Consider the following 70,594-nt stretch of genomic DNA (forward strand, 5'->3'; position numbering starts at 1 on the left):
CATGTTGGCCAGACTTGTCTCAATCTCCTGGCCTCAAGTGATCTGCCCACCTCGGTCTCCTAAAGAGCTGGGATTACAGGTGTGAGCCACTGCACACAGCTTATTCCTCTTTTACAGCTGAAAAAATGATGAGTTGATTAGTTATAAGTTTTTCTGATAGTTATACAGATAATAAATGGCAGAACCAGGACCTGAACCCAAATTGGTATGACTCCACGTTCTGTTCTTCCCATTTACCAGTTTTGCAGCTAAGTACCTTTCTAATTTCCTTGGCAGCTGGTCTACCTTCCAAGGCCCAGAACTCCAAAACAGTTTCCACTATCGACCCCCAAGTTCAAAGGGAACTTGGAAGAAGAAATGGCCTATAAAAAACAAGTAAAAATTAAAAAGTAGGACCTAATGTTAATAAAGTGCTGAGGAAAACCTCAGCCATCCTCAGTAGCAGTTTCACTGAACTAATTTGTTGATTTTCCAAGGCTAAATATAGCCCTTTTATACTGAGTGCTCTGGGTTTATTCCAAATATTTACAGATCTATCACCTGATTTATTTTATCTACTCCTGTTTCACACAGATATTAACACTAAAAAAAAAAAGCCAAACATTGGGATGGGCACTTCATGTTCTGTTCAACTTTCAAGTCACAGTTGAAATGTCCCTTTCTCATAAAGGCCTTTACCTTGCTAGGCTAGGCTAGATTCTCTGTCCCTAAACTCTCACTTCTTTGTAGGACTTCTATAAATGAATATTAGGTATGGGCTGGGCGTGGTGGATCATGCCTGTAATCCTAGCACTTTGGGAGGCCGAGGCAGGCGGATCACTTGAGGTCAGGAGTTCGAGACCGGCCTGGCCAACATGGTAAAACCCCGTCTCTACTAAAAACACAAAAAAATCAGTCGGGTATGATGGCGTGTGACTGTAGTTCCAGCTACTCAGGAGGCTGAGGCAGAAGAATTGCTTGAACCCGGGAGGCAGAGGTTGCAGTGAGCTGAGATTATGCCACAGCACTCCAGCATGGGCAACAGAGTGAGACTCTGTCTCAAAAAAATAATAAATAAAAAATAAAAAATTGTAGATATGTATTTGTGAACTACCTGTTCACAGCTGAACTCCCTCTGGCCTGTAGACTTGGTGAAGACAGGCGTGCTTGTCTTGTTCTTGTTCACAGTTCTATCTATCCTTCGGACCTTGCACTGCAAGTGCGAGGTAAATGGTGACTGAACAGCTGGTCTCACCTAACTCCCTGTGGGGCGTCACTCCTTTCTGACAAACAGAAAAAAATTCCTATCAGAAAGGTTACTGCCCAGTTTCATAGAGAGGACAAGTTAACTCCCAAATCACATAAGCTCTTCCCACTCCACCATGCTCACCTGCCTGCCTCATGCACACAAATACCTGAATCAACTTCCTGCATTTTCCACACTGCAATAAATCTGCTTCTGTGAAAACAAGTGTGGCTATCAAAGCTCCCATGGATTAAAGATTGGCCAGGCTCACGCCTGTAATCCCAGCACTCTGGGAGGCTCATACGAGCAGATCCCTTGAGCTTAGGAGTTCAAGACCAGCCTGGGAAACTTGGCAAAACTCTGTCTCTACAAAAAATAGCCGGGCGTGATGGTGCATGCCTGTAGTCCAAGCTATAGGGGGGCTGAGGAGGGAGGCTCGCTTAAGCTGGGGAGGTCAAGGCTACAGTGAACTGAGATCCTGCCACTGCACTCCAGCCTGGGCGATGAGTGAAACTGTCTCCAAAAAAAAAAAAAAGTTCAACTCATTCTTCTGTTTAATTGCATATTCCGTATTTGTTGGGATGGGCAGGCAGTAGGAGCAACTGCAGTACAAGTAAGTTGATTTAGCTTCTTTTCTGGAGGGACGTTATACTAGCAAAGCAGAGAAAAGCAGAGGCTAATCTGTTACTAAAGATGTCAACTTTCTTTACATTTATGGGCAATAATCAGGTTCAATCATTGTAATAAACCACTTGGCCTAAGAAAAAGAATTTGGCTAAGATCTTATAAAAGGACATAAAATGAAGGGTATCAGTTTTTTTTTTTTTTTTTTTTTTGAGACAGAGTCTCGCTCTGTCGCCGGGGCTGGAGTGCAGTGGCCGGATCTCAGCTCACTGCAAGCTCCGCCTCCCGGGTTCATGCCATTCTCCTGCCTCAGCCTCCCAAGTAGCTGGGACTACAGGCGCCCACCACCTCGCCTGGCTAGTTTTTTTGTAGTTTTAGTAGAGACGGGGTTTCACCGTGTTAGCCAGGATGGTCTCGATCTTCTGACCTCGTGATTCGCCCGTCTCGGCCTCCCAAAGTGCTGGGATTACAGGCTTGAGCCACCGCGCCCGGCGGGTATCAGCTTTATAGATGTGAGAGTTCACCTATTAACATATAGTTAGTTAGGAGGCTGGGTGTGGTGGCTGGCGCCTGTAATCCCAGCACTTTGGGAGGCCAAGGCCAGTGGATCATTTGATGTCAGGAGTTCAAGACCAGTCTGGCCAACATGATGAAACCCTGTCTCTACTAAAAATAAAAACGAAATAGCAGGGCGTGGTGGTGCGTGCCTGTAATCCCAGCTACTTGGGAGGCTGAGGCAGGAGAATTGCTTGAACCCGGGAGGCAGAGGTTGTAGTGAACCAAGATTGCGCCACTGTACTCCAGCCTGGGTGGCAGAGCGAGACTTCATCTCAAAAAAACAAACCAAAAAACTCCCATATAAACATATATAGTATATAGTCAGGGGTCGGGCACAGTGGCTCATGCCTGTAATCCCAGCACTTTGGGAGGCCAAGGCAGGTGGATTGCTTGAGTTTAGGAGTTCGAGACCAGCCTGGGCAACATGGTGAAACCCCAACTCTACTAAAAATAAAAAAATTATCAGGGCATGGTGATATGCACCTATAGTCCCAGCTACTCAGGAGGCTGAGTTGGGAGAATCACTTGAGCCCAGAAGACAGAGGTTGCAGAAAGCAGAGATCATACCACTGCATTCCAGCATGGGTGACACAGCGAGACCCTGTCTAAAAAAAGAAGAACAAACACAGGGTATTTCACCATAATTTAAACTCCAAATCTAATATATGAATTGATTTGGTGGGAAAAGTATCCCTTTAATAGCTCAGGTTTCAAAGATTCCACAACCAAGAAGGGTATCTGTAGTTTAGACAGTTAAGAACATGTACATACCTAGTTTTTCATTTAACTTGGATCCAAACTAGGGGTAACTAATTTAGATGCATGCACAAAAATTTTCATTCTGATTTTTGTATACATTTCATTGAAAACTGGGCGTGAATGTGAATTGGAACAGGATCACACTTCTGAAACTTACATAGGTTTTGCAGTCTCACAAAAGGCAGGAAAGTCAAGCTCTCGCTTTTCACCTCAATCACTACCTTTTTACCACACTGCCATGTGACCTTGAGCACGTCTCCTCTGTTAGGTGGTTTCCTTGTCTGCAAAATGAAGTCTGGACTAGATGTCCCATCTGGCTCTAACAGTCTCAATACTGTAACTGATGCAGAGCACCTATTTCCTTTCTACTTGAAGGAACTGCAAAAGAACTAAACATTAGAACCAAAAAGCAATTTCATGAGGCAGCCAAATTAGTTGTATTAAGGAAAATTATTTAGCATGAGTTCATGACTTGAATCAATCCCAATCTGTTAGAGATATAGCTGAATCAGATTTAATAGCCTCTCTGTAATCAATAAAGGAGAAGACACTGTCTGGAGTAGGCAAGGAAGGAGCGGTATCAGCATTTCTTAATAGCCTTTATTATTCTGATTACTCTCAACCCTCACCCTCCTTCCTTGAACCCAAGTTTGAGTATTTAATGAAAGTTTAGAAAATGAATGAATGGGAAATGAGGGAGGTGAGGAGATGGTAAAGGAGTTGTCAGCTAACAGTCCACATCTTTGTCCTGCTGCTGTGCTGAGAAGGTAGTCAACAGAATATTCCTTGTAGAATATTTGTCACTGCATCTCCTCAGCCATTAGTGAGCTCTGATTTCTTGGAGATTCTAGAAAGCTTTGCACAACTGTTGTGATATATCTAGTATTATTTCTTCCATAGTTCTTGATGTTCAATTTCTTCTTCTTTTTTTTGAGACGGAGTTTTGCTCTTGTTGCCCAGGCTGGAGTGCAGTGCAATGGCGTGATCTCGGCTCACCACACTGAGAATCACTTGAGCCCAGAAGATGCAGGTTGCAGTGACCAAGAAATGGTCAAGCAGGCTGGGTGTGGTGGCTCACACCTGTAATCCCAGCACTTTGGGAGGCCGAGGTGGGCGGATCATGAGGTCAGGAGATCGATACCATCCTGGCTAACACGGTGAAACCCTGTCTCTACTAAAAATATAAAAAATTAGCCGGGCGTGGTGGCGGGCGCCTGTAGTCCCAGCTACTCGGGAGGCTGAGGCAGCAGAATGGCGTGAACCTGGGAGGCGAAGCTTGCAGTGAGCTGAGATCACACCACCGCACTCCAGCCTGGGTGACAGAGCAAGACTCTGTCTGGGGGATGGGGTCAAGGTCAAGCAGTACCACACAGAATTTCCCTCTGACGTGGTGCTTTAAACTTCATCTTCTTGCATGAAACAAAAAGCAAGCGATCACCAGGCGTGGTGGCTTACTCCCGTAATCCCAGCATTTTTGGGAGGCTGAGGTGGGCAGATCATTTGAGGTCAGGAGTTCAAGACCAGTCTGGCCACCCATGGCAAGACCCCGTCTCCAATAAAAATACAAATATTAGCCAGGTGTGGTGGCGTGGGCCTATGGTCCTGGCTACTTGGGAGACTGAGGCAAGAGAATCGCTTCAACCCTGGAGGTGGAGGTTGCAATGAGCCGAGATTACACCACTGCACTCCAGTCTGGGCGACAGAGCAAAGCTCCAGCTCCAAAAAAAAAAAAGCAAGCTTCATATACACGGCATCACTTCATGTACAAGGCATTGAGCTGACAGACACAACCATGGCCTTTGCTCAAATAGGTGTTGAGAGACAATAATTATTACCAAAATAAAAGGACTCTAGGAGTTCAGAGGGAATCCCAATGCATTTTGTACAAACAGAACGGAATAAAAGTAGGGAGGCTAGGTACACTCCAGCACTTTGGGAGGCCAAGGCAGGAGACCAGCCTGGGCAACAGAGCCCTTAAGACCTGATATCCAAAAAAAAATTAATAATTAAAAAAATATTTTTTTAATTAGCTGGCCATGCGGTGGCGCACCTGTAGTCCTTAGTTCTTTGAGAGGCTGAAGTGGGAGGATTGTTTGAATCCAGGAATTCAAGGCTGCAGTAAGCTATGACTGTGCCACTGTACTCTAGCCTGGAAGACAAAGCTAGACACTGCCTCAGAAAAACAAAAACAAAAAAACACAGCAGTTAAATTATCCTCACTTTTATTACTTTTTTTTTTTTTTTTTTTTTGAGGCAGAGTCTCGCTCTGTTGCCCAGGCTGGAGTGCAGTGGCGGGATCTCGGCTCACTGCAAGCTCCACCTCCCAGTTTGACGCCATTCTCCTGCCTCAGCCTCCCCAGTAGCTGGGACTACAGGTGCCTGCCACCACGCCTGGCTAATTTTTAGTATTCACCGTGTTATCCAGGATGGTCTTGATCTCCTGACCTCGTGATCCACCCACTTCGGCCTCCCAAAGTGCTGAGATTACAGGCTTGAGTCACCACACCCGGCCTTTTATTACTATTTTTTTGAGACAGAGTCTCACTCTCACCCAGACTGGAGTGCAGTGGAGCAATCTCCTCTCATTGCAACCTCGGCCTCCTGGTTTCAAGCAATTCTCCTGCCTCAGCCTCCTAAGTAGCAGAGACTACAGGCGTGCACCACCATGCCCAGCTTATTTTTGTATTTTTAGTAGAGATGGGGTTTCACCATGTTGGCCAGGCTGGCCTGGAACTCCTGACCTCAGGTAATCCACCCACATCAGCCTCCCAAAGTGTTGGGATTACAGGCGTGAGCCACCACGCCCAGCCTATCCTCACTTTTAGAATTCCATGATTCTGAAACCGCAATTTGACTTGTCCTTTTAAAATAATTTTTACCTTTAGCAAGTGCAAGCAGGCGAGTCACACAACACATTATCTTTGCATGTCTAGTCATAAGATACTCCACAGTTAAACAGTGGAAGATAAGAATATCTCCCACTAGAGAAATATCTCCCACTAGAAATATCTCCCACTAGAGGTTGCCTAACAGGCAACCTCCTATGGGGCAAGTTTAAAAAGCTATTTTCCGGAGCAGGTACTAGGATGGCCTTCAGGAGCATCTTAGCGCTTTCTGACCTGCCAGCATTCCTCACAGCTTGGAATCCTTTTTCGCTTTCTCCACTTGAATGTGAACATCTACAGATCTACAGCTCAGAAGCCAGGATGCTTAATGGGTAATTACCTCATTTCTCTTGCTCTGACAATTGGTGTTTATGGGGATGTATCAACTACTTGCAATGCCATTTCCCCATCAATCACTAGAGAGTGGGGAAAGTGAAATTTACAAAGCATTAAGACATGTAAAAGTTCTCCCACAACTGGTTTTCATTCATGAAATATTTATGCAGAGTTTATAAGCTATAAAGCCAGAAATGACTTAATTCAACAGATTTGACTTTTCCAAACTGTGTGGGTGCAGTACTCCAAGGGGAATTATTCAGGTTTCAAAGCTCAGATTCAAAGAGAAAACGATCTAATTTGTCACTCCTTCCACTAATATTCTCAAAAATCAAGTGCAATACCATTTAGCAATAAGAAGGGACTAGGATTTACAAAGTCGCCTTTCAATGAGAATGTATAGTCTACCTGTTTTTTTTTTTTTTTTTTTTTTTTTTTTTGAGACGGAGTCTCGCTCTGCCGCCCAGGCTGGAGTACAGTGGCCGGATCTCGGCTCACTGCAGGCTCCGCCTCCCGGGTTCACGCCGTTCTCCTGCCTCAGCCTCCCGAGTAGCTGGGACTACAGGCGCCCGCCACCTCGCCCGGCTAGGTTTTTGTATTTTTTAGTAGAGACGGGGTTTCACTGTGTTAGCCAGGATGGTCTTGATCTCCTGACCTCGTGATCCGCCCATCTCGGCCTCCCAAAGTGCTGGGATTACAGGCTTGAGCCACCGCGCCCGGCCTAGTCTACCTGTTTTAACAAGTTGAGCCTAAGATTAATGTATTGCGTACAGTTCAGAATAATCATGGGCCTCAACTGCATGAACACTATTACAAAACAGTAAATGCTGAGAATATTCAAGTTGAACAAATTCACAAAGGCGTTAATCGGCCAAACGAGTACAACAAAGACACACCTGTCCAAATCTTCAATTGTCATAGTTTCCTTAAAAATCAGGAAATCTTTGTTTTGCTTTAAGGCAAACTGTCAGGTCGACCAAAAGGACAGATAAGAGCAAAAACACTTCGCTGCAGTATACCTCATTGAGGAAGGTTTAACTCGCCGCTAATCCGTGCCACAAAATAAAATAAATAAATCTATGCTCTGTTGCAGGTATAATGGAGGACATGCCGAAAAACTTTGGACTTTTCAACCAGACAAATGCAAAACCTGGTGGGCGTAAGGAGGAGTACAAATAGGGGGAAATGGTGGGCAAGGAAAACAATGGCTGGTTGGAGAGCGAAGAAGGGGAAGCTCAGGAGGAAATTTAGAAAGCCGCCAGGACCCTGTAGTTCTAAGATCTACGGGGAAACAGGCACCCAACGGCTGCGTCTCAGGTTTCCGCGGGTCACAAAAGAATAACGGACATCCTCCCAACGGTGGCCCAGGGGCTCCGCGGGCGCTTCCGCCGAGCTCGCGCCGACCCCGCGCTCGGCCCCGCACCCAGCCGGGAGCTCGCGGCGAGATGCGGGACGCTGCCCGCGTCGCCCGTCTTTGTCCGTTCGGCCCTCCACACTCACCCCGCGGCCATCGCTCGCCCGAAGCCAGGCGCCAAGAGCAAACGCCGCCCGACGCGAAAAAGGAAGCACAGGCGTTTCTCATCAAAGCAGACTTTATTGGGGCGACTGGGCCGCCCTGCACGCGCCGGCCGCTCCCCGCTCGGCCCCCGGGCCGCCCACCTGCCTCAACCCGGCGCCTGGCCGGCCCCTCCCTCCCTTCTCCTCAGGCTCCCGCCCCCGTGGTGCCCGGGGCCGCGCGGACCGCTCACCGGCTCCCAAGGCGGCGGCTGCAGCGGCGACGCCCCGCTCCCGAGTGCGGCCCCGGCCCGAGGCGGCGTGTTTTGTGGCTGTAGCACCGCTAAGGGCGGGAGTCGCGCGACTCCGAGCGGCGGGAGGCGGCGGCGGCGGCGGCGCGCTGACGTCACGCGCCGCGGGCCAGCCTGCGCGCGTGCGAGCCGCCCCGCCCCCGGTCCCACCGGCCCCAATCCGGGAGGAGCCCGGCGAGTAGGCGGGGCCGCGGAGGCCAGCGGATAGATCGATTGGCCGAGAGGGAGAATCGAGAGGGCGAGCGGGCGAGTGGCAGCGAGGCGGGGCGGGCTGAGGCCAGCGCGGAAGTCTCGCGAGGCCGGGCCCGAGCAGAGTGTGGCGGCGGCGGCGGCGGCGAGATCTGGGCTCGGGTTGAGGAGTTGGTATTTGTGTGGAAGGAGGCGGAGGCGCAGGAGGAAGGGGGAAGCGGAGCGCCGGCCCGGAGGGCGGGAGGAGGCGCGGCCAGGGCGGGCGGTTGCGGCGAGGCGAGGCGGGGAGCCGGGACGAGCAGCGGCCGAGCGAGTGCGGGGCGCACCGAGGCGAGGGAGGCGGGGAAGCCCCGCCGCCGCCGCGGCCGCCGCGCCCGCCCCTTCCCCCGCCGCCCGCCCCCTCTCCCCCCGCCCGCTCGCCGCCTTCCTCCCTCTGCCTTCCTTCCCCACGGCCGGCCGCCTCCTCGCCCGCCCGCCCGCAGCCGAGGAGCCGAGGCCGCCGCGGCCGTGGCGGCGGAGCTCTCAGCCATGGCCTCGGGCGACACCCTCTACATCGCCACGGACGGCTCGGAGATGCCGGCCGAGATCGTGGAGCTGCACGAGATCGAGGTGGAGACCATCCCGGTGGAGACCATCGAGACCACAGTGGTGGGCGAGGAGGAGGAGGAGGACGAAGACGACGAGGACGGCGGCGGCGGCGACCACGGCGGCGGGGGCGGCCACGGGCACGCCGGCCACCACCACCACCACCATCACCACCACCACCACCCGCCCATGATCGCGCTGCAGCCGCTGGTCACCGACGACCCGACCCAGGTGCACCACCACCAGGAGGTGATCCTGGTGCAGACGCGCGAGGAGGTGGTGGGCGGCGACGACTCGGACGGGCTGCGCGCCGAGGACGGCTTCGAAGATCAGATCCTCATCCCGGTGCCCGCGCCGGCCGGCGGCGACGACGACTACATTGAGCAGACGCTGGTCACCGTGGCGGCGGCCGGCAAGAGCGGCGGCGGCGGCTCCTCGTCGTCGGGCGGCGGCCGCGTCAAGAAGGGCGGCGGCAAGAAGAGCGGCAAGAAGAGTTACCTCAGCGGCGGGGCCGGCGCGGCAGGCGGCGGCGGCGCCGACCCGGGCAACAAGAAGTGGGAGCAGAAGCAGGTGCAGATCAAGACCCTGGAGGGCGAGTTCTCGGTCACCATGTGGTCCTCAGGTGAGCGCCGGCCGCGCGCCCCGGCCCCGGGATGTTTTTGTTTTGAAGGGAAGCCATGTTTTATGTGTGTGATGGGCGCCGCCATCTTCTTCGCCAGGGCAAGTATGGCGGCCCCAAAAGATGGCGGGCCGTGCGGCGGCGGGGGCGCGGCGGCGGCGGCGGCGGCCGGCGGCGGGCCGCGAAGATGGCGGCGGGCCGCGGGGGGAGGGGCCGGCGCCGCCCGGCTAGGCCGCAATGGCGTAGTTTCTCCGAGAGGGGGAAGCGCCGCGCGGGGCGGGGACGGCCGGGGGAGGGGCCGGCGCGCTCGCTCCCCGGCGCCCGCATCAACGGGCGCGCCCGCCGGCCCGTTGTGGCGGCAGCCGCGCGCCCCCGGCCCGGGCGGGAGGCGGGCGGGCGTTGGCCGGGCTGCGCCGCGGCTTCGCGGGCCAGGGATTGCTGCCTCCGGGACGCGCGCCCCCTCCCGGCGCTGCCGTTACCCCGCCGGCCGCTGGAGGGCGCCGCGGGCTCTTGCCCCGCCCGGCCTCAACTTCCCCGGACTCCCAACTGCTCCCGGGAGGCACCTTCCAGAAGGGGGGTCGTGGCACGCGTGGGCGCCTCCGGCCTCCTTGCTCCCCGCCCACCCAGCGCCGGGCTGGACCCTGCCCGGGCGGTCACGCTGGCCCGAGGCGTCGTTTGCTGCGGGGCGGGACTTGGGGCTGCACGTAGGGCTCGCGTGTGCGGGCTCCGAGCGTCAGTCGTAGCCTGTCACCGCCGTTGCCAGCGAATTCCTGGCCCTTTAGTCTTCCTGCGGTACCTAGTGGGAAGGGCCTGTGAATCTTAGCGGATAATTCTTAGTCACTTACGTTTTGGGAAAGCTTTTTTTTTTTTTCCCTCCCTCAAGTATTTAGCTCTTTGTGAGTAGGTTGGGTTACTCAACTGTGGACATTTGCCCGTAAATAAAATCGGGTAGTTTAATTTTAAGCCTCTATACTTTTTACTTTGTAGAAAGGTATCTATTTTCCCCACGAAAAGAAAGATTCTAGAAAGCGGGTTTTTTTGGGTTTTGTTTTACTGTTTTAATACTAGTTTTAACGAAGGCCGGAAAACCCATCTACGGCAAAAGGATCCTATCTGCATGTGTAAAATCTTTGTTTTTACTTCACAAAGGCAATTATTCAATGCTGGTTTTTAGGATATTATATTAGTATATTCATATGCTACCTAGCTGAATTGCTGAGATGCTAAATAGACTGATAATAATCCTGCCATCGTAGTTAATCTAATGCCTGTGATGGTTACGTTTAGTACTCCGTATAAGCGGTGGAGTCCCTTCCTTTATAATTACTTTAAAGCTATTTCATAAATTCTCAGAACTGAATGGAGACTCAAAATATGGTGACCTTTGAGTATTAAAAGATCGTTAAAATTCGGAGGAATGAATGAAACAGAAATGAAAACGCTGGACTGAAAAAGCTAGTTTGTTTGTATCTGGTGAAAGCCTCCAGGTGAGACAACTACAGCTGGAAGGATCTGTGATTGAAAGAGGCCTGAGCAAAGGGACGTAGGAGCTGTCAAAATCTAATAGGAAGTGCTAACAGGCGCTGTCTTGCATCGACAGTGCGTTGTAGAACTCATAGTAGTTTGAGTTTAGCAGAAACTGTGTTTAAATGAAACATGAATACTTTAGTACTTAATGGTTATCAAAAGATAACTTCCATGTATTTTGGTAGCTCAAGAGATTACACACTGATCATGTTGGAACTGAAAGTCATGGTTTTGGCGGGGCGCGGTGGCTCACGCCTGTAATCAATCCCAGCACTTTGGGAGGCTGAGGCTGGCGGATCACTTGATGTCAAGAGTTCGAGACCAGCTGGCCATCCTAGTGAAACCCCGTCTCTACTAAAAATACAAAAATTAGCTGGGCTTGGTGGTGGACGCCTGTAATCCCAGCTACTTGGGAGGCTGAGGCAGGAGAATCGGTTGAACCCAGGAAGCAGAGGTTAACAGTGAGCCGAGATTGCACCACTACACTCCAGCCTGGGCGACAGAGCGAGACTCTGTCTCCAAAAAAAAAAAGAAAAGAAAAGAAAAAGGAGGGGGGCATTTTTTTGTTGTTATTAACAGTGAGTAAGGGATGGGGGTTTTAGTTATTGATTAATTTGCAGAATTCAGAATATGATTTGAAATTAGATATTTAGGTAAAGATACATTAACCACTTAAAAATAAATTTATTTTTTTTCTCATAGTGTGTGGAATTAGAGTAATTTAGAAAACCAACATATTTTTATATGTTCTGCATTTTATCTTAACAAATTACTGGTCCACTTTTCCACATCCAGAGAACTTGGTGTAGTGTATAGCTTTGCGTGCTGAAGTGCTGTGTATTAAGTCAGCCAGTTAGGAGAGAAAATCTGAGGGGCTTGACTGATGGAAGTCAATTTACAATTAAGTGAGCATTTTAAAAGTCATTACTTCCCCTGTGCAAGTGTTTTTTTTTGTTTGTTTGTTTGTTTGTTTGTTTAGACAGAGTCTCGCTCTGTTGCCCAGGGGCTGGAGTGCAGTGGCGAGATCTCTGCTCACTGCAAGCTCCGCCTCCCTGGCTCATGCCATTCTCCTGCCTCAGCCTCCCGAGTAGATGGGACTACAGGCGCCCGCCAGCACGCCCGGCTAATTTTTTGTATTTTTAATAGAGACAGAGTTTCACCGTGTTAGCCAGGACGGTCTCGAGCTCCTGAATTTGTGATCCGCCTGCCTCGGCCTCCCAAAGTGCTGGGATTACAGGCGTGAGCCACTGCCCTCAGCCAAGTGGCTGCTTTTAAGGTGGCACAGTTTGGGGTTGTTTTCCACATCCATTTCTTTTTTTTTTTTTTTTTTTTTTTTTAATTTGATACAGAGTCTTGCTCTGTCGCCCAGACTGGAGTGCAGTGTCATGATCTTGGCTTACTGCAACCTTCACCTCCTGGGTTCAAGCGATTCTCATGTATCGGCCTCCCAAGTAGCTGGGATTACAGGTGCCCACCACCACTCCTGGCTATAATGTCCATTTCTTTAATGCGTTGGTTGTCTAGTTAGTGTGGTAGAGTATGCTGTGCATAAAGGTGGTTATAAATATTTGATGGCAGTAACATAGGATTGTCTGTTTGTCAGGCGTGTTTTGTGGTAAACTATCCCCCTTTTCCTTGTGATTTGGAATTATTACTAAAGAGAAGCTAAAGAGCTTATGGATAACTGCATTTCCCAAGTTCAAATTCTGAAAATGATTTCATTTTCAGAACTGAAATGACATGATATAGTCACTATAATTCCATAACGTGGAGAAATGAAAGTGGGTTAATTGTTGGATAAATCTGTATGTATGTGTACATACGGGTTGAGCATGGTGGGCAGCATTACTGCTTTCATGTACTTGATCTCGTTTGATCCTAGGCATGAAGATTTTAACCACACTATAGTTTCACTAAAATAGCCCTTTAGTTTGGAATGAACCGTGAAGTAACAGTTTTGCATAAGCTCCAAGCTGAGTTACTTGAAGTCCTTATAAAAATAGTTGTACATACAGGGTATTCCCTGAGGGTCTAGTTACCTCTTAGACCCTCTTGGTGTAAAAAACAAAAAAATCAGGCTGGGTGCAGTGGCTCACACCTGTAGTCCCAGAACTCTGGGAGGCCAAGGCAGGAGGATCACTTGAGCCCAGGAGTTCTAGACGAACCTCGGCAATATAGTGAGACTCCGCTTTGGGAAGAAAAAAAAATAAAAAATAAACAGAAAAAAAAAAATTAGTCGTGGTGGCACATGCCTGTAGTCAGTCCCAGCTACTTGGTAGGTTGAGGTGGGAGGATCACCTGAGCCTGGGAAATTGAGGCTGCAAGTCAGCGGTGATTACACCACTGTACTCCAGCCTGGATGAGAGTGAGACACTGTGTCAAAAAAAAAAAAAAAATTGGTGGGAGTCACCATATTTCTGGAAACCAAATGGGTTTCTTTTGCTTGCATGCCATCTTCCTTTAATTTCCCACAGTAACAACACTCTGGCAGGCATCTTTTGAATGTAATATCAGCATAGGAATCTAATAGTTTTTTAGTAGTTTTAGGCCTTATGGGATCCTTAAGAGATTGGCTTTTTTTTTTTTTTTTTTTGAGATGGGGGTCTCACTGTGTCACCCAGGTTTGAGTGCAGTGGAGAGATCTTGGCTCACTGCAACCTTTGCCTTCGAAGTAGCACCTGCCACCATGCCCAGCTAATTTTTTTGTATTTTTGGTAGAGACGAGGTTTCGCCATGTTGCCCAAGCTGGTCTTGAACTCCTGATCTCAGGCGATTCACCCACCTCGGCCTCCCAAAGTGTTGGGATTACCGACCTACCTGCCCCCCGACATCCCCCACTTTTTTTTTTGAGACGGTCTCATTCTTTCACCCAGGCTAGAGTGCAGTGGGCCTCAACCTCCCAGGCTGAAGCAATCCTCCCACCTCAACCTTCCAAGCAGCTGGGACCACAGGCTAATGTTTTAATTTTTTTCAGACATGGGGTCTCCTTACGTTGCCCAGACTGGTCTCAAACTCCTGGGCTCCAGCAATACTCTTGCCTCAGCTTTCCAGAGTGATGGGATTATGGGTGTGAGCCACCGCGCCTGACCTCTTTATTTTTTCCTAAATTTTTAATTCTCATACAAATGTTTAGTTTCTTCTTTATTTATTTGTTTATTTTTCAGGCGGAGTCTTGCTGTGTCACCCAGGCTGGAGTGCAGTGGCTCACTGCAAGCTCCGCCTCCCCGGTTCACACCATGCTCCTGCCTCAACTTCCAGAGTAGCTGGGACTACAGGCGCCTGCGGCCATGCCCGGCTAATTTTTTGTATTTTTAGTAGAGACAGGGTTTCACCGTGTTAGCCAGGATGGTCTCGATCTCCTGACCTCATGATCCGCTTGCCTCAGCCTCCCAAAAGTGCTGGGATTACAGGCATGAGCCACTGCACCCTGCCAGTTTCTTCTATATTTAACCTGAATGAATATGCTTAGCTGTTTAATGTGTTAAGAGAACTCTGCATCTGGGAGTTTTTTAGTTGTTGCTTTTTAAATTAGAGATGGGGCCTTGCCTTGTTGCCTAGGCTGGCCTTAAATTCCTAGGCTCAGACTATCTTCTTGCCTCAAATTCCTGAGTAGCTGGGACTATAGACACTCAGCTTCAACTATGTTTTGAATAATCTTAATCAGTTGCTTTGATGCCAGTGTTTACTTTGGCCTTTTTCACTATATATAATTAAAAAACATTTCAGTATTGACAGATTTGGGCACAGTACCATATATTTTTTCCCTAGATATTAATGCTATTACATAGGAGTAACAGTTGTTGTGGGGTTTTTTGTTTGTTTGTTTGAGGTGAAGTGTTGCTGTGTCGCCCAGGCTGGAGTGCAATGCGTGATCTTGGCTCACTGCAACCTCTGCCTCCCAGATTCAAGCAGTTCTCCTCCCTCAGCCTCCCAAGTAGCTGGGATGTGCCACCACGCCTGGCTAATTGTTGTATTTTTAGTAGAGACTGGGTTTCTCCATGTTGACCAGGCTGGTCTCGAACTCCTGACCTCAGGCGATCCTCCCAACCCAGCCTCCCAAAGTGCTGGGATTACAGATGTGAGCTACTGCACCCAGCCAGGAACAACTGTTTTATAACTTAGTTAATTATAGATTAAGCCACTTAACCATTGCATTTAATAGGGAAGATAATGATAAAAACTGAAATTTAAAACGTTTAGTTCAGAGATAAATCTAGGTGATTTTAAAATTTTGAGATTTCAGTTGGTGAGAAACTGACCCTCTCTAAGGCTGTTGATATTTTAATTCAGAGCAGAAGTTGCACTGCCATGTGCAAAACTGCTACATAGATGCCTGGAATCCTGCGAACAAGCCAGCATGTCCATGGTCACCCCCACCCCGTTTCCATTTCCATACATGGGTTTTGTGAGGCGAGGCCAGCATGTGCATACTGCCTGCCCATGGCTAATGAAGATAGCACAGGTGTGGGGGGGACAGTATTCCCCCCATTCTGTCCCCTGCCAGTCAGTACAGCTTGGGTTACAGGGGGGACCTGTGCCTTCTCAAAGTGCTGGCAGCTGAGTGGCACTTCCTTCATGCCTGGGAGTCAAGTCCCTCCCCTGGTGTGCCCAGGTCGGCCTCATGTTCCGGGTAGAGAACCCTTGCCTGAGCCTTGTTGGGATGTGGGGTGGTGAGACCCCACCTGAGCTGTGACCTTCTGAGAGCAGACAAATTAAACTGCTGAAGGAGAGGCAAAAATAATAATTATTATTCTGTTACACTGAATAGAGAAGCGGCTTGTGCTGGATTAAGCAAAACCGGTAAGACCAGAAAACGATTGATATAAAATCAGTAAATGCAAGGAAGTTGAAATGCATTGAATTTTTCTCAATTTTATATGTTCGGAAGATGCAGGTTTGCCAAAAATCACTAGTCATGACCGTTTGCCATTCCTCTGTGGGTTTTTCACACCCTCCCTCCCCACTAAAAACTGTGCTATTTATCACTAAGTAGAGATGCAATAAACATGAACTTCCATGGAGCCAAGCTCAAAAAGCCCTCCAAAGTAATCACTTCAACCTCATGACCTACATAGGGCAGCCTAAGTCATAGATCTCGAATCCTGATCTGGTAGCTCTGAAAAGTTTAGCTTCCTAATAAAACCTCTTGTGCTGTCAGACTCCACTCCAGGTTATTAACCTTGCCTTTTCCCTCCCACTGTCAACAACTGACTCCCCCTAGTGGGAAAAGAAAAATTCGTATCAGGAAAAGGTCAGGGTTCCTGTCCTATCTACAGTTAGCATTTTAGGCTTTTGCAAGAGGGTAAGTTTTTAAAAACATCCATGTTGGACTCTTAGGTGGATATTTACAAAAGGCATTTCTATTTTGTTTTTGAAACCTGCTTAACAAGGTCAGTCCGTTTTAAGGCTGGGAAACTTTTATTAGCAAAAACAATTATTGCAATGAATATTACTTAATATTTGCATTCTTTTGTTTAACTCTTGATCTGCTCAGGTGACCATTTTTATTCTCTCTGTGCTGTTACTACTTACAATAGGAAGAGTAAGCAAAAGTGAATTTTTCTTTTTTTTTTTTGAGACAGGGTCTCACTTTCTCACCCAGTCTGGAGTACAGTGGCACAGTCTCAGCTCATTGCAGCCTCAACCTCCTGGGCTCAAGCAGTCCTGCCTCAGTCCCCCAAGAGCTGGGACTGCAGGCACACACCACCAGGCACGGCTAATTTTTTGTAGAGACAGGGTTATCAGAATCATGGCTTGGATGTAGAAAATAACATTAATGTAATTACTGCAGAGTATTAGGAAGAGCCAAGGGAGATCTTAGAGTTAGCTGACTGTTGGATAGGCTTGCACCTTTTCATGTGTGATGGACTTCAGTAACAGCACATAAGGGGAGCCAAGCCATTTCCTAGTTCTAAGTATCTTCTCAGTAGGTTCTGTTCTGTTTAACTTCATGAATAATTATCAAGAACAGAAAGCCAGCAGCATCATATTTCCTCTCTAGAGGGGACTGACCTTGGGATCTTTGTAAAATGAATTGGGGTAGCAGTATCCTTATTCTGTTCCTTTACGAACAGAACAATATACTCAATTTCTTTCTTTCTTTCTTTTTTTATTTTGCGGGGGGGACGACAGAGTTTTGCTCTGTCACCCAGGCTGGAGTGCAGTGGTGTGATCTGGTTCACTGCAACCTCTGCCTCCCAGGTTCAAACAATTTTCCTGCCTCAGCCTCCTGTGAAGCTGGGATTACAGGTATGCGCCACCATGTCCGGCTAATTTTTTGTATTAGTAGAGACGGGTTTTACCTTGTTGGCCAGGTCTGGTCTTGAACTCCTGACCTCAAGTCATCTGCCCACCTCGGCCTCCCAAAGTGCTGGGATTACAGGCATGAGCTACTGTACCCAGCCTACTCAATTTCTTAAAGCAAGAGTCTTCCATTTTAAGGTGACCTGGCAAATGAGATATTAGGAACCCTTGAGCAAAAAAAAAAAAAAATTTTTGAGACAGGTTCTTGCTGTGTTGCTCAGACTGGAGTGCACTGGCTATTCACAGGTGTGATCATTGTGCACTACAGCCTTGAACTCCTGGTCTCAAGTGGTTCTCCGGTCTCAGCCTCCCTAGTAGCTGGGACTAGAGGTGTGTGCCACTCCACCCAGCTTGAATAAATTTTTTTTTTTCTTTTTTTTTTTTTTGCTTTTTTGAGGCGGAGTCTCACTCTGTCACCCAGGCTGAAGCGCAGTGGCGTGATCTCAGCTCATTGCAAGCTCCGCCTCCCGGGTTCACACCATTCTTCTGCCTCAGCCTCCCAAGTAGCTGGGACTACAGGTGCCTGCCACCACTCCCGGCTAATTTTTTGTATTTTTAGTAGAGACAGGATTTCACCGTGCTAGCCAGGATGGTCTTGATCTCCTGACCTTGTGATCTGCCCGCCTCGGCCTCCCAAAGTGCTGGGATTATAGGGGTTAGCCACCACGCCCGGCCACGTTAAATTCTTAATAGCCATTCAGTTACTTTAGTTTTACACAGTAGTTTCAGATGTGGTTAAACATTAAAACAATATAAATGGTTATTTGTGATAGACTCTTTCTCATGTAATTTTTTTTTTTTTTTTTTTTTGGTAGACAGGAGTTTTGCTCTGTTGCCCAGGCTAGAGTACAGTGGCATGATCTCGGCTCACCTGCAACCTTCACCTCCTGGGTTCAAGCGATTCTCCTGCCTCAGCCTCCTCAGTAGCTGGGATTACAGGCTTGCACCACCACACCGGCTAATTTTTGTACTTTTAGTAGAGATGGTGTTTCACCATGTTGGTCAGGCTGGTCTCGAACTCCTGACCTCAAGTGATCTACCTGCATCAGCCTCCAAAGTTCTGGGATTACAGGCGTGAGCCACTGTGCCCGGCTTTCTTGTGTAAATTAATTCCCCTCCTCAAATAGAAGATCTGTGAGGCAGGGAAAGGGGCTGCCATTGCTGTGCAAGAAGCTGTTCTGTTTGGTGTCAGGATCTGTCTTTTCAGGAGAGTATTGAACTTTGAATATTGAGTAAATGAATGGATGGAATTTGTGCTGTAAGGCAGAATCAGGGCTTATGCCAAAATGCTATTTTGGTCTATTCCTGTATTGGTGGAAAAGGAGTACTAGGGAATCCAGAGAAGGTGGAGAAGCGTTCTGTTTTAGAAGCAGCATGGGCTTTAGAGTCAATTCTCAATTCAAATCCCAGATTTGCTACTTAACCGCTTTTTTTTTTTTTTTTTGTCTGAGACGGAGTCTTACTGTCACCCAGACTGGAGTGCAGTGGCACCATCTCAGCTCACTGCAATCTCCGCCTCCCAGGTTCAAGCGATTCTCCTACCTCAGCTTCCAGAGTAGCTGGGACTATAGGCTCCTGCCGCCACACCCAGCTAATTTTTGTATTTTTAGTAGAGATGGGGTTTCACCATATTGGCCAGGCTGCTCTCGAACTCCCGACCTTGTGATCCGCCTACCTTGGCCCCACAAAGTGCTGGGAATACAGGCATGAGCCACCGCGCCCGGCCTTTTTTTTTTTTTTTTTTTTTTTGAGATGGAGTTTTGCTCTTGTTGCTCAGGCTGGAGTGCAGTGGCACGATCTCGGCTTACCACAACCTCCATCTCCCAGGTTCAAGCAATTCTCCTGCTTCAGCCTCCCGAGTAGTTGGGATCACAGGCATTCACCACCACACCTGGCTAATTTTGTATTTTTAGTAGAGACAGGGTTTCTCCATGTTGGTCAGGCTGATCTTGAACTCCTGACCTCAGGTGATCCGCCTGCCTCAGCCTCCCAAAGTGCTGGGATTACAGGCGTGAGCCATCGCGCCTGGCCTACTTACTGCTCTTTAGATACATTGCTTGTCATTTCTGAGGACAGTTTCTTCAGCCAAAACATAGGGTTTAATACCTTAAAGATAGTGTTTGCATTGAGAAATGTGATAGTTGCCAGAATGAAATAGGTACTTAATAAAGGATAGTATCGTTTCTTAAGGTCTTTATTAGTAGGAAAAACGGGGAAACAACCTATGTCTGATTTTTACCTATTGCCTAGCAGTGAATCACAAATGTTTAGCTCTCCCCCATTTCAGTGAAAGGTTGGCTGATGGCAGCTGTGACTCTGTTTTGTCTTTTTTGCCAGAAGTATCCTAGAGTGGCCTAAGATAGAAGGTGTGGAGAAATAAAATGTAGCCAAATATGTGTGTGCATGCATGCATGCATACATATATAGATAAATATGTCAGTTGGTGAAGGTGAAAATAGAAGATCGGGATCACAGGAAAAATTACCATCAACCCTAATGAGGTTCCTGGCAGTCAAGATAAAAAAAAAAGGAACTTATATTACCTTTATCTGATATTAATTCTGAGTAAATAAAGCATTTCTTAGGAATGAATTCCTTCGTGTATGAAGGGGGCCACTGAGTGGTAGTGCTGGCATTTTTCAGCCAACGTAGTGACAAATTTCACAGTGCTCTCTTAGAGATGCCTAAAAAATGTATTATAGAAAGTGGCTGGGCATGGTGCACTTTGGGAGACTCAGGTGGAAGGATCTGAGGTCAGGAGTTTGAGACCAACCTGGGCAACATAGTAAGACCTTGTCTCCACAGGAAATTAAAAAAAAAAAAACCAAGCGTGGTGGCATGTGCTTGTAGCCCCAGCTACCCAGGAGGCTGACGTGGGAGAACCACCTGAGCGCCGGAGGTCAAGGCTGCAGTGAGCGCCACTCCAACCTGGATGATGACATAGTGAGATTCTGCCTCAAAAAGCAAAGAGAGAGAGAGAAATAATATATAAGGCCTTTGATTTTTCTGATCTATTGTGGTTGACTGAATAATGACTCCCAAGATGGCCAGATCCTAATTCTTGGAACCTGTGGGTGTTAACCTTATTTGCAAGTGTGATTAAACCAAGGCTCTTGGAATAGGGAGAGTAGCCTGGATTATCTAGGTGGGTACCAAATGTAATCACACAATGTCCTTGTATTCACAGGAAGGCAGTGGGAGATTGATTGCCAAAGAGGAAGTAGGAGAGGTGCAAGAGGTTGGTTGGAGTGAGGTGAAGAGAAGAGGTCAAGGATTGTAGGCAGCCTTCAGAAGCTAGAATATGTGAGGGACCAGGTTCTCCACTGAAGCCTCCAGAAGGAACCCACACAACGACTTTATAGCTCTGAAACTGATTCTTACTGCTGGCCTCTAGAACTAGAAGAGAATAAATTCCTGTTGTTTCAAACCACCAAATTAGGAAAGTAATACATGTGCTAGCACCCCCTGACCTTGGCAAGTCCTTATTAATGTGCAAGGCACAAGACTTACTGTCCCCCCCTTAAAACTAGGAGAGAGGGGAAGTGGAATAAATGGGCTTTTTTTTTTGCACACTACTGAATTTCCCAGACATGATGGTTGGCATTTCACACATTACTTTGTTTTAGCCTTGTAAGATTGGTGGTATCCTTCCTCCCCTCCCCCCGTTTCCCTCTCTTATCTTTATTTCTTTGTAAAGGCAGGGTCTCTCTTTGTTGCTCAGGCTGGTCTCTTAATTACTGGCCTCAAGAGATCTTCCTGCCTCACCCTCCCAAAGTGCCGGGATTATAGGTGTGAGCTCCTGTGCCTGGCCTTATTGTTTAATAAATGAGGAAACCAGGCAAGGTTAAGAGTGGAGGCTGGGGCCGGGCGCGGTGGCTCACGCCTGTAATCCCAGTACTTTGGGAGGCCGAGACAGGCGGATCACGCGGTCAGGAGATCGAGACCATACTGGCTAACACGTGAAACCCCGTCTCTACTAAAAAATACAAAAAAAATAGCCGGGCGAGGGGTCGGGCGCCTGTGGTCCCAGCTACTTGGGAGGCTGAGGTAGGAGAATGGTGTAAACCTGGGAGGCGGAGCTTGCAGTGAGCTGAGATCCAGCCACTGCACTCCAGCCTGGGCGACAGAGCGAGACTCCGTCTCCAAAAAAAAAAAAAAAAAAAAAAAAAAGAGTGGAGGCTGGGCCGGGTACGGTGGCTCACGCCTGTAATCCCAGCACTTTGGGAGGCCGAGGCGGGCAGATCATGAGGTCAGGAGATCGAGACCATCCTGGCTAACAGGGTGAAACCCCGTTCTACTAAAAGTACAAAAAAATTAGCCGGGTGTGGTGGCGGACGCCTGTAGTCCCAGGTACACGGGAGGCTGAGGCAGGACAATGGTGTGAACCCAGGAGGAGTAGTGTGCAGTGAGCCGAGATCTTGCCACTGCACTCCAGCCTGGGAGACAGAACGGGACTCTGTCTCAAAAAAAGAAAAAAAAAGAAAACAGTGGAGGCTGGAGTGACAGGAATGAATGGCTTCTTGAAGGGAAGATACCTTAATTTGGGTTGTGGAGAGTGGACTGGGCTTAGGTCACCAGAGGAAGGCAGGAGGGTAAATTGTATTGAGTACCTTTTACTAGACACTGAGAAAAGCACTTTGCTTGGAGCTTGGAGGGGAGGTGAGACTCTATCTTTTTACTTCTCTGGACTTGTAGAGTGCTTCTCACTTTTCCATTTATTTAGTTCCTTAATTATATCTTTTTGACTGGAAATTGGAGTCTACAAACTCAGTCTTTTGCTTTGCTCCTCAAACTAGACTGGGAGTGATTATTGCTTTGGTAACATAGAAGGAAACTGAGCAGCTGGGAGATTGGGATGGGCCAGGGGTTTATTTATATAATACCTTCAACCTTTTGAATAGTACCATATGCAGAAATAGAAGCTATTAAATGTGAGTTAATTGTCCTTCCCCATATATGACTAGTGTTGGCTAGATTTTGTTTTTCCACGCGTTCTATCTTAGGCCAATTTAGTCTTGGTCTAGTTGTTTTAGGTCATTGCATTTAGCCAGAGTGTTAGTGAGCACTGTAGTCACCTAATGTACAGTTTTGGGTAGAAGTTCCTAACGTGGTGGTTGCCCACATCACCTTACCCCCTTGAATCAATGACTTGTATTCTCAGCTTTTTCCAAATAGGAATTCTGAGATTTGGCTTTAATTTGCCTTACCCAGTTGTGTTCTGGTAATTAACAATCATCAACTTAAGTTATATTGGTTAAAGAAACCCATTTTAGGCCAGGCATGGTGGCTCACACCTCTAACCCCAGGGATTTGGGAAGCCAAGGCAGGAGGATCACTTGAACCCAGGAGTTCAAGACTAGCTTGGGCAACATAGTGAGACCCCATCTCCACCAGGAAAAAAAAAAAAAAAATCAACTGGGTGTGGTAGTGTGGTGGACCTGTGGTCTCAACTACAGGTGGAATGCGGTTGCTGGAGGAACACTGGAGCCAGGGAGGTCAAGGCTGCTTTGAGCAGTGATAGTGCCACTGCACTCCAGCCTGGGCAACAGAGTGAGACCCTGTCTCAAAGGAAAAGAAAGAAAGAAACCCATAGAAACTTTTAATAGGGGCTAACTATGTCCTGTGAAACAATAAAAGGGATCATTAGGTCCTGTCCTCAAGGGAAACTCCAACAAGGAATAGATATACAACAATTTTTAATGACCTATAGTGTCTCCAGACAATTTTTAAAGCAGATTTAGATATTTGCTTCCTGAACATGTTTTACCTAGATGTACATTTGATATTACCCCATTGCTAGTCAATAGAAATCAATAACATTCATAGCATAATTTGACATTCATAGTGGGTCAGTAAACACTCTCCTCTATGTAGCAAAATCTTTTTCAGTAGTAATTATGAAGGGAATGGTATTTTTAGTAGCAATGGAGTTTTGCCATGTTAGCCAGGCTTGTCTTTTTTATTTTTTGAGACGGAGTCTTGCTCTGTTGCCCAGCCTGGAATGCAGTGGCGTGATCTCGGCTCACTGCAACCTCTGCCTCTCAGGTTCAAGTGATTCTCCCACCTCAGCCTCCCAAAGTGCTGGGATTATAGGCATGAGCCACTGCACCTGGCCAAGATATTTTTTTGAACAAAGAAACTTATATGTACGTATGGCCTGTAATGTAATAAAAATTACTAGCTGCTTTTATAGCATCATAAATTTTTATTCTATCTGGTAAAAACTTCTGATTTTCTTTTTGCAAAAATTAGTAAAATGGCCAAATGATAGCAAATATTGACATTATTTAATGTATTGCTTTACTGTGTGTCCAGCTTTTGAAAATGAGGCAGGTCAAATATTGTCCTTTTGGTTTCTTCTGGCAACAAAAGCTAGTGTCTTTTGTCATTTCTCTAGAAGTCTTCTTTGCAGCTTGATTTTTTTCCTGTATGTTTCATTTCTTTTCCTTTCCTATCCTGTCCTTTCCCTTCCTTTTTTTTGAGACAGAGTCTTATTCTGTCACCCAGGCTGGAGTGCAGTGGCGTGCTTTCAACTTACTGTAACCTCTACCTCCCAGGTTCAAGCAGTTCGTTTGCTTCAGTCTCCCGAGTAGCTGGAATTACGAGTGTGTGCCACCATGCCTGCTGACTTTTGTAGAGATGGATTTTTGCCATGTTGGCCAGACTGGTCTTGAACTCCTGACCCTGGGTGATCAGCCCGCTTTGGCCTCCCAAAGTGCTGAGATTACAGGTGCAAGCCACCGGGCCCAGCCTATTTTCTTTTTTTCTTTATTCTTTTTTTTTTTTTTCCTTTTTTTTTCCCCCCCTTTTTTCTTTTTTTTTCTTTTTTGCTTTTTTTGAGTCGAAGTCTCACACTGTCGCCTGGGCTAGAGTGCAGTGGTGTGATCTCGGATCACTACAACATCCGCCTCCCGGGTTCAAGCGATTCTCCTGCCTCAGCCTCCCAAGTAGCTGGAATTACAGACGCCTGCCACCACGCCCATCTAATTTTTGTCTTTTTTTATTTTTATTTTAATTTTTAGTAGTGATGGGGTTTCACTATGTTGGCCAGGCTGGTCTCAAACAATCCTGACCTCGTGATCCACCCGCCTTGGCCTCCGAAAGTGCTAGGATTACAGGTGTGACCCACTGTGCCCAGCCAGCCTATTTTCTTACATTTTCTTGTTAACCCTTCACAGTTTCTGTGCACTGGTCTTCAGAGAGTTCCTCTAGTTATCTTCCTTGCAGGAAACACTGTTTTTTAAGGAATAAGTTATAAATGTGTGATAATGTATGTCTTAAATCTATATCTTATGAAAACATACAATAACCACAAAAATTATTTCAAACTTAGACCAACAAAAGTTTTTTTTAAGGCAAGAAACTGATATTGTTTAAAAGTGTGGGAGGACCAGGCACAGTGGCTCATGCCTATAATCCCAGCACTTTGGGAGGCTGAGGTGGGCGGATCACCTGAGGTCAGGAGTTAGAGACCAGCCTGGCCAACGTGGTGAAACCCTATCTCTGCTAAAAATACAAAAAATTTCTGAGCGTGGTGGTGTGCCCCTGTGATCCCAGCTACTTGGGAGGCTGAGACAGGAGAATTGCTTGAACCTGGGAGGCGGAGGTTGCAGTGGGCCAAGATCGTACCACTGCACTCCAACCTGGGGGACAGAGGGAGACTCCGTCTCAGGATGGATGGATGGATGGATAGATAAGTGTGTAATGTGGTAATGATCAAGAGTACACTTATTTTCAGCCAGTTTTATTACGGTTTTAAAATTATGTACAGACCATGCAGCCCTCTCTTGTCTGTGCTTAGGGCAGACTGCTTTTGCTGTATGCCACTTAGCACTTGATACATCACTGAGTACAATTTTCTTTAGACAGGACTAGTTGTCTCCCTACCTGTGGACATCTCTCTTCGGTCTCCTTTGCAAAGTCTTCCTGATTCTCTTAATATTAGAATTGTTCAGGTTTTGGTTCTTAGCCTTCTCCTCTCTGACTATATTCTTTTTCAGTAGATAATCTTACAATGTCTTTCTGTGGCTTTCAGTGCAGTCTGAGTCAGGCATGGTATTGTGGGCCTATAGTCCCACCTACTTGGGAGGCTGAAGCAGGAGGGTCAGTTGAGTCCAGGAGTTTGAGGCCGCAGTGAGCTATGATCATGCCATTGCACTTGTCTGGTCAGCAGAGCCAGACCCTGTCCAAAAAAAAAATCTATATGCCAGTGATTCTCACAGATTCCCATATAATTCTCTGTAACCTAGGTTTCTTGTCCCCTGTACTTGCATATCTAGTTGCCTTTTTGAGGTCTGCCCCTTAGATTTTGCACAGATAACTCAAACCAAAGAGGAACTCTAAATCTTCTGCACGTCATCTCTTTCCCGCTCTTGTCCTCCATCTCAGCAAATGACACCACCATCTTCTAAGAATTACAAGCAAGAAACTCAGGTGGCATACTTGGTGTCCCTGTTCCTCCCCAACCCATCTGATTCATTATCTAGCCATGTTTATTTCTCCATCCATTAACAGATGGATGAACAAAATGGTATGTATGTACAGAATATTATTCAGCCATGAAGAGGAATGGAATGTTGTTACGTGTTACAACAGGTGGGTCTTAAAAACATTATGCTTAGTGAAATAAACCAGGCATGGATGGCAAATACTGTATGATTCAACTGGTATGAGGTACCTGAAATAGGCAAATTTATAGAGACAGAAAGTAGAATTGAGGTTAGCAGGTGCTGAGGGGAAGTGAAAGTTCTTATGTAATGGATATATAGAGTTTTTTGCAGGAATGAAGAAAACATTTGAGTATAGATAGTGGTGACGGTTACACATTCTGAATGTATTTAATGGCACTAAATTGTACACTTACGTATGGTTAAAATGATAAGTATTATGGTAATGTATATTTTACCACCTTTTTTTTTTTTTTTTAATGAAAACCGTGGAAATACAGAGGTTGGATTTGGCCAACTGGCTCTACTAGCTGATTCCTGATATAGGTCATAAAGTCTTGTCAGCGTCTACTTTAGGCTTCTTTCATATGTTTTTTTGGTATCTGATTCTGAATTATTTTAGTGGCCATCGTGAGGGTTCTTGATACTCTTCGGTGTTGATACTGTACGCCACTTGCACTTGATATGTTGCTGAGTTAAATTCTCTTTAGACAGAGCTAGTTGTCTTCCTACCTGCGGATATACCTCTTCAGTCCCCTTGCAAAGTCTTCCTCAGTCTCTCAATATTGGAATTGCTCACATTTGGGTTCTGAGCCCCACTCAAGTATTTCCTCATTTGACTTCCCTCACTGGACTGTAAGTTCCTTGAGAGCAGACTCTTTGTTTCCAGCTTTTATTCCTAGTACCCAGAACAATGCCAGGCACATAGGAGGCCCTCAATATATGTAGAACTAATGAAGAAAATCATTTAGCCTGTGATTCCTTTATGCCATGAGTTCAGTCTTCTGTCTCAGCACACTTGAGACATGCCCTCTGGGGTGGACTGCATGTTTGTGTCTCTCCCAGATTCATGTGTTGAAATCTTAACCCTCAGTGTGATGGTATTAGAGGGTAGGTCCTTTGGGGGGTAATTTAGGTCTGAGGGTGGAACCCTAATGCATGGGATTAGTGCCCTATAAAAGAGACCCCAGAGTGCTAGCTCTCTGGTCCTCTCTACACTATGTGAGAAGACAATGTGAAGATGGCTATCTGCAAACCAGGGAGTAGGCCCTCACCAAAAACACCACCATGCTGGCATATTGATCTTGGACTTCTAGCTTCCAAACTGTGGGAAATAAATGTTGCTTAAGCCACCCAATCTATGTTTTTGTTGTAGCAGCCCAAATGGATTAAGACACTTTCATCAATAGTTTATTCAGAGTAGTACTGATTCTCAACATTGCTATCATTCTGTATCAGAAATACGAAATACGGCTCACACCTGTAATCCCAGCACTTTGGTAGGCCAAGGCGGATTGCTTGAGCCCAGGAGTTCAAAACCAGCCTAGGTAACATAGTGAGACCACATCTCTACAAAAAATAAAATCAGCCCAGCCTGTCTGTGGTCCCAGTTACATGGGAGGCTGAGGTGGGAGGATTGCTTGAGCCTTGGAGGTTAAGGCTGCAGTGAGCCATGATTGCTCCACTGCACTCCAGCCTGGGCATCAGAGCGAGACTGTGTCTCGAAAAGAAAAGAAAAAACAACAGAAATATAAAACATGAGGACAAATAGCTCCCTTGGCCACCAAAGTATTTCTGTACCACTTGAAAGTTTTGATATAGAAGTAGATGTGCCCAGGCTAGAGGGATAGGCACGTGAAGGGGGTGTCAGTAGGAGCAGGCAGCCCTGGGAACAGGAATGAAATTAACTAATTTGAGTCCTGCCGGGCACAGTGGCTCACGCCTGTAATCCCAGCACTTTGGGAGGCCGAGGCGGGCGGATCATGAGGTCAGGAGATTGAGACCATCCTGACTAACACGGTGAAACCCCGTTCTACTAAAAAATACAAAAAATTAGCCGGGCGTGGTGGCGGGCGCCTGTAGTCCCAGCTACTCGGGAGGCTGAGGCAGGAGAACGCGTAAACCTGGGAGGCGGAGCTTGCAGTGAGCTGAGATCTGGCCACTGCACTCCAGCGTGGGCGACAGAGCGAGACTCCGTCTCGGGGAAAAAAAAAAAAAGGAATTTGAGTCCTGACTTTGTGACTTAGGGTCAGTAACCACATTTCCTGTCCCTTTTTCTAAATACATCCAGGTATTTTTTTTCCTAGGCCCCACCATCCATCTGTGTGGATAGATAATCTTCGTCTGTGAATAGATAACCTTGGGTATATTATCACTAGTGTTCTTTCTGGTTCCAAACAAGAGGCAGCAGAGCTTAACAGTTAAGCATATAAATCTTAGGGGTAGACTTCATGAGTTTACATCTGCCACTTCCTAGCCAGTTAACCCTGAGCAGGTTACTTAACATCTCTGTGCCTGCACATTCTCCTCAGTAAAATGAAAAAATCTGTGATTCCTTGTAATGATGTATGTTTCCTAGAATGAAGAGTGGTGGAATTAGAGAGGCATTTAAAGTTTACAATTGCATTCAGTGCTTTTCATTGCTGAGAGTTATTGAACTTGATAATGACCACTTGAATCAAATGGAAGCTCCGTGCTATCTTGATCTTCCTCTCATACTCCAGCTTTGCTCTGAGGTCAGAAAGCTGTGTGTTAAAGCAGTTATATGTAGTTTTTGGTGGTTGTAGATTTCGTTTTGGTTTGGTTTTTGGTCTTGATTTTTAACACTGGTGGAAAGGTAATTCAAGGTAAGAGTTGAAGCCAGTTTCACTTCTGAACGATTTTATTTTACTACTTTTGGTGAGACAGACAATTTGTTTGAGAAACAAAAACTTGCAGTTAGCCTTGAAAATTGTGGAGTACCTGTTTCTAATTTAGGCATCAAAGGTAGAAGACGACTTGTTTTTGGCCTTTGGGCACTTCTACTCTACCTTAAGAGGCAAGACCAGCCAGGCACAGTTTCTCACCTGGAATCCCAACGCTTTGGGAAGCCAAGGTAGGTGGATCACGAGGTCAAGAGATTGAGACCATCCTGGCCAACATGGTGAAACCCTGTTTCTACTAAAAATACAAACAATTAGCTGGGCATGATGGTGTGTGCCTGTAGCCCCGGCTAATCAGGAGGTGGAGCCAGGAGAATCGCTTGAACCCGGGAGGCGGAGGTTGCAGTGAGCCGAGATTGCGCCATTGCACTCCAGCCTGGGCGACACAGCGAGACTCCATCTCAAAAAAAAAGAGGCAAGACCAACAAAAATTTAAACTGAAGTGACTGAGTCAGGAAATAATCTAGGAGCTCAAAGAAAAGGTAGGAATCAACACTGGACTGATAAAATCAACACGCCCTCAAATTCTCTGGAATTTGAGCTATACTTTGGAGGGGAGGCTGGGTTGAGAAGAGAGGTGGTAAGAGAGAACAAAACTCACACTTACTGAAAACCTCCTGCCATGCACTTGTGAATTTAACCCATGAGAAAAGCTGGTTAGAATATAGAAGGCATGTGCAAAGGAGAAATAGAAGGTAAGACCAGGTATGTTGTTAAAGTGGGACCAGACAGCATCGGACCCAGAATGCCAGACTGAAATAATTTACAGCAGCATTGAAGGGATTATACCATAGGTGAGAATATCAGCTATATTTTCTGTGGCAATTTATCCTTTGCAGTATCACTAGAGAACATAATTGTGAAAATCAATTAAGAAACTACTACAATCATTTTGGTTTGAGATAATAGGAAATAAGTTGATGGCAGTGGATCAAAGAGAAGACTGGTGTTTTTTGGTTTTGTTTTTTGTTTTTTTTGTGTGTGTATTTTTTTTCTTTTGAAACGGAGTCTTGCTCTGTCGCCCGGGGTGGAGTGCAATGGCGCAATCTTGGCTCACTGCAACCTCCGCCACCCAGGTTTAGGCGATTCTCCTGCCTCAGCCTCCCAAGTAGCTGAGCTTACAGGCGCCCGCCACCACAGCTGGCTAATTTTTGTATTTTCAGTAGAGTTGGGGTTTCATCATGTTGGCCAGGCTGGTCTTGAGCTCCCAAAATGTGGGGATTACAGGCATGAGCCACTGTGCCCTGGCCGAGAGATCTTTTAAAGGGGATCAATAGGATTTGGTGTCTGAGATGTGGAAAATGAATTATATGGGGTCTGAATATATGAATAAATATATATATAAATAATATATATACTTATATATAGAAAATATATATGGTTGTTTTGTTGTTGTTGTTGAGACAGAGTCTCGCTTTGTCACCCAGGCTGGAGTATACTGGCACAATCTCGGCTCAGTGCAAGCTCCGCCTCCCAGGTTCAAGCGATTCTCCTGCCTCAGCCTCCTGAGTAGCTGGGATTACAGGCGCCCGCCACCATGCCCGGCTAATATTTTGTATTTTTAGTAGATACGGGGTTTCATCGTGTTAGCCAGGATGGTCTTGATCTCCTGACCGTGTGAGCCACCGTACCCGGCGCGCCCCCCCGCCTTTTTTTTTTTTTTTTTTTTTTGCAATCTTGCTCTAGACTGAAGTTGCAGTGATGTGGTCATGGCTCACTACAGCCTCGACCTCTTGGGCTCAAGTGATTATCCTGCCTCAGCTTCCCAAGTAGCTGAGACTACAGGCATGCACCCCATGCCTGGCTAATTTTAATTTTTTTGTGGAGACAGGGTCTCTCCCTTTGTTGCCCAGGCCGGTCTCAGAACTTCTGGGCTTAAGTGATCCTCCTGTCTTGACCTCCCAGAGTGCTGGGATTACAGGCATGAGCCACTCACTGCACGTGGCCTATCTTTTGTAACCTGTTGGATTTGAGATGATAGTAAGTCATGCAAGTAGAGATGTTGTACATTTTGAACATATGCTTGTTTATTTTTATTTTTTGTTTTGTTTTTTGAGACAGAATTTCACTCTGTCACCCAGGCTGGAGGGCATTGGCACTATCTCAGTTCACTGCGACCTCTGCCTCCTGCTTCAGGCAATTCTCCTGCCTCAGCCTCCTGAGTAGCTGGGATTACAGGCATGCACCACCATGCCCGGCTAATTTTTGTATTTTTAAGCAGATGGAGTTTTGCTGTGTTGTCCAGGCTGGTCTCAAACTCCTAACTGCAAGCAATTCACCCGCCTCAGCCTTCCAAAGTGCTGGGATTATAGGCATGAACCACTGGTGCTGGGCTGAACATATTTTTATTGAGGGCCAGCTATCTGCAGATTTTGAACAAGGCTCTGTAAATCCATGGGATCAAAACTGACCAACCTTCATGTCCTTACGCAGTTTACAGTCTAGTGGGAAGTTGACAAAAACCACACAGCTATAATTACAAATTGTAGTCAATGGAAATTGCATGAGTAAACACTTTGAGGTTAGGGTAGATGGGCCATGATACAGTTGAGGCGCTAAAGGGCCACAATAGAGGAGTGAAGAGGGAGGAGGCTGGAGAGGTAGCAAGAGACTAGCTAAGAGGTCTATGAAATCAGATTTGAATCAGCACCACAGAATTGGTAGTTGCCAGGAAATGTGTGTGGTGTGAGTAAAAAGCTGAAATCTAGGCTGGGTGTGGTGGCTTATGCCTGTAATATCAGGACTTTAGGAGGCCAAGGCAGGAGGATCGCTTGAGTGCGGGTGTTCCAGACCAGCCTGGGCAACATTGTGAGACCCTGTTTCTATAATAAATAAAAATAATTAGTTGGGTGTGGTGGCACATGCCTGTAGTCCCAGCTACTCAGGAGGCTGAGGTATGGGGATTGCTTGAGCCCAGGAGTTTGAGGTTGAATGAGCCGTGATCGTGATTGGGCCACTGCACTCCAGCTGGGTGACAGTGAGACCCATCCCCTAAAAAAAAAAAAAAAAAAAAAAAAGAAGAAGAAGAAAAAGAAAACAATTGAGCTGGTGGCTATAAATCACCCATTTAAGAAGTTACTGGTGAAAGCAGTTTTTGTAGTTTTTAAAATCTATTTACTCAGCTAAAGATAATCAATCTCATGATGTGTTTCAGATGAAAAAAAAGATATTGACCATGAGACAGTGGTTGAAGAACAGATCATTGGCGAGAACTCACCTCCTGATTATTCAGAATATATGACAGGAAAGAAACTTCCTCCTGGAGGAATACCTGGCATTGACCTCTCAGATCCCAAACAACTGGCAGAATTTGCTAGGTAAGTTATAAGAACTTTACTTTCTTTTAATTATAGAAAGTGCTTGAGTCTTGACAGCTATGTTTTCCTGTGCCTAAGTCAAAATGGTGGTTTGTATTCTTTCTCTAGGGCAATTCCTGAAAACAAAAGCAGTCCGTTTTGGTTTTTTTTGTTTGTTTGTTTTTTTGAGACGGAGCCTCCCTCTGTCACCCAGGCTGGAGTGCATTGGTGCGATCTCGGCTCACTGAAACCTCTGCCTCCCGGGTTCAAGCAATTCTGACAGTCAGTTTTAGTTTTAGTAGTAGCTATGCTATTAATGTAAGTGGCAGCATTTTAGATCCTTGCAGTAAGATGAAGCAAATACCCTTTATTTATAGGCATTGCATGTGAGTAAATAAAATTGCCCGTAATTTGTTTTGGAATGGATATCTTCCACACTGCCTTATGGCTTCTTTGTACACATTTTATTTTTTATTTATTTATTTACTTATTTATTTTTTGAGACGGAGTCTCGCTGTGTCTCCCAGGCTGGAGTGCGGTGGGCGCGATCTCGGCTCACTGCAAACTCCGCCGCCTCCTGGGTTCATGCCATTCTCCTGCCTCAGCGTCCCGAGAACCTGGGACTACAGGCGCCCGCCACCACGCCCGGCTAATTTTTTTGTATTTTTAGTAGAGACAGGGTTTCACCGTGTTCGCCAGGATGGTCTTGATCTCCTGACCTCGTGATCCGCCCGTCTTGGCCTCCCAAAGTGCTGGGATTACAGGCGTGAGCCACCGCGCCCGGCTTATTTTTTATATTTTTGAGGCAAGAGTCTTGCTCTCTTGCCCAGGCTGGAGTGCAATGGTGCAATTTCAGCTCACTGCAACCTCTACCTCCCTGGTTCAAGCGATTCTCCTGCCTTGGCCTCCCAAGTAGCTGGGATTATGGGTGTGTGCCGCCACGCCCAGCCAATTTTTATATGTTTAGTAGAGACAGGGTTTCATCCTGTTGGCCAGTCTGGTCTCGAACTCCTGGTCTCAAGTGATCCGCCTGCTTCCACCTCCCAGAGTGCTAGGATATAGGCGTGAGCCACTATGCCCAGCCCGTAGTACACATTTTACATTTGGGTGTGTTGTATTGGTCTATGCTGCTGGAGACCTGGGTCTGTACTAGATTCATCCAGCTGACCACTGGAAAGGATTTCCTAAATTTGCATTTGTCTTATCATCAGTTAAGCTCCTGGTATGTTAATTTAAGCTGGCATGACAGGAGGAGATGAAGTTATTTATGGCTGGGACATGGCGAGCAGTGGAGACACTCTGAACCCATTGGTTGAGTGTGTTTGTTTTGCCTAAAGTCGGTTGGGTTCTTATAGAAGCCTACTTTTTGTATTACTTTCTAGTACTATTTGGCAGTTTGTACAAGGAGCTGAAAATACCCACAAAGATGTAAACTTTTAAATTAAATGAACTAATAAAATAAACTCTGGAGCAGAAAGCCTAATGCCTTTCTATACCTGAGGTTGAATGGAACCTGGAATAGCTCAGGAAATTTCGGCAAGGACAGGATCAAGAAGAAAGAAATCCTTTTGATCTTGTACATTCTAAGAACAGAGTGAGTTGCATTTTTTTTTTTTTTTCTTTTGAGAGCAGAGTGGTAGAGGTGGAGACCCTTCAGTGTCCTGGCTTCCCTCTTGGCCCTGCGGAAAACAAGGTGGGCAATTCCTGCCACCTGGAGCTCATTTCCCCACTTGCCAAATGGGTATTAAGAATTCCATTGTGATTTGATACATGGGGGTTCTCAACCCTTTATTCTCTCCAGTGAAACTATAGCTATAATTTATAATATATGCATTATTTCTAGTTTATCATGACTTAAAACAGTGAAGGCTCTATCCTTTTGTTAATGACATTCCAGCTTTTATTGACATTCATATTTCAAATACAGTTACGTAAATATTAACTGCCCTTTCCCCAAAAAAAGTAACAAAAATGGAATCTGTAGGGTTCTTAGTCAACTGTGAAGTTTTTGGACAGATTGAGTCAAGTATTATGCCAGTGTTTAATGTTGTCATATGTTCTGTTTTTTTTCTTTTTTGAGAAGGAGTCTTGCTCTGTCGCCCAGGCTAGAGGGCAGTGGCAAGGTCTCGGCTCACTGCAACCTCCACCTCCCGGGTTCAAGCAATTCTGCCTCAGTCTCCCAAGTAGTTGGGATTACAGGCGCCTGCCACCATGCCCGGCTAATTTTTTTGTATTTTTAGTAGAGATGGGGTTTTACCATGTTGACCAGGCTGGTCTCAAACTCCTGACCTCAGATGATCCACCTGCCTTGGCCTCCCAAAGTGCTGGGAGTACAGGCATGAGCCACCATGCCTGACCTGTCGTATGTTATTAACGTTAGTTAGTTAGTTCTTCATTGTGTACTTATTGAGGATGCATATGGAGATGTAACAGGAAAACTATTTGGAAGGGTGGCATTTTAATTTGATTTGGGCCTTGAAGAAAGTAAGAGTTTTTTGATGTTTTTTAAAAACAGAGAGAGAGGTTCTCACTGTGTTACCCAGGCTGGAGTGCAGTAGCATGATGATAGCTCACTGCAGCCTCAAGCAATCCTCCTGCTACACCTCCCAAGTAGCTGGAACTACAGGTGTGTGCCACCATGCTTGGCTAATTCTTAATTTTTTTGTTTTATTTTTTGGTAGAGATGGGGTCTCACTATGTTGCCCAAGCTGGCCTCAAGTGATCCTCCTGCCTCGATCTCTCAAATTGTTGGGATTACAGGTGTGAGCCACTGCACATGGCCCTAGAGTTTTTGTTTGTTCTGTTTTTTGAGACGGATTTTCACTTGTCCCCCAGGCTGGAGTGCAGTGGTGTGATCTCGGCTCACTGCAACCTCCGCCTCCTGGGTTCAAGTGATTCTCCTGCCTTAGCCTCCCTAGTAGCTGGGACTACAGGTACACGCCACCATGCCTGGCTACTTTTTGTATTTTTAATAGAGATGGGGTTTCACCATGTTGGCCAGGCTGGTCTCGAACTCCTGACCTCAAGTGAGCCACTACACCCAGCTGGCCCTAGAGTTTTGATAGAGATGGAAGGTTTCCTGGGAATTCGGGCTCTTCCGGGGAAATGACTGGAGTTGAGATAAACTGGAACCAGATCATTAAGGTCGATGAATCCTGGACCAAGCTGTGCAGACATTTCTCATGTGCAGTGGGCAGCTACTGCAGACTTTGAGCTGGGGAGAAGGAGCTGTGTGAGTAGAGCTTTAACTTGGGAGAAGTCCTTTGCATCTGTCCGTGCAGGCTGGATTCATACAGGCACAGGAAATGAGAGAGGTCAGTTGAACAAGAGTTAATGAAGGCCTGAGTTAGAATTGTGGCAGTCAGATAACAAAGGAATAAATGTGATAGAAATTACAAGAGACCAGCTGGGCTCTGTGGCTCAAGCCTGTAACCTCAACATTTTGGGAAGCTGAGGTGGGATTGCTTGAGGCCAGGAATTTGAGACCAGCCTGGGCAAAATGACGAGACTCCATCTCTAAAAGCTCAGTTTGGTGATGTGCAGCTAGCTACTTGGGAGGCCGAGTGGGAGGATCGTTTGAACCTAGGAGATCACGGCTGCAGTGAGCTCATGCCACTGCACTCCAGCTTGGGTGACAGAGCAAAACTGTCCCTAATAAAGAAAGAAACTGAGCCAGGCACGGTGGCTCACACCTGTAATCCCAGCACTTTGGGAGGCTGAGGTGTGTGGATCGCCTGAGGTCAGGCTTTCGAGAACAGCCTGGCCAATATAGTGAAACCCTGTCTCTACTGAAAATACAAAAAGTTAGCTGGGCTTGATGGCGGGCGCCTGTAATCCCAGCTACTAGGGAGGCTGAGGCAGGAGAATTGCTTGAACCCAGGAGGCGGAGGTTGTGAGCTGAGACCACGCCATCACACTCCAGCCTGGGCAACAAGGGTGAAACTCCTTCCAAAAAAAAAAACAAAAAAACAAAAGAGGGAGAGGGAAGGAAGGAAGGAAAGAAACTACAAAAGATAATGGAAAAGATTTAGAAACAGATTGACTGTGTGCTTGGTGGGGCACGTGGGGTAGGAGTAAGAGCATGCTTACCATTTTCGTGCTTTTAGCCACTGCTCATTAGATGACTCTAGCCCCAGCTTACCTCCTGAAAACCACCTCAAGTCCAACATGGATGTTTTATTATTAACAGCATCTCAAACCAAATACTGACTACTCTGAGCCCCAAACGAGAACACTGAAGCTTTTTTTTTTTGAGATGGAGTCTCATTCTTGTCACCCAGGCTGGAGTGCCAGTGGTATGATCTCGGCTCACTGCAACCTCTGCCACCCAGGTTCAAGTGATCTCATGCCTCAGCCTCCAAAGTAGCTGGGATTACAGGCGCCGCCACCGCACCCGGCTAATTTTTGTATTTTTAGTAAAGATGAGGTTTCACCATCTTGGCCAGGCTGGTCTTGAACTCCTAACCTCGTGATCCATCTGCCTTGGCTTCCCAAAGGGCTGGGATTATAGGTGTGAGCCACCACGCCTGGCCTTTTGAAGCTTTAAATTACAATTGTGATTCTCCTCTGTCCACATGGCTGGGGAGGCCTCAGAATCTTGGCAGGAGGCGAAAGGCATTTCTTACATGGTGGTGGCAAGAGAAAAATGAGGAAGAAGCAAAAGTGGAAACCCCTGATAAACCCATCTCATCTTGTGAGACTTAACTATCATGAGAATAGCATGGGAAAGACTGGTCCCCATGATTCAGTTACCTCGCCCCGGGTCCCACCTACAACATGTGGGAATCCTGGGAGATAGAATTCAAGTTGAGATTTGGGTGAGGACACAGTGAAACCATATCAGAGGGTAAGAGAGCCCAGTGGCAGAGTAAAAGCATCATTCAGACAAGTAGAAGGAGACTCAGGAGGTACTAGAGAGGGGAATAAAACCTTTCGGTTATACATTGTGAAGGAGCCGCAGTGGAGGGCAGAGGCTGAGGGAAAGGTTTTGAAGAGAGAAGGAGTCTATGTGTGGTGAGCAGTAAAGCTGTTAGGTGTTGGTGACCCTTGGCACTGCTTACCCTCCTTGGAGCTTTGGAGCAGCTGATCTAAAAGTTTGTCCCCAGTCTTCTGAACAGAAAATCCAGGGACACATGTTACTGTGGGGAAGGTAATATGGCTACCTTAGACCAACTCCTTAAGAAGGGGACCACCCACAGAGACTGGCACCTGGGTACCAGCTAGCCATCCAAAACACCAACACTGAAGAACCTAAAAGTTTCAGTGAGATAGGCCATCGACTGGAAAGAATAATAGACCTGAATGAGACTTTTCTTCAGTAGCAGAGGATAATTGGAGGCAATAAAACAATGCTTTGAGAGGAAAAATTACTGTAAACATCATAGAGTTCTTGATCCAGCAAAGCTATCAAGTCAGATACAAGAACAAGAGATGAAAATTTTAGAGACCCAAGGATTTATGTTGCATGTACCCTTTCTGAGGAGGTAAGTTGAAGATACAATATAGCAAAATGAGGATGAACATCAGAAGGAAGATTTCCTAGTGCACAACAACCAAGAGGACAGCTGTGCAGCAGGCTAGAAAATGTATTCCATTTAGAATAGAAAGTTGGCTGGCTGTAAGAATTTCTTAAGGAAAAGTCAGTTTCATTCAGTAGTGGGTAGAGTGAGTAAGAAGCCTGGTGGTATGGAAAAGGGTCTTCTGAAAAAGAAAAGGCAATTGGAAACTCCATGAAAAGGGGTGAAGGGGTAGGGCAAAGAAAGCCATAGCCTAAAAAATAGGGCCTAATTTTGACAGTATTGAAAGAGAGAGCTCCTTTGACCTGACTCTGGGAAGATTCTCTCCTTGCAGCTCCTATGTTGTACTTGTAGAGCATTAAGTGTGATCCTAGCACACTATTTTAATATTTGCATAATCACAATATGAATGTAAATAGCATTTCTTTTATTAACCTCTTAAAAGATTTCATTTTTGGGCTGGGTGCGGTGGCTCACGCCTGTAATCCCAGCACTTTGGGAGGCCGAGGCGGGTGGATCACGAGGTCGGGAGATCGAGACCATCCTGGCTAACACGGTGAAACCCCGTCTCTACTAAAAATACAAAAAATTCGCCGGGCGTGGTGGCTCAAGCCTGTAATCCCAGCACTTTGGGAGGCCGAGACGGGCGGATCACGAGGTCAGGAGATCGAGACCATCCTGGCTAACACGGTGAAACCCCGTCTCTACTAAAAATACAAAAAACTAGCCGGGCGAGGTGGCGGGCGCCTGTAGTCCCAGCTACTCCGGAGGCTGAGGCAGGAGAATGGCGTAAACCCGGGAGGCGGAGCTTGCAGTGAGCTGAGATCCGGCCACTGCAGTCCAGCCCGGGCTACAGAGCAAGACTCCGTCTCAAAAAAAAAAAAAAAAAAAAAAATACAAAAAATTAGCCGGGCGAGGTGGCGGGCGCCTGTAGTCCCAGCTACTCAGGAGGCTGAGGCAGGAGAATGGCGTGAACCCGGGAGGCGGAGCTTGCAGTGAGCCGAGATCGCGCCACTGCACTCCAGCCTGGGTGACAGAGCGAGACTCCGTCTCAAAAAAAAAAAAAAAGATTCCATTTTTGTATAGAAGAGAATGAAATCTTGCTCGTCTTGACAGTGTAAAAAGTAAAGTTACAGAGTTTGGGCCCTGTGAGGTGGGTCAAGGGTTGGGCTCCCTCTCATCCATATTCTACATAGTAGCTCTTTTTTTTGAGTCTTGCTCTGTCGCCAGGCTGGAGTGCAAGTGGTACAATCTCGGCTCACTGCAACCTCTCTACCGCCTGGATTCAAACTATTCTCCTGCCTCAGCCTCCCAAATAGCTGGGACTAACAGGCGCACGCTACCACGCCCGACTAATTTTTGTATTTTTAGTAGAGACAGGGTTTCACCATGTTGGCCAGGATGATCTCTATCTCTTGACCTCGTGATCCACCCACCTTGGCCTCCCAAAGTGCTGGGATTACAGGCATGAGCCACTGCACCCGGCCTCTACATAGTAGCTCTTGAAGCTTATGTTCATCTAAACAAATCTCTGTATTTGCACAGTCGTGTTGGTGAGAACTGTTTGCACCTAGGTGCCCTCTTTTGTTAGATCTTCACATTTTGAGGATGTGTGTAACAGTTGAGTGGGATTTTCTGGAGGCTCAGGAATTGATGCTGGGGACTCTGAAAGCAGAAGATACAGAGGCACCAAGAGTTTTAACCTCTTGGGGACCAGACCACATCTTTGCTAAGTACGGCCCATAGAACTTGTCCTGGTGGCCTCTAGTCTTCGCCTCCTGCACTCACAAAGTGGCATTAGAGCTGCAGCTGTTGGCTTAAGGTAGAATGTAAGCTGCTTTTCTGTCTCCTCTGTGCACTGGGGTGATGGGGTGCTGGACTGGACTTGAAACTGTCCAAAGAGTATTTCAGGCTCATGCCACACTCAACCTAGACTGCCTAGTAAATCAGTTACATATGCACGTGGGCAAAATATAAGCAGTAATGACTTTAATTGGAAAATCTGACATTGGGAAGGTGGACAGGCTGTGGATGACTTTTTTTCCTGAAATGTCTGTTCAGTAAATATTTCGAAAGGTGGTCAGTGAGTGGGGTCCAGTGAGTTCTGTTTCCTGTAAAGTGACCACCTTTGTATGTATTTCACTAAATAAAGTTAGACCTTTGAAAACCTTTGGTCTAGAAAGATTAAAATAGAATGGTTAGGCCAGTCCCAAACTGGGTTTTTTTGTTGTCGTTCACTGCTTACCCTGAGACTTTCACAGTATTAACGTATAGATGAAATGTGATAATGGAAATGAAAATATCTCAAAACTCTTCAATATCATCACATGAATATTAATATTTAAGAGATAATTCATTGAACAAACTTTATCTAAGGCAATATTTTCACAAAGAAGGGAGGTGAATCATGCTTGCAAATGGCAGCCGTATTACACAGAAACTTCTGTACCAACAGCACACATCAGAGAGGATGGTTCTGGTCTGGAAGTCAGCTAACCTTGTTTTGTATGGAAGAGGCTTATTTGCATTAAAAAGTCACTGCTCCAAAAATGTTTCATCTCCCTTTCTGGGATATTTGCAGATCTGTTGGTTAGAACTTCAGTTTACACAGTGCTCTGCTGATACTGTGCCAGAAGTTTGGGTTCTGAAGTCCAATCTTTACAACGTTCTTCCCACATATGCCAGAATGAGCTATTATACATCGGGCAATCATGTCATTAGGAGTGTATTCTCTCTCTCTATTTGACAGGAAACTTGAGTCGTTGGGTGCCTGACTCCTCTAGGTAACAGGTACTGCATTGGGGGTGTGTTCCTCCTAGTACCATGCTTTCTCCAGTTTCTCAGTCCTTTATCAAAGTCTGGTTAAGAATGAACTCATTTTTAGCTAGACCCATTTAACACATAGCCAATGGTAACAAGAGCTATCATTTCCCAAGTGCTTAACATACATCTCTTAAGTAAGTAGCATTATACCTTTTTACAGAATAAGAAACCGAGGCTGAGAAGTTACAGTTTGCTCAAGGTCATGAAGCTAGTAGAAGTCAGCTCCAAGTCACACATCCCATACTGCCTCATTCATAATGTCTATGCTGTTGTCATCATTGTCTCCGGGTTCAGAAGGACTCTCTGGGTTCAAAAGTGCTCAGCTGGTGAATGGAAGACTTAAATCTTAGTTACTTCTGAATAGTTGAGGAGGGTGAGAAGATGTTCTCAGTGGTAGTGTATGATTTTTACTCTTTACTTGTAAAATGAAACACTGTTTTAACCTAAGTGTTTTTTTGGAAAATGACCTTTTTCATTGTTGGCATCCAAATAAAATGTAAAAAGTACCAACGTATACTGCTGCATTTGCCACTCTGTGTGAAGGAGGATGATTTGCGAAGGAGCTTAAGAGTAGCTGCATTTAAACCTTCCACTTACTCCTTAAATCCAAGGGTATTTGTCCAAATGCATTTTAAACTCTCATTCTGAAATTAAATATATTTCTAAATACTAGCACACATTTTGAAAATGACATTTAAGAAAAAATAATACCACTTATAATAACAAACGAAGAGTTGGGTAAATGGTACCTGAGACTTTCTCTTTACTTTGGGGGCATATTTGAAAATTTCCATGATAAAATATCTTTTAAAAAATGAAGTTACTAAGAATAACTCTAGGAAAATGTATGGGGGACCGGGTGCCATGGCTCACACCTGTAATCCTAGCACTTTGGGAGGCCGAGGTGGGTGGATCACCTGAGGTCAAGAGTTCCAGACCAGCCTGGCCAATATGGTGAAACCCCGTCTCTACTAAAAATTAAAAAAAAAAAAAAAAAAAAAAGCCAGGCATGGTGGCACACGCCTGTAATTCCAGCTACTCGGGAGGCTGAGGCAGGAGAATCGCTTGAACCTAGGAAGCAGAGGTTGCAGTGAGTCAAGATCGCACCACTTCACTCCAGCCTGGGCAAAAGAGTGAAACTCCATCTCAAAAAAAAAGAAAAAGAAAATGTATGGGAGAGGACCCTTACTAAGCCATATTTACTAAGATTTAATTTGCATATGGTAAAGTCTATTCCCTTTTAGGTATGTATGTACTATTCTGTGAATTTGGACAAACAGTCATGTAGCCATCTTCACAGTCAACACAGAATGTTTCCATGGAGTCCTAGGCGGGTGGATTGCTTGAGCTCAGGAGTTTGAGACTAGCCTGGGCAACATGGCAAAACCAGATCTCTACAAAAACAAAACAAAAATTTTCAAAGAATAAATACTCTTAATTGGGAAGATTGAAACTTAAAATAAATAAATAAATAAAAAAGGCCGGGCGGCAGTGGCTCACGCCTGTAATCCTAGCACTTTGGGAGGCCAAGGCTGGCAGATCACGAGGTTAGGAGATCAAGACCATCCTGGCTAACACGGTAAAACCTTGTCTCTACTAAAAATACAAAAAATTAGCCAGTCGTGGTGGCGGGCACCTGTTATCCCAGCTACTCGGGAGGCTGAGGCAGGAGAATGACCTGAACCCGGGAGGGAGAGCTTGCAGTGAGCCGAGGTCGCCCCATTGCATTCCAGCCTGGGCGACAGAGCGAGACTCCGTCTCAGTCAGTCAATCAGTAATAAAAAAATAATATTTGAGTGGAATAGAAACCTTTCATATCAATCACTGTTGTTTTCCAAACTGATGTAACCTCAAGGTGGCGCAGTGGCACCAAATTTTGTCCTACCTGATTTTGTGAACTCAGACCAAAACTCCAGGATTTATTTGTATTTAAGATAAGAAAGGCTAGTTCAGAGTCCTGTTTACAACAGGCACTTACGAAATACTTGCTCACTGGTGTTACAGGTTGAGCATCCTTTATCCAAAATGCTTAGGAACAGTAACACTTTGGATTTTGGGGTTTTGCATATGCATAATGAGTTATCTTCGGGCTAGGACTCAGGTTTAAACACAAAATTTGAACTTAATTTATGTTTCATTACACCCTATTCACATAGCCTGAAGGCAATTCTATACTTTTATTTTATTTTTTTGAAACAGGGTCTTGTTCTGTCACCGAAGTTGGATTGCAGCCTCAAATTCCTGGGCTGAAAGGATTCTACCTCTTCAGCCTCCCAAGTAGCTGGAACTGTAGGCATATGCCACCACGTCTGGCTAACTTTTTATTTTTTTAGAGACAGGGTGTTGCTTTGTTGCCCAGGCTGTTATACAATATTTTAAATAATTTTGTACATGAAACAAAGTTTTGACTGTGACCCCATCACATGAGTGTGTCATGTTAGCACTCAGTTTCAGATTTTGGATTTTGGATGTTCAAGGATGCTCAATCTATAATCCATTTACAAGAAAGGACAAATATCTACAGGGTTGGGATAGGGGAGGACACTGAATTGAAAATGTTCTCGTAGAATTTAAAATAGCAAATATGTACAGTCTTGAACCAACTCCATGGAGATAAGTGATAGTTACCAGATTTGTTGTTCCTCATATACTCCTCCAGGGCATGGAAAGTTTAACCAATGATTTCATGTGTTCAGGTTACAGATCAGGTAATCCTTTTCCCAGATTGTAAGTGAAGAAGGACATTGTTAGGGCCTTCACAAACTTAAAAGATCACAGAATTAATTTTTTTTTAAGGAGTTTTTTTTTTTTTTTTTTTTTTTTTTGGTAACAAAAGAGTGGTAGTAAATTAGCTCTTGCTTTTAAGGATTCACTTAAGTGGGCTTTTTTTTCCCCCCCCAACTTTGACTTTTTTAAAAATGTCATTAGCTTTTGGCGTATAAGTGGTTTTTGGTTACATGGGTGAATTCTATATTGGTGAATTCTGAGATTTGAGTGCACCCCTCACCAGAGCAGTGTACACTGTATCCAGTATGTAGTCTTTTATCTCACACCATTCTTTCCCCACTCAGTCCGCAAAGTCCATTATATCACTCTGTATGTCTTTGTTATCCTCATAGCTTAGCTCCCACTTATAAGTGAGAACATACCCCATTTGATTTTCCATTCCTGAGTTACTTCACTCAGAATAGTGGCCCCCAGCTAGTTTTTTATAGGTTTTGTTTTTGTTTTTGTTTTTTTTGAGACAGCATTTCATTCTTGCCGCCTAGGCTGGAGTGCAATGGCACGATCTCGGCTCATTGCAACCTCGGCCTCCCTGGCTTAAGCAATTCTCCTCCCTCACCTTCCTGAGTAGCTGGGATTACAGACATCTGCCACCACACTTGGCTATTTTAAATCCAAGACAGAGTCTCGTTCTGTCACCTAGGCTGGAATGCAATGGCATAGTCATGGCTTACTGCAGCCGTGACCTTCTGGGCTCAAGAGATCTTCCTGCCTTTAGCCTCCCAAGTGGTTGGGACTATCGACACACATCACTATGCCTGACTGACTTTGTTTTTTGTTGGTTTGTTTGTTCATTTGTTTTTGATAGAGACAGGGTTTTGTCCATGTTGCCCAGGCTTAATTTTTTTATTTTTTGTAGAGAGAATCTTACTGTGTTTCCTAGGCTGGTCTTGAACTCCTGGACTCAAGCAGTTCTCCCACTGTGGCCTCCCAAAGTGCTGGGATTATAGGCGTGAGCCACCACACCCGGCTGATTTAGTATTCATTAAATATGAACCATCATGGAGGGGTGTGAGATGGGTAAAACTAGGGACAAAAAGAAAATCTGTTTCCGAGATTTAAGTTTATTTTCCAGTTTTTTTAGGAACCCTTAATTTCTCACCCCTCTACCACAAACAGATCTTTAGGGAGTATTTGGAGAGAAAGTTTTGTCAAAAGTCCAAAGCTTGATTCAGTGGCAAAAGCAGGTAGGTAAGTTACCAAACCAGGAGGCTCTCTGGATAGTAATTTCACATAGGGCTCTGCCAGATGGTTACCACATTACCAGGACACTTGGTACAAACGAGAACTTCCAAGCCCCCATCCAGAAGCAGGGTAACGGTGTGAGAGGATGTGGTGTTCCCATCTGTCCACCAGGCCCTAGGAACTCTTTCCCCAAAGTAACTGGTGCTAATGGTTTGTTGTGTGTCCTTCCAGAGATATTTGATATTTAATGTCTATAAATCTTGATTGAAAAGGACTCTTCTGTACCCTTTAAAATGATACATTTTAAAGATCATTTGTGTCAGTACTAATTGGACCCATTTTGTGTATAGAGATGGATATTTTAGGACACTCCTGTGTTTACAGCTCCTTTTTCATAAGGCACTTCATCATTGCAGCAGCTGCTTTTGGATATCTTCCCTTGCCTCTCACGAGGAGATTCGTCTGTGATTGTCTGAGTTGATTTTTTGTGTTTTTTTTTAAGTGTTTGGAGTTAAGAACAGGTATGTGAATCACACAGATCATAGTGCCATTCTAAGCTACACCAGCTTATTAGCTATGAGAATGTAGGCAGCAACTCGATGTTTCTGAGCCTCAGCATCCTTATCTGTAAGATGGGAAGAGTGCTTCACAGTCTTTGGTACTTAGTGAATTCGAGTTGTCTCATTCTTTCTCCTTCATGGAAGTGTATCATTTTAGTTTGGGTGCCTATAAGGAAAGCATTTTAGGGACTATATGATTTATGCCAGTTGAGTCTACCCACTCCTACAAATCTGTCTGTCTCTCTTTTTCTTTTGATAAGAATGAAGCCAAGAAAAATTAAAGAAGATGATGCTCCAAGAACAATAGCTTGCCCTCATAAAGTAAGTAATGCTAGGGGGAGAGTGTTCATTAAACTGTTGATGAAGTTTTAGAGAGTTTATAAGAAATTTGCACTTTTGTTTCTGCTTTTGATAATTTAAATGAAGCAAGGAATTAGAATCTTTGGTTTCTAAATCCAAGAGATGAAGTTTTGTTATTTAGTAAAGCCCACTTAAATTTAAATACTGTTAAATGGGATGACTGCAGGGAGCTGATGCTTGATTACTGTGTTGACTCTACTGTTAGCGTTTCATTTCTTTTTGGATTGTATTAACAAGTCAGTCTTAAGATCCTGGGTTGTGTCTCACCCATTGACCTTTATGGGAATGTAGGCTTGTAACTGAAATTTGGAAATTATTTTGGATGTTGCTAAATTAAGCCAAATAAAGACTTAATAATAATTTTGTGTTACTAGAGAGGCACTTAATTGTTTTCAAATGTAGTTAGTCTTTAAAATGATAACCTGAAAAGTACTTTTGAGGTATTTGTTGGGGGCTGTTTTCAAACTTAATTGGATATAAGACTAACAGAAAAAATCAAGTATCACATAGGTACAGAGAACAAAGTAGGAGAGATTGAGTGGAATAAAGAATGTTAAAAATGAACAATTGGAGCAGGCTACATTTAGCTTCATGGTCTCATCCCTGTAATGACTGTGCACTAGCAGGTCCTTCCTGTTGTTTGCCAGCGTTCTTAATGTGGCGATTTGAAATGTAAACCTCTCTCCATCAGGGCCAAAATAACAAGCATTTGAAAACAGTTAGGCCAGAAGTGCCTGCCATCCTTTTAGCTTCTCTGTATACTTCTTAAGGTTTTCTTTATAATGGACACAATACTTGTACATATTTATGGGGTACCATGTGATGTTTCAATGCATGTATACGTTGTGTACCAGTTAAATTTTTTAAATTTCCATTTTCTAAATGGAAATTCAACCTCTAAGGGTCAAGGCGGAAAAACTGTGGCTTCCCTCTCCCTTCTGCCTGTGAGCTGTCTAGTGACTTGTGCTGTCCTTCTGTCATGCTGTCTTACCATTTCCCCATTCACTCCATTACTGGGCAGCAACTGCAGAAGAAATTGTTAAGGACATGCTTCTCGAGCACCACACATCCATCTGCCTTTCCCGCCCTGCACTGGTATCAGTTTGCCTGCTTCTTCCTTTTCCTAGTGTCTCACAAAATCAATTTCTTCTGTAGTTGCCATTCCTTGGAGACCCTCTTGCTTCTTTCTCTGTCAAGAAGGGGAAAGAGGCAAAGAGAGAAGAGGGAACAGTAGGCGATGGAGAATGACAGTCCATTGTTGCAGCACAGAATATGGGGCCACCAAAGGTAGTGGTGGACTACCGTCATTTTAACTCCATTTGCTTAGCAGTGCTTCTGTTACTTCATTTTGGGGGACATAGTTGGGTGAGGCGGCTGTGGTATAGCTGGAAGCCGGGGTATTGGGTTCTAGTCCCAGTTTGGCTACTACTAGTAGTGTGACCTTGGGCAAGTCTACTTAAAGACATCTCTAAGCCTCAGTTTCCTCATCTGTAAAACTAGGGTTTGCATTAAATGATGACTTTTTCAGCTGTCTGTTTTTTGTCTTAAATGATATTAATGTTCTACCGTAATACTAAGTAAAATTAAAATGGGAGGTTGGGGAGGTGGTTTTGTTTTAATATGTCAGTAAAGGCTGTTAAATGGTTGAATCCTTTCTAACAGTTTGCAATGTGAACCTCTAAGCTGCTTTCTCTGTTTTAAGGGCTGCACAAAGATGTTCAGGGATAACTCGGCCATGAGAAAACATCTGCACACCCACGGTCCCAGAGTCCACGTCTGTGCAGAATGTGGCAAAGCTTTTGTTGAGAGTTCAAAACTAAAACGACACCAACTGGTTCATACTGGAGAGAAGCCCTTTCAGGTAGAGCCAGTTCCCTCTCTTCCCCACGCTGCCTTGCCTGTCTGAACACTGCAAGTGTAGGGTGGTGTGGTGATGAGGCAGGAGGTGCCAGCCCAGAGACTTGGGGTCTTATTACTCCTTAGTGAGAAAGAAAACTCCTGGGGAGTCTCTTGGAAGGGTTGCCGGGGATCTGGACTTCCTTGTCTATAACCTCTGTGGTGCTGGGTACGGAATGTATTGGTGTTGATGGAGTACACTTTATGGCAGGAGGAGAACAGGATTGATCAGGACCATACCTAAAACTCAGTTTCTACTTCATTCATTACAGGATTGAAGTAATTTATTTTTGGTAGTTAATAGTATAATTACTGATTGAAAAAGGTTCTAAAGTTTTGTTGTATGAGTGTAAGTATAGGTAATATTTTGTCTTATTTTTAGCCCATAAATAAGTGAAAGAACTAGCAGTGCAGTTAGTAAATCTAACATGGTTCTTTTTTGACAACTGACACCAGAACCCTTAATCATTTGTATTTTACTGTTGCAAATGTTTACAACAGCACTAGCACTCTAGCCTGCATTTAGGAAGACTTGCCATTTTGCCAAGTGTTTTAAACAGTTCATGAGGGCTATCCTTGGGTTTTCGGGGTTGTCCAACCTGCCTGCTGATTCTAGAATATATCTACAAAGTTCATGCCGGGCAGGAATGAAAAGTGTTTGGTAAAATACATAGGCTGTTCTCTAGCAAAGCAGTGAGCTACTGACTCCCAGGGTCTGGTCAGAGTTGCTGAGTGGGTTGATCTCTGGTCTTTCCTCGACAGTGCACGTTCGAAGGCTGTGGGAAACGCTTTTCACTGGACTTCAATTTGCGCACACATGTGCGAATCCATACCGGAGACAGGCCCTATGTGTGCCCCTTCGATGGTTGTAATAAGAAGTTTGCTCAGTCAACTAACCTGAAATCTCACATCTTAACACATGCTAAGGCCAAAAACAACCAGTGAAAAGAAGAGAGAAGACCCTTCTCGACCACGGGAAGCATCTTCCAGAAGTGTGATTGGGAATAAATATGCCTCTCCTTTGTATATTATTTCTAGGAAGAATTTTAAAAATGAATCCTACACACCTAAGGGACATGTTTTGATAAAGTAGTAAAAATTAAAAAAAAAAAAAACTTTACTAAGATGACATTGCTAAGATGCTCTATCTTGCTCTGTAATCTCGTTTCAAAAACACAGTGTTTTTGTAAAGTGTGGTCCCAACAGGAGGACAATTCATGAACTTCGCATCAAAAGACAATTCTTTATACAACAGTGCTAAAAATGGGACTTCTTTTCACATTCTTATAAATATGAAGCTCACCTGTTGCTTACAATTTTTTTAATTTTGTATTTTCCAAGTGTGCATATTGTACACTTTTTTGGGGATATGCTTAGTAATGCTATGTGTGATTTTTCTGGAGGTTGATAACTTTGCTTGCAGTAGATTTTCTTTAAAAGAATGGGCAGTTACATGCATACTTCAAAAGTATTTTCCTGTAAAAAAAAAAAAAAAGTTATATAGGTTTTGTTTGCTATCTTAATTTTGGTTGTATTCTTTGATGTTAACACATTTTGTATAATTGTATCGTATAGCTGTATTGAATCATGTAGTATCAAATATTAGATGTGATTTAATAGTGTTAATCAATTTAAACCCATTTTAGTCACTTTTTTTTTCCAAAAAATACTGCCAGATGCTGATGTTCAGTGTAATTTCTTTGCCTGTTCAGTTACAGAAAGTGGTGCTCAGTTGTAGAATGTATTGTACCTTTTAACACCTGATGTGTACATCCCATGTAACAGAAAGGGCAACAATAAAATAGCAATCCTAAAGCAAGAATATGGCAGAACAAGATCTGTAAGCACAGTCTTATTTTCTTTTGTTGTCCAGAATACTTATAATTCTTGAGCCTCCCAGAAATTGGAAGCTAAATAAAGCAACTCAAGTTTCCTTTATTTTGCACTCAATTACAGTGATTATTGATGAAAGCGATGCATGGATATTTTAATACTTCTTACATGTCCTGACATCTGAAGGAGAGTAGGTAACAGGCATCCCGAGTTCAGGAACTACCTCAGAACACCCCAGGCCAGGTTGGTCATAGGCTGTGATTTTCGCCCCCGGCAAGTGTGAGTGAAGCATCTACCACTGTGCAGCCTGAGCGCCTGCGCAAGGTAAGGTGCCACCTGGCAGTGGGGCACACAGAGGGAAGACCAGGCCTGTCCACCCTGCTGCCTTCAGAGGCAGCTCCAGCAGGGCCTTGGCTTGTCTGACAGGAAATGCTTGTGGTCACTGGTTATTTGGTTTGAGAGCCCTTGTTCCTCCATCTAGTGGAGTCCTTATTAAATACTAGCAATGTGGCAATTGAGTACCAGTAGCGTAATTTCATGTTTCTAAATGGACACTGGGTGCAAATCAGCAAGGTGATTAGATTATTAGAAAATTGTGCTCAATGAGTACCTCTCACATTGTAACCTCTTAAATGTACAATTACAATGTTGGATCTTACGGTCAAATAACAGACTTGAGAATATTTTATAAACTGCCATGATACAGCAAAATCTCATTTATTCAAAGTGCAAACATACTGTGTCTTTCTGTTTTGTGTATGCTTGACTGCAAGATAAATGACAAACTAGCTAATATCCGAGATTTATTTACAAACGGCCAGGGACCCCATCAGGTGAAACACGTAGCCCGATGTCTTAGAGCTTCTCCATCGGTCCCGTACAGGAGGACTGGAGACCCAATAACAGTGACCCTGTGGCTCTGGAATTTTGAAGTGCCTTTTGTGAATAATGAATGAAACATTTAACTTGAGACCCTTTAAAAAATTATCCAGAATCTGTTACCCCTTGGGTAGTTTGATGGAACTCAGTTAAGCAGAAGGCCCAGCTGTTTTCTGGGTGAGCCAGGCTTTGCTGTATCTGCCAGTCAGGAGAGAGGTCAGCCCATGGTGGAGGCCTTCAGTGCCGAGGGCTCGGATGAGAACGTGTAGTTCTTTGACTTCGACCTGGGCAGGGGCTTCTATGGATGCCTGCTTTGTGAGCACCCACACCTTCCCTCCCCACTGTCGGGTTGAGTAGCCCCAGCATGGCTGTGTTAGGAGTCCTTTGCCCAGCATTGTGCTGCACTGGAGCCTGGCCCTGGCACTGTCCTCAGGACCTTGCCCAAGGGCCCACCGCAGAGCATACCTATGTTATGGGGAGCCCCGCTGGCAGCCCCGAGAGCCATGCCATGGCCTGCAGAAGCCAGGCTCCTGTGTGGATGAAGTCCCTCTTCCTCTGTGCCTTGATCCCTTGGGGGTGCCTTTGGTCATCTCTTCTGTCCTTTCCTGTCTCTGAAATAGTCATCACTCCCCTTGACTCTCTCTGTTCACGTGTCTTCTCAGTCTGCAGAGTTAACTTCTGTAAGTTTAATCTGGGGTTCCAAGAAAACAAGTTCCTTGTTAACATAGCACTGACTTTGCAACAATAGGAAACTAACAAATGAGCAACAATATAAAGAGTAGAGGTAGTTCTCATTGGGTGTAACTTCAACCCATTCTGCTTGTGGTTAGAATTTATAACTTTGCTAACGATGTAATTTACTAAGGTTTGAAATGGTGTTCTAACAGCGAGTCCATTGTCTTGAGGAGTAATCTGATTTATAAGTAATACTGATAGACATATTTTCGTACATCTGAGCAGAAATAAATGCATGTTTCTAGCATATGTAATATAAAAACTCCAGAGGATAAGTTTACACTTAACAAGATGTTGTTTTCTATTTTTGAATTTCTTATTATTTCCCCCTTTTTGGTAGTGGGGTTGAGAGGGGGAGCATACTATTTGTATAAAGAACTGTCACCCCAGAGTGACATTTATTTTCCAAGATGACCCTGAACTCATGCTATTGGTTACATAAGGTGTTTGTGTGCTTTGCCTAGTTTCAAGGCCTGAGGACTTGAGGAAAATCGGGATTTTTTAATTTTCTTTTTGGTTTTCATGTAAAAGTTCTAAATGTCACTTATTTTGCTAAATAAGACCCTTTCACAGGATAGTGTGCACAATGCCTGCCCATGTTTCCAAGCAGAGTTCAAGTTCGTGTCTTCACAAGTAGATAAGAATCACTTCCAGTCGGGGGAAGTCTCCCTGAGCAGTGTTTGAGAGTTCGTACGTTGGAGAACTGGCCCCCGTCCGTTTGCACTCTGCCTTGCAAAACTTACTATGGAGACGTGCTCCAGACTGGTCTCAGACCAGAGTTTATGTTTGCGGCACAGGAAAACCTGACCTCCTAAAAGAAGTTTTTGAATTGGAAACCTGATCATTCTACCCACCTCCCACCCCCACTAGAGGCAGAGAGAGTTGATTGCTTCCACGGTCTCTGACTTCTGTGACCTGGAAATCAGCCTGGCTTGGGATATTCATGTTGTTGATCTTTAATTCTTTAAGTTTCTTCTATTTTCTTGACATCGGACCCCCAGCAAGAGTAAGGATACCGGAGGTGAAAACTGGTGAGAGCCAGGCTGCTCACAGACACCTACTTGATGCCACAGCCATGCCATGAGGCTTCCTCCTAGCTGCTCTGCTGGCTTGCTGAAGCCAACTCTGAGTCACGGGGTTGCCTTGGACCCTCGGCTGTAGGGGGCAACTGTCTGGGCCCTTTGTCTTGGATCCGCTGACAGTAATGTGATCGCAGCACTACTTCAGAGTTCAGGCCCAGCAGGTCCTGGCAAGTGCATTCTACTCGAACTTTTAACCCAAGTGGTGGGGAAGGAAGTCGAAACCCCAACCTGCACTTTCTTGGGGTTCTGGCCATGCACTTCTTAGCCTGCTCTCTGACTTTACAGGACAAAAGGTACCCTACGCCTTCAGAATCATACTTACCTGCACGGCAGCATCTGACTGGATGGCTGGCTAGTCTCATCCACCCCATATTACTGACCCTTGATTTATGTTGTTACTGCTCAGGTTATGCTCAGATGCCCTGGTTGCCTTCAGACAAGTCACATCAGGCAGGAGAGGGCTGGCCTCTAACCCACAAGAGGGCAGATTTGTGGCCAAGAGGCTTCCTGGCATCCACCCCAGGCCTGAGGGATCAGTGTGGTGCCAGAGAGGATCTTTAAGCTGGGACTGTATTGAGGGTTGATGGGAAGTATGGGCAGCAGGTACTTGACACATATCACCCAGTCCCCTTATAAAATCTGGAACGGAGCCTTTAAGTTGAGCGTTAGCATCAGGTCAGCAGGCAAAGCAAACCTCCCACAAACTGGGTGCTGTAAGGCGGGAGTTGACACATGGAGAGCTTGGTCCTGGCTGAGCAGGCACCCAGCCCCATGTTCCCCGCCAGCATTCTGGATGTCAGAGGAGACTGTGTATGATAGCGTCACATTCATCTGAAGCACACTGATTGATTTTCCACAGGTGTGGCAAGTTCAATCAAATTGACCGCTTTTCATGAGACACCCAGATGCTGTAAAAAAAAACCACTGGGATGTGTTGAGGAGGGGCAGTTTGCCGTGCTCTGTTCTATCTGCTGCTATCTCTGGGGGCCGCATAATGTCCACACACATCATGGAGGGGAGAAAGGCATCAGTACCAAACGGAGTAACCTCTTTTTTCTACAATGTCCATACCCGACATGTGAGGCTCTATTATCAACAGGTGGTGAGAAAAATTCTGGTTTTATTCGCTTTCTGGTAACTTCTGTAGGCCCTGGCTCAAGGACTTAGCATTTCGTCTCATGTACATCTTTTTCTTAAGTGTTCTTTGCCATTTCTGGAATTGTCCTTGGTTTTTCCTTAGCTCATAGGTCATAGATGCAGAAATATAGTATTTAAGGCATCCGCATCCAGCATCAGATGGCTTTGCATCCAGAAAAACATTGATAACTCAGTTTGAAGCACCAAGCATGTGTAATATGGCTCTATAAAATATAATAAATGCATAATGTTAAGCTTTTTAATGCCTGTGGTTCTTGTTTGTTCCTCAGTCCTCTAAGCTACTTCTTTAGTGTTTCATTGCACATGAAACCAGGCCATGAACCTCTCCTGGTCTAAGAGTTGCCTGAACTGCCTGGGGCAGTTCTTGTGGCTTGCTTTCTCACACAGGAATGGGAACTCCCAGGATTTGGTCTCACACCAGCAAGCAATGCTTCTGTAACCTTTCAGCTCCAAGGTGGGCTCAGGAGCCAGAGGGTGTTTTAAAGAAAGCCTCACCTACTGTTCGGAAAGCACAGCCCAGTGAAATGCCCATGCAGCCAGACCTGTGAGCCCATGTCAGCCCTGGAAGCTCTGGAGCTAACAGGGATGAACTCTCAAGAACTTGACCAAATACACTGAGAGCTACTTAGGATTTAGCCAAAAGCAAAATGCAGAGCAGAGCTTCTTCCCCCCCGGCTGGGGCCTTTGGTGTCTGATGTTCTGCAGAGCAAGGTTCAGAGCGAGGCGTGAAGTTATTACTTGGATACATGTGACTCCCTTTTTGCTAGTGACAGAAGGGGCTGCTGACAGGATGCTGCTGAGGTGGCAAGTCACAGGCCTGTGCAAGCCCAGAACTGCTGAGTGAAGGCCCTAGGTAGGGCTGAGCTGAGCAAGAGCCTGGGTGGAAAATCTGTAGATTTTACATGGGAAGAAACTAAGGCTTTGAAATTGCTTTTTTTTTTTCCTCCCAGGCTGGAGTGCAGGGGCACGATCTCAGCTCACTGCAACTTCCGTCTCCCGGGTTCAAGCGATTCTCCTGCCTCAGCCTCCTTCCTGAGTAGCTGGGATTACAGGTGTACAGGTGTGTGCCACCTCGCCTGGCTAATTTTGTATTTTTAGTGGAGATGGGGGTTTCACAATGTTGGCCAGGATGGTCTCAAACTTCTGACCTCGTAATCCATCCACCTCAGCCTCCCAAAGTGCTGGGATTACAGGCATGAGCCACCGCGCCCAGCCTGGAATTGCTTTCTTTAGAAACCCCTAGATAAAGATGAAACCAGCATCGCTCCTTTATACTTGCCAGTGTCTCTGCCTGGCTGTAATTTTTTGTTTTTTTTTTCGTGGTAAGAGACAGGGTCTTGCTATCATCTAGTCCGGAGTGCAGTGGCACAATCATAGCTCACTGCAGCCTTGAATTCCTGGGCTCCAGTGGTCCTCCTGCCTTGGCCTCCCAAGTAGCTGTGATTACAGTGAGCCACCATGCGCAGCCCGTAACATTTGTTGAGAATACAGATGGATCCAGTGCCCTCCTCCAAACCACCCTTTGATGAATTAGCTAGCAATATCACCATGTTGTGAGAGAGGAACAGGCTCAGATTTATTTGCAAAGTCCAGGCAGCCAGAATCCAAAGCCCAAGCCTGCCTGGCTTCCAGGGCACTCTGCTTGCCACTGGCTCCTTAGCCTGAATTCTCCTCCTGGCCCCTTTCAAAAAAGCCCTGGCCCTTGTTTATGGAGCAGTGCATCGGCCTCCCTGGTGTGCGGCCCCTTCTGTTCTGGCGCAGTGGTGCCTCCTGGCCTTGGAAGGGCCCTCAGGGCTCCCTGACTGCCTGCCATTGCCGCCGTTCCCCTCGGGCCTTGCTGACCTCCCGACACTGGACCTTTCTGCTAACGGGGTCTCTCAGCACTTGATTTGAACTGCAGTGGTTCCCCACTTCCTACCGAAAAATCCAATCCCACCCACCCTCAGAGCCCAGTCCTGGCTCTATCTCATTTTTCAGCCTTTCCTAATCAATCACCTCTTGTCCTTTCCCTCCCCTCCCTCTTGGAGTTTTCGTTTCCAAAGCTTACCTCTCCACCTCCAGGGGCACTGATGCGATCAATGCAGTTATGTGCCAGACCCTGTTGTAGGCAGGAATGGCATTGCCCTACTGGCACTGGCATGACATCTGGAGGAAGGAGGGTAAGGCCGTGACAAATAGGGGCTAGGGGCCAGGCGCTGTGGCTCATGCCTGTAATCCCAGCACTTCTGGAGGCTGAGGCGGGCAGATCACCTGAGGTCGGGAGTTTGAGACCAGCCTGACCAACATGGAGAAACCCCTTCCTACCAAAAATACAAACTTAGCTGGGTGTGGTGGCTGAGGCATCGCTTGAATCAGGGAGACGGAGATTTCCGCGAGCTGAGATCGCGCCACTGCACTCCAGCCTGGGCGACAGAGTGAGACTCCGTCTCAAAAAAATAAAAAATAGGCCGGGCGCGGTGGCTCACGCCTGTAATCCCAGCACTTTGTGAGGCCGAGGCGGGCGGATCACGAGGTCAGGAGATCGAGACCATTCTGGCTAACACGGTGAAACCCCCTCTCTACTAAAAATACAAAAAATTAGACGGACGTGGTGGCGGGCGCCTATAGTCCCAGCTACTCAGGAGGCTGAGGCAGGAGAATGGCGTGAACCCGGGAGGCGGAGATGGCAGTGAGCCGAGATTGCGCCACTGCACTCCAGCCTGGGCGACAGAGCGAGACTCCGTCTCAAAAAAATAAAAAATATGGGCTAGGGAGGGAGAGGAGACAGGACGGGGTCTGAGCACGCTCCTCAGGTGTGTGCATGGCTTCTCCTTGCCTTGGCCTGCCACGTGCGTCTGTACCCGACTTTAGGAATATCCCGGTCGCTGGTGGCCATCCCTAGCCCCTGCACGCCTGGCCTTTGCCAGCACTTAGCGCGGGCAGCCCCGCCCGCCCCCAGACCCTTCTGGGGTCTTGGGCCGCGCCTTTGCCCCAGCCCTTCCCTGCCACTATGCAGTGCTCCATGGCCTGTCCCCCACGCTGCTCTGGCGGGCGGCGGGCGACCCCGGGGCCATTCAGACCCGCTCCTGGGCTCCCGCCCGCAGGGTGCGCTGCCGCCGCCGGCCGCAGGAGGGCGCTGTGCCGGTCGGCCCCGGGGCTGGGCCGCGTCCGCTGTGGGGAGGGGCTGCGCGTGCGCAGCGCGGAGCGGCCGGACCTCGCGGGGACCCGAGGCGCGGTGGGGGTGTCCAGAAGCCCTGAGTGTCGGGTCCCCGCGAGCCGCCGCCGCTTACGAGCGTCCCCCGCGCGGAGTGAGCTCAGCGCCACGGGGGCGCGGACATTCAGGGCCCGAGAGACGCGGAAGGAGGCTGCGTGCACCCCGCCTGCCCGAGGCCTCGGGCGGAGGACACTCCCGCCGCCAGGGCCGCGGGGACGCGGGGCAGGGCGGTGCGGCGGCGACGCCCGAGGAGGGAGGGGCCACATACCACGAGGCCCCCGCTGAACAAGGCCCTGGGAGACGCTCCCCCACCCACCTGATGGAACAGCGCCCCCTGGAGGACGGGGTGGGAGAGACCGCCGTCTTGGAATTAGGGGGCGGGCCCGGGAAGCGGTGAGACAGGACCTTGGGGTGCCGGCCCGAAGGGGCGTTCTGGAGCCCTCCAGGCTGCTTTTCCTCTCTCCTCGTACCACGGACGTGGCGGGGACTCCTACCATCACCCTGCCTGTAGGTGCTGGAGCCACTCCTGCCGCCCCAGCCCCTCTCCAGCCCATCACCGCTTCACCCTCTGCCCCCAAGCGTGTTCTGGCCTCACAGTGTACATTGTCTTCCCTGGCCCGTCTCTGTATTGCCTGGCAAAACCCAACCTGGCCCTGTACTCAGCAGCCTCCGCCCTCACGCATTCATTCACTCCTTCATTCAGCATGCTGCCTGTGCACCCCTGGCACTCATGGAGCTAAGGTAGAGGTTGGGGAGATAAACAAGAAACCGGCCAGTACTGTCACCACAACAAACAGAGCTCACCATGTTCCCGTGTCTGCTCTTTGTCCTGTGTCCTCACCATCCCCGAGGACATTCAAGCCAAATCTGAACTTATTCGTTTACCCAAACTTTGTGGGACATCATTACAGCTGGCATGGTGTCAGCTGGCCTGGCAGAGCATGGTTGGGGAGGGTGTTGCTTGCAGAGGGGCACTGGTGGGGGCGGGGCTGGCATTCCCCACGAGCCTGGGGGAGGTCAAGTTGCAGGAGAGCGAGGCTGAGCAAGGAGTCCCTGGAGCACAGGCCCATTCCCCTCAGCCTCTGCCCTGTCTCTGTTGTGCCCTGATTAAGGTGGACACTGGCCCCACCAAGCCTTTCCCAGTTCCCTGGGAAGTGGCCTCTGGACGAAGCAATGCATCTGCCTCTCCATGGGTAGGTGGGTACCATGAGGTCAGGGGGGTGTGAGCAAGAAGCAGCAAGGGCGCTGAGACCCGGGAGCATGGGGCCTGGACCCTGGTCCTGGCCAGGCCCCCTCTGGTGCTTGCACTGCCGCTCCAGGGTTGCCGACCCCAGCTGATCTTGCTGAAGGGCAAAGGATGGGCTGACCGGCTCCCAGTACTGGCTCCAGCACCAGCTAGCCGTGTGGCCTTGGACGGGGGTCCTCCCCAACTGGTATCTTGCACTGCAAAATGGGAGTGCCAGCACCGACCTTGTAGGGCTGTTGCGAGGATGAAGGGATGGGTGTGCAAAGGGCTAGGCCGTCCCTACAGTCACAAGAACCTGCCCAGCACAAGGAGGGCTGGCGAAGGTCCCGGGTCAATGTGGCCTCACAGGTGCTTTTTATGAGAAATGACTCACTAAAGGCTCAGACTGGTGATGAGAGGGGCACAAGGAGGTTTACGCTCCGTTTGCTCCAGACACCTGATGTCCAAAGGAATCAAAAGAAAAGGGAAGGGGAAGTCTGTGTGCGAACCTGGTGTGGGCTCTGAGATTGGAAAACAGTTTCTCAGATTTGGACTCTCCAAAATGTCACTGCTTTGCCTGAACTCTGCACCAAGGACCTGAGCACCAGCCCTCACGGGGCCTGTCCCCTTCTTTCTGCCCTTCCACACTTTAAGCCTCCCTCTTTCCCATCCCAGAGAAAAGGCAGTGCCTTTTCATAGCCCTTTCCCTTAAGGGGTCAAGGAAGGAGCCATAAACTCCAGATCCCTATGGAGTTCAGACTCTAGCTCCTGCCACATAGTTTCGCCTCCTTTGGGTGCACCCCCGACACCTCCAAGGGCTTCTTCTGCCGTTTACTCCCCAGCGTGGTCTCACTCACCTGCCACTGGACTCCCCTGCCCCATTCCTGGCCTCAAGATGTCCTTTGGCTCAGACACCCTCGTGGCCTCTGCCCCCCACCCTGGCCTGCCTCTTATTGCCTCCTAACCTCCTGTGGGGTATCCAAAGCATAAATTGGATCTTGTCACTCCCCTGGGTAAAACCTGCTCACAGCTGCTGATACAATGAAATAAACTCAGTTCTGCATGGCGGCTGGTGGTGCATTTGGCTGCAAATGACAGGAACAGTGTGCTGAATGAGAGGGATGTGACCAGCCTTCCAAGGCCAGGCTGACTCGGTGGCTTACGGCTGTGGTCTCTCCCAATGCACCTCCAGGCATCCTATCCCGTTTTCAGTGGGAGGCAGAGATCAGAGGTCAGAGATCAGAGGTCAGAGATCAGAGGTCAAGCGGTGTGCCACAGTGTGTTCTGCCTGTTCACAGCTTTCTCAGAAGCTGTCAAGACATATGGCCAGCTCCGGCTGCAAGATAGTCTGGGGGCTGGGCGCGGTGGCTCACGCCTGTAATCTCAGCACTTTAGGAGGCCAAGGCAGGCGGATCACCTGAAATCAGGAGTTCGAGACCAGCCTGGCCAACATGGTGAAACCCCATCTCTACTAAAAATACAAAAAATTAGCAGGGCGTGGTGGCTGCGCCTATAATCCCAGCTACTCAGGAGGCTGAGGCAGGAGAATTGCTTGAACCTGGGAGGTGGAAGTTGCAGTGAGCCGAGATCGTGCCATTGCACTCCAGCCTGGGCGAAAAGAGTGAAACTCTATCTAAAAAAAAAAGACAGTCTGGGAAGGTGTTTTGATTGGACATACTGAAGCCCAGAACAAGTTGAGATTTCAAGAGCAGTTGGCACTTAGGAGGATCTGCCACTGTCCTCAAGGCACTGCCATGTGGCCCTGCTGTCCTCCAGTCCCTGCCTCGCCCCCCTTCCCAGCCCCCACCGACTCCTTCTACCTTGGGACCTTGGCTACATCTGCCCTTCCAGCTACAGCCTTGTGGTCCCTCTGCGGCCCCGTCTGCTGCTGCTCTTCCTCTAAGACTCTGCTGAGACGTGTCTCCCAGTTACGTTCCCAAACCTGACTGGAAAAGCAAATCAAGCAAAGTGTATCCAGTGAAATATGCCATGCAGCTGTCAGCAGGAAGGAGGACAGTTCAGACACACCGATACAGAGCCCTGTTGAGGGGTGGATTGTGGCCCCGAAAAGATCCGTTCAAGTCCTAACTCCAGGCAACTGAATTTGGCCTGATTTGGAACCTGGTCTCTGCAGATGTTTTTAGTTAAGATGAGGTCATACTAGCGTAGGGTGGGCCCTTAATCACATGTGACTGGTTCCCTTACACAAAGAGAAGACATGGAGACACAGACACACAGGAGAAGGGGGCAAGAGATGGAGGCAGCGATCAGAGTGATGCGCTTGTGAGCCCAGGGAGCCAAGGATTACCAGCCGCCACCAGAAGCTTGGAAGAAGCAGGGAACAGTTCATCCCTCAGAGCCCCCCAGATGAACCAACCCTGCCTGCAGCTAGAGTGTGGCCCTCAGAACTCGCAGAGGACACTTGGCTATTGTTTAGCCACAGTGTGTGGTGTTTTGTTACAGCAGCCCTAGGAGACGGATGCAATCTCCAGGATCACTGTCAAAAGGGAAGACAGCAAAGAACAGAACAGTCAGGACCTCGGCCACACTTCGTGGGGGGTGCAGATGTCCCCCTGCCTGCCATGCTGGCACTTGTGCAAGATGTGTTGGATGCCTTCCGGGAACTGGAGACTGTCCTCGACTCAGGAGAGGCTGGTCCCAGGGAGGTGGAAGGAGGTTTTCCTCTTCACTGCATAAGCCTGGGTTCTGGGGGTATTTTTAATCACCTTCATAGATCACTTATTTCAAATAAATTCACATCAGAGGCCGGGCGCGGTGGCTCACGCCTGTAATCCCAGCACTTTGGGAGGCTGAAGCAGGTGGATCACTTGAGGTCAGGAGTTTGAGACCAGCCTGGTCAACATGGTGAAACCCCATCTCTACTAAAAATACAAAAATTAGCCAGGTGTGGTGGCGGGCGCCTGTAATCCCAGTTACTCGGAGGCTGAGGCAGGAGAATCACTTGAACCCAGTAGGTGGAGGTTGCAGTGAGCTGAGGGCGCCACTGCACTCCAGCCTGGGCAACAGAGTGAGACTTCATCTCAAAATAAAAAAAAAGTTCAAATCAGGGAGAAAAGAAAATGTAAAAGAAATTCATTGAAAACAACAGCAGCACCGCTCCCTGCCTGGCAGATGTGTTGGTCGTGTGAGGCGGCTGGACTGGGAAGTGTGAGGCAGCTGGAAGCCCCCCGCCCCTTCACCTTGCTCCTTGCCGCACCAGCCCTCACTTCCGAATGGCTGGCCTGTCTGTGTGCTGTCCCCAGAGGGCAGGCAGCAGCAGGGGTCGTGGAGAAGCCCCAGGGTGAGCAGGGCTGGAGAAAGCTTTGTGCTCAAATCAGTTCCTGACAAGGGTCACGTTGGGGCCTTTCCAGAGAGTGCAGATGTGTGGAGAGATCCAGGGTGATGAGGACCACAGCCACAGGCGGACCAAAGCTGCCCTGAGAGATTCAGCCACCCAGGCCTACAGAGGCAAAGGGGCTACCAAACTGGACCTGGAGGAGCCAGGGAAGGGGCCCCTCTCTGTGCCCATGGCCAGGGTGTGTCCCTCACCCCTGGGAGCTTCCCCTGGTTTATTTCAGAGTAAAGAGAAATGAGAGGCAAGGAGACCCCGGGGGTCAACAGCCAGCTTCCTCGCAGCCTCCTGCCTCCCTGGAAGGCAGTAGGATTCAACAGGCACAGGAACTGGGGCCCTCCCCGACTCTCCCTGGTCAGTGGGCAGAGCTTCTTGGCTCAGCAGCTGGGAGGAACAGCCTTCAGGGCTGGTGGTTGCAGAGGCTCAGGATGCCGAGGGCTAACTCCAGGAGGCTGAACAGAACTGCAGGTGAGGTGTGCAGTGAGACCCACACCACACCTTTGGCAAAGCTCCAGGAAGCGCTCTCTGACCTCCTAAGTCAGGTTAGGTACAGTTGTGCCCAAGTTGCCCGGGTGGCTGAAATGGTCAGCTCCACTCAGACCTCCCCTCCTCCAGGAAACTGTTTTTGGGACACCTCCTGTCCCTGCTGCCCCGCCCGCCAGTGTCCCTCACCATAGGCCTCTCATTGCTGGGATGATAGCAGAGGCACTTCTGCTGAATGGCCAGGCTGCACCAGCGTATTCATAAGCTTTACGTTCCAATCCTCACGCCCTTCATTAGCTTGCCTTACAGATGAGAAAACAGGTTCTCAGATGTATCCGCAACTGCCCAGGTCACACGGCCAAGGTCGCTGTCAGGATCTGAGGGCACACACACCCCTGAGCTGACCCCTTCGACTCCAGGGCAAGGGTGTTGAATGAAGCCCTTTCCTCCACCATATGCAAAGGCAGCTTCTTCACCACTTAAAAAACAAAGAAAACTTTATTCCCTTGACAGTTTCTGTGCAGCGACACCAGGCTGTGCAAAGCCCAGTGTCGTCTTCATCAAGCACATTCCCCAGGATGCCTGGGATGGCCTTCTCCTGCCCCAGGCCCCAACTAGCCACCCCTGTGCCCACTAGCGGACCCTGTGCCTTCACAGGGATGAAGCCCTGGCTCTGAGAATGCCTAGGAGGCACCGTTTGCTGGGGAGCAAGAGGAACTGACCTTTGGCTTCTTTGTGGCTGGAGGTGTTCCAGCCCTGGTGAGGGGGATCCCTTATTGTTCTCTGCTGAGCCCTCTGCACACCTTGGGGGATCCTGGCTGGCGGGGATGGGTGGGCCAGAGACTCAGTTGTCCATCAGCTGGCCATGTCCCCATTTTATGGACAGGCAGCCTGAGGCCCAGAGGTGGAAGGATTTCTCCTTGCCACAGCTGCATCACACTTGAACTGTCGAGACCTCCACCCACTGGTCTGTCTGCTCCCCACGCTAGTCCCGTTGGCTGATATGGTGCCTCCAGCAGACTCTATGGCTTCCCGGAGGGTGGAGGGTCCCCAGTTCACCCTCCAGCAGGAGTGGCAGCAGCTGGGGTACCCCTAGCAGTGGCATGTGGAGAAGCTGGGGTATGCAGAGGATTCAGTTCTGCGACACCAGGAGGCACACCAAGTTTTCCTCTGTCCCTAACACAGACCAGAGGTGGCCCACCAGCCTCCCGGGTGGAGGATATGTGGAGTCAGGTCCCTGGGCAGCCCCTTGGTGGGCCATCAGAGACCCCTGGGAGCCAGCCTGCAGGCCAGGAGCACAGTGGGTGGCCAGCATCCCAGAAAGGGGCCGGAGTGTCTGCCTCAATTTCTAGGATAATGAATGGTGCAATGGCCTCAGCCAGGCCAGGTGCTGGTTGCCACTCAGACTAATCTCTGACCTGCGTGACTCTACAATGTGGGTATGAGGGTCCTTATTTCACAGATGAGAATACTGAGGCAAGTGAAGTTCTCGGCCAAAGCCACCCGGCTGATCAGCAAAATTCAGCCCAGGTCTGAGAGAGTCCACAGCCCCCGGCACCCGAGCAGAAGCACGGCAATAGACTCAGGGGCCCATTTATGTCTCAGGTTTCTGAGAAGGGGCCCGGGGGAAGGAGGGCGGGGTGAGCGTCACAGGCTCGAGGGCTGCGCCAGAGCAGGCCCCGCAGGAGCGGCGGAGGCGGCGGGCACAGCCTCGCCCTCGGGCCCGGCCTCTTCGCCGCGCGCGTAGGTGAGCACCACGGTGACCGTGGCGAAGGTGGCGGCGTTGACGGGGAAGGCGCGCAGCAGCGTGGACGCCAGTCCCCGTGTGAAGACGCGCCAGCCCTCGGCGCGGTAGCTCTGGCGCACGCAGTCCAGGATGCCGCGGTAGCGCGGGGCTCCCCGCAGCCCGTCGGCCTGCAGCCGTGACTTGACCACGTCCACAGGGTAGGTGGAGAGCCAGGACATGATACCCGACGTGCCACCTGCCAGCAGCAGCTTGGGCACCAGCAGGCGGTCGCCCGGCTCGCAGCCCAGCGCCCGCGTGAGCGCGTCGTAGGTGAGGAAGTAGACGCCGAAGCTGGGCGTCTCTCGCAGCAGCGTGGACACCATGCCCCGGTTGACGCCACGCAGACCCTCGTGCCCGTAGATCTGCACGAGGCAGTCCAGCGAGCCCTTGTAGGTGCGTGCCGGGCCCGCGTCCTGCAGCTGCAGCCGCGTCTTGGCCAGCTCCATGGGGCAGCAGATGACGCACTGGATGGCGCCCGCCGCCGCGCCTGCCAGGAACTGGTTGAGGGGCGAGTCGTGGCCCAGGGCCCGGAGGGTGTTGCCCTGTACCCCGAACACCAGCGCGTTGATGAAGGTGAGCCCCATGAGCGGCGAGCCCAGGCCCTTGTACAGACCCAGCACCTGCGGGGGCAGAGACGCCATCAGAGCCGGCAACACGCACCTCCTGGGCCCTCCACGCGGAGAGGGGTCGGAGGATGGCAGCCCCAGCCCACCCCAGGGGCTCCTGAGGACCAAGCAGAATTTCATTGTAACCTAGGTCCTGACTGGCCTCCTGGTCATCCTGACACCTTCCTTCCTGGCTCTCTGGTCTGGGGTGGTGGCAGCCCGGAGGCTGGTTCCCCATCCTGTGCCTCCCAAGCCCTACCAGCCCAGGCCACTCACACTCTCTTGCTTGATGATGGACTTGAAGCAGTGCAACGTCCCGCGGTACTGAGGCTTCTCCACGCTCTGGACCTGAAGCCGCACCTGGAAGGAGAAGGTCCAGTGAGAGGCATGCAGGCAGGGCCAGAGCACCCAGCTCCCGGGTCTGGCACTCAGGCTGCCTGGGAGGGTCTCCTAAGGAGGCTGGGCACTCAGGCACAGTCTAAGACTTTTGTAATTCCAGGGCAGGGCGGACCGGGTATCTATGCCTTTTCAGGATGGGGTGCCGGTGGGCAAACAGCTACAGGGACAGGCTGCTGGAGACAGGGTAGGGGGTCCCCAAGATCTCAGACCAGTTGAGGTTAAGCCTCTTGTTTACACTATGGCTGCACAGTGCACTGCTGGTGGGGCATGAACGACCTCCTGAGACCGGCCCGTTCTCCAGGTGATGCTTGTCATACTGCTGAGTGGGCAGCCCATGTCCCAGACCAGGCTGAAGGTCCCCTGCCCTAATGTCCCATCAGACTGGCTTCGAGGCAATAGGTGCAAAAAGTGATGAGCCTGGCCAGGTGCAGTGGCTACATCTGTAATCCCAATACTTTGGGTGGCCGAGGTGGGTGGATCACTTGAGGTCAGGAGTTCAAGACCAGCCTGGCCAACATGGCGAAACCATGTCTGTAAAAAAAAAATTAGCCTAGCATGGGGGCACATGCCTGTAATCCCAGCTACTCAGGAGGCTCAGGTAGGAGAATTGTTTGAACCGGGGAGGCAGAGGATATAGTGAGGTCACGCCACTGTACTCCAGCCTGGGCAAGAAAGCAACACTCTGTCTCAATAAATAAATAAATAAATAATATAAGCAATGACCTTGGCTCCAGGAGCTCCTGCCTGGTCTCTGCAAGTAGCCTCTAGTGAGAACAGCAGTTATGAGTTAACAGAGCAGTGGCAAGAGAACAGCCAACAACCTCCTTGGGGACCCACGTCAGCAGCTCTGGGGCCTGGGACGCTGCTCAGGCCCCGCCACCTCCGAGCCCAGTGGCCCAGAACCTCTTCCATGTCAAAGCGTTCTTTGTTGCCTATGAGCTTATCTCTGCTCGACAGGAGGCTCAGACTTGCAGAGCGGGGGGTGGGAGTAAACTAGGTCAAGTCACATTCTCAGGGGCTGATTCCCTAGGTCTGACTCAGCAATGATCATTCTTACAGCCAGGGCCACAAAGCAAGTGCCTTTGGTACTAGGCAGCATGAGACAGGGGAGGGCTTCACACTCAATTATCTTGGCATTGGGACAACTGCCCCCATTTCCAAGATGGGAAGACTGAGGCTCAGAGATGTTTTACAACTTGGCCAAAGTTGTCTTCTCCAGGGACATGAGTGGCTGTGTTGGTCAGAGTGAGGGTGGGAGGGAGTGTTGGCAAGGGAGAGCCCTCACCGGGAACAGCCAGGCTTCTGCCCAGATTCTGGAACCTTTTCCAATTCTCTCCACCAGAATAGGTGGGCCCTCTATTGGTGAATGCACTTACAAAAAATGTTTTGTTAGGAAACAAGTACCATCTCAGTACGCCCAGGACCTCAACAGCTGGAAGCCAATGCTTCAAGATTGGCCCGAAGCACCCCTCCCACCCTGGAGGTCCAGTTCTTGGCCAGCACCTTGATGCGAGGTTTGCTGCTTTCCCTTCAATGTTCTGGGGTCTCTGGGGGGATCTCTCTGTTCCTCCTGCAGGCCCAACACTGGGACTAAGAGGGCTGTGTGAATAGAACCGATGTGACGTGGAGCTATCCCTTCCCAGGTTGGATACTCAATGCCACCTGGGTAGTGTTGTGAAGTCTTTGCAGGTCACATACACTGGTGAACGCCCAAGACCAGCAGCTCGGGAATGTCAGGCTCAGGTCAAGTCAGCTTTTCCCACCAATGTGGGCAGAGGTCTCTCCCTACTTTGTTTCTGACCCCTCAGTCTGTGACGAGCCCTTGCTCTCTGGGAGAGGAACTGTGGCCCAGCATCCCAAGTCTTGTCATCTACGGCTCAGGCTCTTAAAATCCTGGGGTGACAGGCTCTCCTTTGAGGATTGATGGGAACGACCCACCCCTGGGAAACTAGTCATTTGGACACAAGTTTAGGAAGCTCCCAGCTCCCCATAGGGCTGAGAGACCCCCACATGAGGACCCCCAATCCAGAGGGGGCTGATTTTTTTTCGACCAGCCCGAGCCCCCACCCCAGGATCTGTGCTGGGCCCAAGCTTGTCTCACACCCTCCCTGTCCCCTGCTACGGAGGGAACTCTGGGGTTGGGGAGATGGACACGACAGGGTGGGGTCCAGGCTGGGGTCTGGTTCACCTGGTCTGTACTTACTAGCGCTCTCCAGGGTGAGGCTTACGCCCATCTACAACAAAGTTACACTTTTGCTATGGATGGAGACAGCCCCTAGCTCAGAAAGTAAAGGCGGTTAAAGCAACACAAAATTTCAACATCACATCCAGGCACGGAGCCCCCACAGCCAGCCCCCACCCACCCTCCCCATCCCCTGCCCAGGGATAGCCGGTCACCCCCTCATCACAGGTCAAGATGACTGCTCCCTGATGAAAGTGACTGTTTCCTGATTATTGTTGTGTCCAAGGAAGCAGGACAGAAAATTCCCTTCGTGCAGAACCACGTGTGAAGGCCGTGTGCTCCAGGACGGGGGCTGTGGTTCTGGGCGCTATAGAGGAGATCCAGATCTTGGATTCTTTCAGTCCCAAGGGTCTGGGGGAATAAACTGTGACTGTCCCAGCCATGAGATAGTCTGTGGCCATGTGACAGTACAGACTGACATGGACGCAGGTCGCCTCTGATGATTCTAGGGTACAGCTGCAATTATATTAAGTTCAAACCAGGCAAAAGGGGCCCGTGGTGTTGGAAGTGAGGACAGTGGGCCAGGCCTGTCATCCCAGCATTTTGGGAGGCCAAGACAGGAGGATCACTTGAGCCCGGGAGCTTGAGACCAGCTGGACAATGTATCAAGACCCCATCTCTACTAATAACTTAAAAAAAAATTAGCTAGACATGGTGGTGTCTGCCTGTAGTTTCAGCTACTTGAGAGGCTGCGGTGGGAGGACTGCTTGAGCCTGGGAAATCAAAGCTACAGTGGGCTACTGCACTCCACCTGGGGTGACAAAGCAAGACCCGTGTCTCAAAAAAAAGGAGGAAGTTAGGCCAGTGGAAGCCTCGGAAGAAGGGGCGGGAGGAGTTGACAGGAGCAGGAGTGAAGACTTCCAGAGGGCTGGCCATGTTCTGTTTCTCCTGGGTGGCGGCTCCCCACGCCTGTGCTTTGTGATGACTTGTACACCTAGGATGTGTGCACTTTCTTTTTTTTTTTTTGAGACGGAGTCTCGCTCTGTCACCCAGGCTGGAGTGCCGTGGCACGATCTCAGCTCACTGCAAGCTCTGCCTCCCAGGTTCACACCATTCTCCTGCCTTAGCCTCCCGAGTAGCTGGACTACAGGTGCCCGCCACCATGCCAAACTAATTTTTTGTATGTTTAGTAGAGACAGGGTTTCACTGTTAGCCAGGATGGTCTTGATCTCCTGACCTCGTGATCCGCCCACCTCAGCCTCCAGAAGTGCTGGGATTACAGGCGTTAGCCACTGCGCACGGCCGGATGTGTGCACTTTCTACATGTGCTGGACCTCAACTAAAAACAAACAGTAGCCAGGCGTGGTGGCACATGCCTGTAATCCCAGCTACTTGGGGGGTTGGGGAGGTCTGAAGCAGGAGAATCACTTGAACCCAGGAGGAGGAAGTTGCAGTGAGCCAAGGTCGCACCACTGCACTCCAGCCTGAGTGACAGACACAGACTCCGTCTCAAAGGAAAAAAAAGTTCAGCTTTTTAAGGTAGGTATGTCCAGATGTGATGCTGGAGCGACACAGTGGCAAAAAAAAAAAAAAAAAAAAGATCACAAATAGATCTTCTCAAAGACCACCCTCCAGACAGTGAAGTAGGGTCTGGGGAGTAAAATTTCATGGGCTGGAGAAACTCCTGTCCCTGAGTCACATCAGGGATGCTGCTCGCGGGCTCAGTGGCTCAGGACGGCGGAGCACCAGGACGAAAGTGCTCCCCGGCCTGCCAGGGGCTGAGGGGGCCGGGCAGGAGCCCAGCAGGTCTGGCCGATTCATAGCTCAGAGAGCCTAGGCCTCCGCGGAGCTGGAAAGAGGAAGTGAATGCGAGGCGCTTCTTGGTTGCAAGAGGCATTCACAACACATGACGAGGAGATATAAACACAGTGCAACGTGGACACTGCCAGGCCGTCCTGGGCTGCTCTGGCCTGGGGGAGGCTTCACAGGTGGCCTGGCCAGGCAGCGCGTGGGCACGGCTGGGGCCGGGGGCTGTGTGGGCAGGCTCTGCACAGCCTCACTCTCGGCAGGCTGGTGCATGAAACGTGGGGCCGCTGCCTGCCAAGGAAGCCTGGCCCTTCAGCCTCCTCCACAAATTGGATGGAAGAGTTGTGCTTTTCAGAGCTAGCATTTAATCCAACATAAATTATGCTGTTGAGCACTGGCACGATGACAACGTTTGAGCCTAAAGATACAGGGACCTGCCCAAAGTCATGCAGAAAACCAGCTGGCAGAGGGGCCCGGACCTGCACAAGGCCCAGGGACAGAGGGACAGAGCTTTTTAAGGTCACAGCCAATGCATAAGGCCGGGCCCTCACTCTTGTGCTGGATGCAATCCAGCCTTATGGTAAGCAGTCACTGTCTCTGCCAACAAACACCTGGGCTCACTAGAAAAGGAGACCGGAAGTCTCCTGCCAACCCAGCTCAGGATGTGCATCCTGCCTTGCCTTCCCTCAGTGGGAAGAGGGGCCACGTGTAGTGCTGCCCGCAAGCACAAGGCTGGTCTGGTGCCCGCCACTCACAGCTTGCCTTGGGGCCCAGGGAAAAGGGTGAGGAAGGGCCCCACTGGGCTACTTTCAGAACATACAGCCCAACCACAAGTGGAGGGTGGGGGATTTATTTGGGAATTGCCAGCTGGAGGACACAGAATTCCTTGGTTTCCATTCCGGGGGGTCTGAGAACCTGGAACTCCGCTTTATGGAGGTGTGGGGTGTTGTCAAGGAACCGGCTAACAGAGCCCTTCCTCACGCCTCTGGCACATGGGAAACTATCACTCGGACTCTCCGTAAGGATGATCACCACTCTGTGAAGATCATGTTCATGGGAGGTACAAGTTTTGGCTTTTTTGTATTTTCTCTCTGAACTTTCTTTCAAGGAAGTGTTTGGGGGAGTTCCGCATGGGAACAATGTGGGTGCCCTTGCTCTGGGTGGGAGGAAACCTCAGCACCTCGGTCCCAGCTGGCCAAGCCCAGGATGGACTTGGCCATGAACCCAGGATGTGGATCAGCCCCAGCTGGGAGATGCCAGGACGAAGCAGCAGGAAGGTTCAGCCCGGCACGGTGTAAAAGCAGCTGCCCACCTGGGGCTGTCCACGGAAACGGGCTTCCAGCCACCCCAACCCTGTGAGCCTCTTTCCAATGTACGCACCGAGAAAAAAAAGCAGCGATGAGACTCACCTTGACTGTGTCAAACGGGTGTCCCACAAGCACGCCTGCCACACCTGGAGGAGGAGAGGGGGACTTGTGACCCACATACCTCAGAAACGCAGTGCAGGGCACTGGGCATGAGGGGGTGCTGGCAAGGAGGACTGGCAGGAGCTCCTGCAGGGGAAAGGGGCATTGCCCAAGCACCTGTGGGTGCAGCAGGCAGATCCCGTGAGCCCCTGGAATCCTCATGTCCAGTGGGGGAGTATGCATGTGACATCCCAATGCCATGCCAGTATCTGTCCCATTGAGCGCTGGTGACCCATCTGCAGGCTGCTGCTCTCCACAGCGGACTGGTCTGGGTGCCTGACAGGGGAAGCTGTCCCCTGGGAGGCTGCACACACCATTTCTGGGATGTCCCATTAATCCAAACACCTGACATGGGCAGGAGGCTCCAGGGATGCTGGACTTTGGGGTCAGACCCTCCCCAGATTTGAATTTTCCCCCTGCCATGCATCAGCCTGGCGTGCTCACAAATGACTCTGTCTCTGGGTCTCACTTTCCTTACCTGTAAAGGTTTACCTCCCTCCCCCAGGTCGTGATGCAGTGGCTGACACCCCCGTCCCCTTCCCTGAGTGGGAGCCACCTCGAGCCCAGGGAGACAGCTTGTGACTGTGAGGTCATCCTTGGTTATTATTTCAGGTCCTGCCAAAAATCCAGCCCCTCTTGAAGGACAAAGGTTCACCCCTCCAAAACGGCTCACTAACACTTCTCAGAGTCCTAAACACTGTGTAGGTGGCAACCATCTCTGAGTCTTGCCACCACTGTGAGTAAGGCAACCTCATTATCCATTTCACAGGAGAAACAGGCTCAGTGAACTGACTCTGACTCCCTTGCTCCTCTCCCTGGAGTTTCACCTGGACATCTGTTCAAGCTCTCCTTTTACTGCCAGTAGTGTTTATGTATAATTAAAACAGCTAGCATCTGTTGAGTAACAAACTAACATTACAACCCATTCTCACTTTTCCACTTAATGCCTGTGGAAGTTACTATGCATCTCCACAAATTGAACTTTGTATCTTTACCTAACATCCTCTGCATCCTTTAATTTTTTGGATCTGGCCAGGTGTGGTGACTCATGCCTGTAATCCCAGCACTTTGGGAGGCCAAGGCAGGCAGATCACTTGAGGTCAGGAGTTCAAGACCAGACTGGCCAACATGGTGAAACCCCGTCTCTACTAAAAATACAAAAATTAGCAGGTGTGGTGGCGGATGCCTGTAATCCCAGCTGCTCAGG

At 48.3% G+C, this 70,594-nt stretch overlaps 2 protein-coding genes across 6 annotated transcripts in view; one reads left to right on the forward strand and one right to left on the reverse strand.

Annotated features, from left to right (window-relative positions):
• Positions 1 to 8,307: 8,307 nt before the first annotated feature.
• On the forward strand, positions 8,308 to 49,141 carry YY1 (YY1 transcription factor). The gene is made up of 5 exons (XM_007987835.3): positions 8,308 to 9,588; positions 31,938 to 32,100; positions 45,208 to 45,268; positions 47,010 to 47,168; positions 47,966 to 49,141. The coding sequence occupies exons 1-5, from the start codon at positions 8,910 to 8,912 to the stop codon at positions 48,146 to 48,148; spliced, it is 1,245 nt and encodes a 414-aa protein (XP_007986026.2). The 5' UTR covers positions 8,308 to 8,909; the 3' UTR covers positions 48,149 to 49,141.
• A 12,481-nt stretch (positions 49,142 to 61,622) lies between these two features.
• Positions 61,623 to 70,594, reverse strand: part of SLC25A29 (solute carrier family 25 member 29) — a 14,892-nt gene continuing 5,920 nt past the window's right edge. For 2 of the 5 annotated variants that reach the window (XM_007987836.3, XM_037984497.2), the window contains exons 2-4: positions 69,331 to 69,374; positions 63,811 to 63,894; positions 61,623 to 63,549 (exon numbers count right to left, since the gene is read on the reverse strand). In XM_007987836.3, coding sequence (XP_007986027.1) covers positions 62,791 to 63,549; positions 63,811 to 63,894; positions 69,331 to 69,374 — 887 coding nt within the window. In that variant the 3' untranslated portion in view covers positions 61,623 to 62,790. Of the gene's footprint in view, positions 63,550 to 63,810; positions 63,895 to 64,656; positions 64,698 to 66,136; positions 66,286 to 69,330; positions 69,375 to 69,504; positions 70,432 to 70,594 lie in introns of those variants that run through there. The other 3 variants (XM_037984498.2, XM_007987837.3, XM_037984492.2) reach the window with 3 other exon arrangements.

Source organism: Chlorocebus sabaeus, chromosome 24 (assembly GCF_047675955.1).
Source record: "Chlorocebus sabaeus isolate Y175 chromosome 24, mChlSab1.0.hap1, whole genome shotgun sequence".
Lineage (NCBI taxonomy): Eukaryota > Metazoa > Chordata > Mammalia > Primates > Cercopithecidae > Chlorocebus > Chlorocebus sabaeus.

Bases quoted from the DNA above. Each gene is read 5' to 3' on its own strand.
- YY1 (XM_007987835.3), top strand. From the start codon at position 8,910: ATGGCCTCGGGCGACACCCTCTACATCGCCACGGACGGCTCGGAGATG. The intron at 32,101-45,207 runs GTAAGTTATAAG...TCTTTTGATAAG, and splicing joins CAACTGGCAGAATTTGCTAG to AATGAAGCCAAGAAAAATTA. The intron at 47,169-47,965 runs GTAGAGCCAGTT...TTTCCTCGACAG, and splicing joins CTGGAGAGAAGCCCTTTCAG to TGCACGTTCGAAGGCTGTGG.